This window comes from Nuphar pumila, chromosome 4, assembly GCF_984573655.1.
Source record: "Nuphar pumila chromosome 4, dmNupPumi1.hap1.1, whole genome shotgun sequence".
Taxonomy (NCBI): domain Eukaryota; kingdom Viridiplantae; phylum Streptophyta; class Magnoliopsida; order Nymphaeales; family Nymphaeaceae; genus Nuphar; species Nuphar pumila.
Genome location: NC_143252.1, coordinates 143,110,815 through 143,182,903, shown reverse-complemented (window position 1 = coordinate 143,182,903; position 72,089 = coordinate 143,110,815). Strand labels below are relative to the sequence as shown.

At 40.2% G+C, this 72,089-nt stretch overlaps 2 protein-coding genes and 1 long non-coding RNA gene across 4 annotated transcripts; 1 reads left to right on the top strand and 2 right to left on the bottom strand.

Annotated features, from left to right (window-relative positions):
• The first annotated feature begins 20,673 nt into the window (after positions 1 to 20,673).
• Positions 20,674 to 24,996, top strand: LOC149841431 (uncharacterized). The gene is made up of 3 exons (XR_016431443.1): positions 20,674 to 20,803; positions 20,900 to 20,933; positions 24,757 to 24,996. It is a non-coding gene; the product is annotated as an uncharacterized LOC149841431 (long non-coding RNA).
• A 9,969-nt stretch (positions 24,997 to 34,965) lies between these two features.
• NIR1 (nitrite reductase 1) lies at positions 34,966 to 40,740 on the bottom strand. The gene is made up of 5 exons (XM_090003833.1): positions 40,479 to 40,740; positions 40,242 to 40,401; positions 38,885 to 39,239; positions 37,367 to 37,655; positions 34,966 to 36,045 (listed from the first exon to the last, which is right to left on the bottom strand). Exons 1-5 carry the CDS (start codon positions 40,650 to 40,652, stop codon positions 35,293 to 35,295), a joined length of 1,731 nt encoding a protein of 576 aa, XP_089859959.1. The 5' UTR covers positions 40,653 to 40,740; the 3' UTR covers positions 34,966 to 35,292.
• A 25,079-nt stretch (positions 40,741 to 65,819) lies between these two features.
• On the bottom strand, positions 65,820 to 68,769 carry LOC149841429 (heat shock factor protein HSF24-like). 2 transcript variants are annotated; one of them, XM_090003831.1, is made up of 3 exons: positions 68,340 to 68,769; positions 67,651 to 68,244; positions 65,820 to 66,933 (listed from the first exon to the last, which is right to left on the bottom strand). In XM_090003831.1, the coding sequence occupies exons 2-3, from the start codon at positions 67,903 to 67,905 to the stop codon at positions 66,256 to 66,258; spliced, it is 933 nt and encodes a 310-aa protein (XP_089859957.1). In that variant the 5' UTR covers positions 67,906 to 68,244; positions 68,340 to 68,769; the 3' UTR covers positions 65,820 to 66,255. The 2 variants fall into 2 exon arrangements, with proteins under 2 accessions (XP_089859957.1, XP_089859958.1); XM_090003832.1 differs by having other exon boundaries at positions 68,552 to 68,769.
• Positions 68,770 to 72,089: the final 3,320 nt, after the last annotated feature.

Genomic DNA, 72,089 nt, shown 5'->3' with positions numbered 1-72,089 from the left:
TACCTATGGTCGCCGTGCCGGCAACGTAAAACTCTGAGGCTAGGATCTGGGGCCTATGCTATGCATTGGCTTGCATAGAGGGGCGATGCCCATGAGAATGGAACCTTGACTGCCCTTCTAGCAGCCAAGGCCCCACCCCACTACGCCAACCTCCCTTGGGACCCATAGGGTGCATTTGAATCGGACATGGAGCCCATGACAAGATTGAAGGGAAACAAAGATTAAGATCTCAAAAAGTGGAGATTTGAGATCCCATATTTCAGTTAAAATTCACATTTCTTTAGCCTAATTAAGGGGAGAGGGAGAGATAAATGCCTTTAAAATCATCAAATTTTAAATTCGATAGAGTTTGAGATCCTTTCATGCCTTTCTTTCCTATGAAAGAGGCCCTATTTTATAAGAGAGAGAACCCCTTTCTTAAACAAGGTGAAACAATCATAATAAATGAGAGAAAGCAAGTTTCTTATCAAAAGTTCATACCTCCCTCGATGGGGAAGCACTTTCCCTTCTAAGTGTCCCTTTCAAGGGAAAGTGACTTAGAGTAGAGATGCCCCTCTAGTGAATTCTTTTCTTATAGGTTATATAAAGCCTTGCTAGTAAGGATGTCAATGATTCATGCTTGGTTTGGATACTCAGCCGACTAATACTAAAAACCTATATAGTAATACCTGTATATGCCATAGAATATTAATGTTGTTTCACTAAGACATGAAACTTTAAAGGGGTGTTTGATTGCATCGACAACAGTACTCTCTGGTTGCTGCTGTCCGTTCCCCACACACCTGACACAAATGGCAGATGCGCGGGATGCCTCGAACACAGCATCTTTCATGTTCAACCTTCTTCCTGAAGCAGTTGTGTTCGGAACACATGGGACAAAAACCAAAAAAGAAAAAGAAGCAGAAAACTTAGGACCAGTGATGGAGCCATGTTTGGGCCAGGGTGGGCACGTGCCCACCTTGAACCGAGAATTTCCCAATAGGGGGGAGTTCAGGTCAGGACAGGGTGGGTAGTGCCCACCCTTAAAGGTTAGGTCAGGGTGGGCTGAGTCGGACCCGACCACAATCCCGACCCGGGTGGCTGGGTCTCCTTCTTTCCAATTTGTTTTTTTTTAAATGTTTGATAGGGTCCTGATTTTAAGGGTTTTATTTTTTTAATTAGCACAATGTATTTTTAGGGTTTAGGTTTTTTATTTAGTTATTTTTGAAGTAACATGAATGTTTAATTAGGGTTTTAAGGGTTTTTTGTGTATGTTTTTTTCAATTAGTATTAAGCATCCATAATGAATGCTTGATTTTGGTCAGAATATTAAGGGTTTTATTTTGTCTTTTTTTTTCAATTAGCATAAATCTATTATTTCTTTTAAGATTTTGGGTATTGATTTGGATTTCTTCAATTGACATGGATATATAATTAGGGTTTTTTATGTGCTATTTTTGTAATTATCATTAAGCATGACTCCATTAATTAATGATTGATTTTGGTTATCAAAACCCTAAATTTAATGATTTTTATTAGGATTTATGTTTTTGTTTTATTTTTTAGAATGTGAATATTTAATTAAGAATTTTATTTTTTCAATTAGAATATATATATATATATATATATATATATATATATATATATATATATATATATATATGAGTGATTGGTAGCTGCTCCACGTTAGGTGCTAAATGAGCGTGCTAAATGTTTTTTTCAGCCTTTTTCATTTTATTTATAAATTCTTACCATGCAAATGTGATCTATGTACTTGATTTTATAGGGTCCAGCTCTTGAAGTGTTCAGTTCCAACACATGGGTGGGTTTTTAATTATAAGGTTCGAAGAATCAACAGTCCAAAATCTTTGTAAAATTTGGAGGCTCCAAACATCATTTTTTCATCGAAAACACATGATCTAGGTGTATATTCATAGTAAATTGACCATGCCCAACACATTTATAGGGCTGGAACCACGTAAAAAGCACTGAAGAAGCTGAAAAACCTATTTAGCACCTAACGTATGAACAACTACCAATTTCTCTTTCTATATATGTACGAATGATGTTTGTTAGGATTTAATGTTTTTATTTAGAATGACATAAATGATTACTTTATGATTTGAGAGTTTTTTTTGTGTTTTTTAATTATCATTAGGCATAAATCCATGAATATTATATGATTTGATTTTGGTTAGAATGTTTGGTTTTTTCATTAATTAATCATAATTGCATAATTTATGATGTTTGTAAGGATTAGGGTTTTGGTTTGGTTTTTTTAGAATAACATAAATGTTTACTTATGGTTTTAAGCTTTACACACACACACACACACACACACATATATATATATATATATATATATATATATATATATATATATATATATATATATATATATATATATATCATTAGGCATAAAATTCATGTATAGTGCATGATGTTATTTGATTTTGGTTATAATATTAAGAATTTGTTTGTGTTTTTTAATTACCATTAGGCATGATTTGAGAGTTTTTTTTTGTATTTTTTAATTACCATTAGGCATGAATCTATGAATATTATATGATTTAATTTTGGTTAAAATATTAGGATTTTTTTCATTAATGAATCATAACTGCATAATTTATGATGTTTCTAGTAACTAGGGTTTTGGTTTTGTTTTTTTAGAATGACATAAATGTTTAGTTATGGTTTTAAGGCTTATATATCTCTCTATATGTATATATTCAATTATCAGTAGGCATGAATCTACATAGTGCATGATCTGATTTGATTTTGGTTAGAATATTAGGATTTTTTTATCAATCAGTACAAATGTATAATTTATGATTTTGTAGTAATTAGGGTTTTGATTTGTTATTTTAGAATGACATAAAGTTTCGTTTATGATTTTATGGTTTTTTGTGTTTTTTTTCTTTTCTAGTTACCATTGGCGTGCATCCTTGAATATTAATGTGAGATTTGATTTCGATTTGAATATTAGAGATTTTTACCCATTCACATAAATGTATAATTTATAATGTTTGTAGAAATTAAGGTTTTGATTTGTTTTTTTAGAATGACATACCATCCATGATTTTGAAAATTGAAAATTCAACAATGTCAATTGTAAAAAGTTTGTTTAGAACTACTAGAATTTTTTTTAACATATTGTTACTATAGTTTGCAGTAATTAATTTTTCTTTTTTACTTTGATTTTGAGCCCCACCCTGGTTTAGAATCTTGGCTTCGCCCTTGCTTGGGACAAAAAACTCAACTTGTTTAGGACACTTTCGTGCCCAACCAGCAGTGTCTAGAAAATACTGTTCTGCACAATCTTGTCCGTGCCAATCAAATGCGTGGGTTTAAAACACAAGACATGATCCAACTTGAGTGACAGAATGGTCCTTGTTGGCCAGTTGTCATGGATTTAAACAATGCAAGCAGGGGCCGTTTCGTCCCCAAAAGTGGAAAATTTAATGCATCCGGTAGTCCTCGGAGGCCCCAAATGTCTTGTCCGTGTGACATAGCTGTAGACCCAAGTCCAAGGCCCACAATTTGCATGCCTAGCTAGACGACTAAGATCCAAGATTCACTAAATATGGGATCTGCTCCATCCTTCCCAGACATGTGATGGACTTGACCGGAGCATCCTATCCTTTCATTTGTGCCTGCATTTTGGAGCTCCACAATAGTTGCCTTTAGACTGGAACCAACAACATGTTGGGTCCAGGTAGCAAATACCAAATATGGGTTAGCTTAAGAACAAAATGGATTGATAGGAATCCAACTACGATATATTTATAACTCATGTTAGTATGTGATACGGATCAGGTTGAACTGGATCCAGGATTCTAAGAGCTAGAGCAGTAGAGTTTGGTGGGGGCCGGCGTCCCCTAATTATTTTTAACCAGAACCCTCTTGAAGATGAGTTCTAAGAATGAGAAAGCAGAGGTAAGAGATGGTCAGGATTCTAAAAATAGCCTAGCCAACTCCATCCTTTGACATACGTACGGGTAGGATCAGTCCACATAAAGGTGAGAATGTAGACCAATCTCAGCGTTGATTGGATGGTTAGGATTGAATGTAGGATATAACCCATCCTATGTTAAATGATAGAATCAACGTGCTGATAGAGTCTGGTGTTTGGATCCAAATTGGTGGAAGCTGGTTGCCCACAACTCATCCGCCTATTCTTCCACATCAGTTAGAAGAGTGTCTGGATGCCCATGCTAGACATATAAAATCAATGTTAGGTGATTGGGCGGGTGATGAGAGTGAGGATGAGATTTTTTCAACATCCATATTACCTGCAAGGACAGGATGATGTAGTTGACAACTCCACACTCTCATCACTCATTTTCTTCTCCATTCCTTCCGATCACCCCTTGCATTGGAATTCAAGCGCAAGATGGAATCTAATAATTGAAACAAGTACTTTTCAAGGTACTCGCCCGCCCACCCAAAATGCAACACATGTTCTCCTTCCTGCCTACCTTTTCATGTCAATAGCAACCTTTTTTCGAAAATTGTTGAAGAGTCTAAGATGACTGTTAACCTCAAGAACAATTTTTTTTTTTAAATCCATAAAACCAATGTTGTCAATATCACCAATAGGGGCTTGGCTTGTCTGGTAGGAGCAGCTAGTGCACGTCATCTTGTGTTGGGACATTGCTGGTTCAAAACCCAATCACAGGTAGGGGCATGTCCGGCTTTTAACCCTAGCTTGCCTTTAAAAAAAATAAATGTTGTCAATTTCAGTTTTGAAAATCGATTAAGAGAATCAGATTCACACTTGAACCACTCAAGCTAAATCAGTTACTTAATTTTGCCTTTTTATTTAAAGATAATTACAAAATTAAAAATACAAAAATATAAAAATAAAGGCTGTTTCAACCCCTATTGAGCCTGACTCGAGGTGAGTTGAGGTTTGGCCAGTTCTATAAAGGAGGCAAATCCGCCCCCCAACCTATAGAGTGAATCTTGGGCTGATAAGATACGAGCCAGCCGATTAGCTTTGATATATTGCTCAGAACAGTTAACCAATTTTCGCGAGAAATAGATAAACAGAAGAGGGAATGAAAATCAATGTTGTCATAATCGTATCAGATCCTGAATTTATTTTCAAAACCATTTAGGGAAATGGTCTAATCCGATTCAACACGTTTCATATACAATTTTTGCTGATACAGTCAAGCTGATTCGCAACGATACTTGATAAAAATAACAGGTAAGGTGGTATCCCATGTTGTAAGCAGGGTCCTGTGTCAAGCTGACGGTTCGAATCCCTCTGCCACATGGGGCTTAAGAGATATTTGATAGGTGTATGCCTAACACTACAAGAAAAACATTATTTAGCAATGAAAATTTGTGACGAAAATAATCCATCGCAAAGTTGCAACGGATTAGCGAGAGAAAACTATCTGTCTCTAAAATTGGAATTAGTTGCAAAATTTGCGATGAAAAAATTCTATCGCAAACGCCATCACAAATTTGCGACAGATTAGCGACGAAAGAATTTTGTCTCACACTCAGTCGCTACTTCGAGACACAATTTTTTTCATCGCAAATTTACGACGACGTTTGCGATGAAATTTTGTCGTCGCTAATCCGTCACTAAATTTCCCATAAAACCCCAATGCGAGCTCCCTTTCTTTTTTCTTTCTGTTTCATTCATCCATTTCTCTCACCCCGTTGCTCGTCCTCCCTTTGCCCCCTTCCGGCGTCCGCCTCCCTCATCGGCAACCTCCTCTCTTTCCTTCTTCTTTCCCCTCATCTCTCTCAGCAACGCTCCTCTCCTCCTCTTGCTCGCTCTTCTCGCAACCCACGAAGCGACAGTGACCGGCCACCTCATTGGTACGCCCGCACCTCTTTCGTACCCTACGTGCGATAACTTCGACCGACGCTGATCCCCTCCCAGGTACTCTATTTCCCCTTTTCTCTTCTTCTTCTGTTGTCGGAAGGCCGACAGGATGCCATCAGCCCCCAGTCACATCTCTCTCTTCTCCTCCTCTCCACCGTCTTCTGGTTCTTCTCCCCCTCTTCCCTCTTTCTATTGTCTCGACGGGAGGCCGATGCCCCTTGCCGTGCCCTCCCTCTTCCCCTCTTTTTTTCTGTTGGCTCACCGAGAGGCTGACAGGAGGCCCACAGCTCCTACCGCACCCTCCCTCACTCCCCTATCTCTGTGGGCTCGTCGGGAGGTCGGCAGGAGGCCGACGACCCCATACCGCGCCCTGCCTCAACCTCTGTTATGTCGCTGGGAGGTCGACAGGAGGCCGACGACCCCATACCGCGCCCTGCCTCAACCTCTGTTATGTCGCTGGGAGGTCGACAGAAGGTCGATGCCCCCTTGTCGCGCCCTCCCTCTCCCTCTGTTATGTCACTGGGAGGACGGTAGGAGGCCGACAACCCCTACCGCGCCTTCCTGCTCCCTCTGTGCCCGTCGGAGAGCCGACCCCCCCCCCCTTTCGTCTCCCTCTCTCTATTGTGGTTTGCCGGATAGCCGACAGGGGGTCGGTGTCCCCTGCGGCACCCTCCCTCTTCTGTTGGTTATCAGAGGGCCGATGGGAGGTCGATAGTCCCCCCTGTCGCGCCTTCCTCCCTCTCTTTGTGTGCGGGAAGGGTCTAGTAGGTGGCTCCGTGCCGCCCCTCCCCCTCTCCTTTGAGCCCTCCCAGCTCCTCGCTCTCTCTCTCTCTCTCTCTCTCTGTTCTGATGGGGTCGAGCTCAACCAGGTAGCCGAGCCCACCTCCCTCTCGATCGAGGTTGGGGTCGGGCTCGGCCTGACAACTGACCCACACCGGTGACCTTGTCGTCCTTCTGTTCTGGTAGCCTCGCTCCGTAGTCGGCCTGTGATCGTATATAAATGTGCTCTGCAGGTGCGTAACTGAGCTAATTGCGCAATGCTTAGTGCTAAGCACCACATACAGCTAAAAATGCAATGCAAAAAGAAATAATAAAAAAATACAAAAGCAATAGCATGCAAATTGAGTAAATATCCATGGTGAGTATGTGATGCAAGTGCATCACAGGTTATTTATTTTCTTAGATGCAACACTTTTTTGTTCACACACTCACTTAGTTGTGGATATGTAGGACTACTTTAATGGAATTCGGAGATCATGCTGAGCATGATTTGAATGTATGAAAATATAAGTGCTCTTATTTTTGGAGTTTGGATTCCATGCTAGTCATGATAGTAGTTAGCGGGATATTGGAGTGTATTTGTTATATGTCCATGTTTGACATTGTTTTAATATGAATGATTTGTATGTATTGCAATGTTTGATGTGACTCTATCCATGTTTGTATGGAGTTATTTTCAATTTGATTATACCTTCTATGTAAAATTATATCATGAAAACATGCTTCAATTTTATGTATCGTGTTATGAATGAGTTTGCACATGAAAATGAATGATAAATTATCAATGCTTCAAACATGCTTCAAATGAATGGTTTTGCACATAAAACTATTAAGTTATCAATGCATGCATCATAGTTTTTGTAATTGAATGACATCATATATATATATATATATATATATATATATATATATATGTGTGTGTGTGTGTGTGTGTGTGATATATATATCAAATCATTACATCCACCATAAATGCATGATAAATTGGATATTTTCTTTATCATAGCATTCTTATGATTCTTTTTTAACTGGTTAGGATAGTATCTGTAACATTTAGAACAAAATGGCTTCAAACTTGTGCATGAAGCATCAAAATCTTTTCCTATCTCTATTGATCCCCGGTCCAATCTCTCCGGGCCAAAATCTTGATGTATATTTAAGGTCATTGATTGATGAACTAAAAATACTGTGGGATGACGGTGTTTTCACGTACGATGCAAAAAAAAAAAAAAAAACTTCAATATGAAGACTGTTATTCTATGGACAATCAGTGACTTTTCTGCATATGGTATGTTATCTGGTTGGAGCACACATGAGAGGTTGACATGTCCGTACTGCATGGAGGATACAAAATCTTTTAGATTGACGCATGAAAAAAAGCCGTGCTGGTTTGATTATCACCGTTGATTTCTACCCAACGACCATCCGTTTCTACGACAAAAGAATGTGTTTCGAGCAGGCACAACTGAAATGGAAGATCCACCTACATGGTTGTTTGACATAGATATTTTAAGATGATTGTGATACTTTCTATATAGATTGACAGATGCCTGTAGTCCGATGCCCTTCCTTAGATTTGAGAAGGATCACAATTGGACAAATAAATCTATATTTTGGGAACTACCATATTGGCCGACCTTATTGATACGAGATAATTTGGATGTGATGCATGTGAAGAAAAATGTGTTTGATAATGTGTTAAATACGGTAATGAATGTCAAAAGGAAAATGAAGGATAATTCGAAGGCCCGTATGGATTTAAAAGTAATATGTAAAAGACCAGAATTGGAACTTAAATAGTATAATGACAAAGTACTGAAACTAAATGCAAGGTACATGCTTGAACCAGATCAAGTAAAACAGGTATATCAATGGTTGAGACATTTGAGATTTCCAGATGGATACATCTCTAACATTGCTCGGGTTGTGAAAATAGACGATGGATAATTATATGGGTTGAAGAGACATGATTGTTATGTCATTATACAACGGTTGATTCCCCTAGCATTCAAATAGTGTATATCGATAATCGACCGTAAGTATTTTATTTTCACTTATCCAATACTTATCTTATAAATAGTGTACATCGATAGTTAATGTGTACCAATTCATGTGCAGTGCGAGGTTCGAGCTATAAGAAGCAATAAAAAAAATTAGGCAGTCACTAGTTCAACATCTTCTAGGACCGATCGTTCAATGGAAAGAGTACCTGAAGGAGGTGTTGGACAGATTGCGATCCTCATTCTTGGTATATAATTGTTTATTATAGATAATGTGTTTCATATTTAATTTTTTGTTATAGCCATGTCTACTAACTTTCTGAAACTATTTGTAGGTTTCGAATCGCTTCACGACTGCGATGGAGGAGCAGGACGCGAGGCGGGTGTGACAGAAGGTGGTCGCTAGTCAATTTGCAGACATGTTGCACAATATGAAGACTGCAACAATAAAAGCATCTGGTGAGATAGATGATCCATTGTAGTGGAAGGGCCATGACCCTTCTACTATCAGGTCAGATTTTTTGGATGCAATGTGCGACAAGTGAGCGGGGCATGAATTTTGAAATCACTCAGCAAAGGCTGCACAAAACTGAGCAAAGATGTCCGATGTCCATCTACACATAGGTAAATCTAGGACTTTTGAGAGCCACCTGAAGAAAATGGTAACTCATTAATATATATTGTCAAATTTATAAGTATTGTTGCATACTTTTTAAATAATTTTTTTATCATTTAACCATGCAGGAAGCAAAAAAATGAGGCATTGTGCCTGACAAAGATGTGTTTGTTGAAACACATAAACGTAAGATCACATAAGAGTTCGTATCAGAGAAGGCGAAAGCGACAATGGTATGTATTTATTGTATTAATAAACATTATAATATACAAGTTACCATGAACATTGTAATTCTTAATTATTAATCCATATTATAATCATTACTTTGTAGGAGTCATATGACCAACAGATGGTAGAGCGATATGACGATCACTCCACTCAGCATCCGCCTTTTGATCCTGAAGCATGGGTGACTGCAACCGGTGAACCCAAAAAGGTTTGTGTGTTCAGGTTTGAGAGTAATATGAATACCACACCAACTGTTGCCTCTTCCAGCCAGGGCTCTCAGAGTTCTCACACTAACATCAATTCCAAGTGTCTGATTGACCCAACTAATTCTTGGGTTGGTGTCCATTAGCTTGTTAAGGACACAATGCGTGACTATTTACATAAAGCAATTTCTAACGTTGTCCGTAATGAGTTGTGCAGTTTTTTTTGTGGCAGGAGAACTTCATCTGCAAGTGCCTGTCAGGTATGAAAGTTTCATGTCATTTGTTTCTTGTCGTTAGATTTTAAGTTAGTATATGCATGATTTCATCACTATAAAAGTTTTTAACTGCCTTATAACACATATATGCATGATTGAACCACTATGAAAGTTTTTTGACAATATTAGAACACATATATGCTTGATTGAAGCACTATGAGAGTTTTTTGACAACAATATAACACATATAAGCATGATTTCATCACTATGAAAGTTTTTGCTTATAACACATGTATGCATGATTGAATTACTATGAAAGTTTTTTTACAATATTAGATTACATATAAGCATGATTCTATCACTATAAAAGTTTTTTGACTGCCTTATAACACATATATGCATGATTGAATCACTATGAAAGTTTTTTGACAACCTTTGAACACATACATGCATGATTGAATCACTATGAGAGTTTTTTGACAACATTACAATAAATATAAGCATGATTTTATCACTATGAAAGTTTTTGACAACCTTAGAACACAAATATGCATGCTTGAAGCACTATGAGAGTTTTTTTGACAATATTAGAACACATATAAGCATGATTTCATCACTATGAAAGTTTTTGACTACCTTATGACACATATATGCATGATTGAATCACTATGAAAGTTTTTGGACAACATTAGAATACATATAAGCATGATTCTATCACTATGAAATTTTTTTATTGCCTTATAACACATATATGCATGATTGAATCACTATGAAAGTTTTTTGACAACCTTAGAATACATATATAAGCATGATTTCATCACTATGAAATTGTTTGACTGCCTTAGAACACATATATGCATGCTTGAATCACTATGAAAGTTTTTTGACAACCTTAAAACACATATATGCATAATTGAATCACTATGAGAGTTTTTTGACAACATTAGAACACATATAAGCATGATTGTGATACATAAGACATTTATTTGACAGCCTTATAACACATATGTGCATGCTTGAATCACTATGATATTTTTTTGACAACTTTAGAACACATATCTGCATGATTGAATCACTATGATTTTTTTTCTGTCAGCCTTAGAACATATATCCGAATTCTGTTAATGTCCTTCACTTTATTGCTAGCTAGTCTATGTGTAATTCTCTCATGTTGCTTGGATTGCCTTAGATTAGGTGCATTGCATATAATTTATTTCATTATATTTTGTTTATCAATACTAACCTTTTTTTTTCTCTTGTAGGATGCTGGAGATAATCAACGTAGAGGAGCTGATGGAGGCATGGATGAAGAGGCAGATCGAGACAATGAAGAAGATGATGCTCAGAATCTTGGCGATGATTAGATTTATGTGTTGAATTTGTTGTACCTTCTTGTTGTTTCAAAAGAAACTCTTTGTAAATGTTTACTTGTAAATAATTAGAACTTGACAAGGATTATATAGTGAATCGATAAATTGTTTCAACTGCTTTGTATATGTATTTTTTATGTGTACTTTATTTTTTATACACAGGATACATAAATTGTATAATGAAATTTTTTTCTCGATATTTATATTTTAAACAAATTTTTTTATTTTTTTTTATTTTTTGCAATGGATATTATCCGTCGCTAATTAGTATCGGCCTCCAATTTAGCGACGGATTAGGGACAAATATTTATCCGTCAAAAAATTGAATCGATCTATGTTTTGCGGCGGATTGTAATTTGTCGCAATTTCGTCGCTACATTAACGACAAAATTAGCGACAAATGTGTATCTATCGCAAAACCAATTCTCTGCAGATTAATGACGACCTTGCGATGAATCATGACATTCACTAATTCATCATAAATTAGCGATGAAAGTAGCGACAAATATTTTTCATCGCTAATTAGCAACTAGAAAATTACGATGAAAGTTATCTGTCGCTAATCCATCACTAACCCATTGCTAAACTGTTCAGCAATGAATTAGCAACGGATTACGACCATCGCTAATCCATATATTTTTTGTAGTGTAACCCCAGCTTGCGTTTAAAAAAACAAACAAACTGGTGATTCAATGATTTTGTAAAAAACACCATCAATGCATGTGCAGCAGAGGGTGCGTGTTGCATTTTGGTTGGTTAAGTACATTGAATGGTACACAGTTGGATTGTTGGATCTGCCCTCTACTAACATCAAGGGTGGGTGCTTTGGTTACATCACTTTTTTGGTTGTTGTCTTGACATGCAAATGCTGAAGTTTTACATTTCTCAGGAAACAGGTGAACCTTCAAATTTTCTTCCATGTGATTTTCCCTATCATGCCTGTGTTCTTGCAACCCCTTTCACTAGCTGATTATGATAGCATTAACATGGAACGAGAAGGGCTCAAGTGCTTGGTAGTATCAATCCAAAAATTTGAAAGAATCAAAACAAAAGAGAACCAACAAAAAAAGTTGGGAAAAAAGAACCGTCCAACCAAAGAAAAGGTCTAAAATCTACAATCGATATTGATAGGACGGTTCTCCTTCTCAAGCGAAAGAGTGCTTCATTGATTGGACTCCACAAAACAAAAAATTTGTTTATTTAGTAAAGAACATGCTTTAGATTATGATTTTCTAGTATTTAGTTGTGTTTTTGGTAATGCTAAGATCAATGGCACTCGATGCTTTGTATGGTAAAGTTTTAGATGCATTATGAGCCATTGATTTTTATTTTTAAAAACCAATTGTAAATGTTGAAACATGGTAATCTAAAGCATATTTCTTACTAAATAGACGATATAGATCAAACTTACAAGATTCGATAGAACAATCACTCAATTATTAAAAAAAGATGGTTGAGAGAGGTAGCCCTGAACTCACTTGATCATGCATGCACACATGGTTTGGTTGGAACAATGGCATAAACATCAGATGATATCCAAGTGATCTCACATGCATGATCGAAATGCCAGACATTCTCCTTTTGAAAATTGGAGAGTACTTCAAGTTTAGGCTTTCAAGTTGGTTTCCAAAGAGAGAGAGAGAGTGTACGGACAAATGAGGCATACCAAAGAGTCGTCCTGTATAGCCTATTTCCTTCACCCCCTATGAGCTCTTTTGAGGTGCATGCCATGTCAGTTTTTTAACTTATTCACAATAAGTCAAAACTTTCTTATCTACTGCACTAGATGAGATTGTGTTGGTTTTGACGAGGAGATGCACTACCACATGCTTGGGATGAGGACAATTACCTTATTGTGTGCCAAACCATTGAATTTGTTTTAGTTCTGTGTGATGCTAGTACCAGCCATTCTGTAAAAGTTTGTGTGCCTACCTTTCGTCGTCAAAACCACACACACACACACACATTATATATATATATATATATATATATATATATATATATATATATATATATATATATATATATATATATATATATATATATATATATATATATATATAGAGAGAGAGAGAGAGAGAGAGAGAGAGAGAGAGAGAGAGAGCAATGTGATCCTTTGGCCAACTTTTTCGTTACGTTTCATCAGGCCTCTTCAAAAATTGTAGTTTTAAGTATTTTTTCTCATGGCTAACACCACAGATATGATCGGTTTTGTTTAGTGGGAACCAGCTTTTGGATATTCGGAATCTGACCAGTATACAGGTTTTTTCAGTGATACAAAATCAATGACTATGAAGGTACCAGTTTTTTTTTATGGCTCATAAAAAATATGTTTTTTTATCAAAAAAACATGATCCATGAGTCAATTTCCACTAAATCGTTCATGCTAAACACATCTAACGGTTCAGAGCAGAATGGGTCAGAACCAGAAATGAGCCCTAATATTTTCAGTTGTATAGAGTAATGCATTCCTTAGGCCCTCTTTTTCATTAGGTTATATTAGGCCCCTTCAAAAATCACAGTTTTAAGTATTTTTCTCACATTTAACATCATAGATGTGATCTATAGGTTTTGTTTAGTGGGAACCAACTTTTGGATCTCCAAAATCTGACCTGTATAGTAATCCAAAATCAATGGCTATGAAGGTACCAGTTTTTTTGGGCTCATAAACACATTTTTTCATAAAAAAATGATCCAAGAGTCGATTCCCACTAAATCGTTTATGCTAAAACACATCTATCGGTTCAGATTTATCATAAAACACTTAAAACCTATAAGGCAAAATGAGCAGAACGAGAAATGGGGCCTAATATGTTAAGTTCTCATATAGAGTATAATGCATTCCTTAGGCCCCCTTTTTCGTTAGGTCATGTTAGGCCCCTTCAAAAATTGTAGTTTTAAGTATTTTTTCTCAAGTCTAACACTGTAGATGTGATCTATAGGTTTTGTTTAGTAGAACCACCTTTTGGATTGCCGGAACCTGACCTGTATATAGTTGATTGAGCATGATGCTCAATCGAAGCATTTTTATATTGCAATGGAAATTATAGAAGGTGGCAATGTCTTTTGCAATTTTTTCTTGCGTGGTAGTTGACTTCCTATTCGATAACGATGTCTTTGATTTCAGGGCAGCTTGTTGTTTTATCCTTGCTAGACTGCAGCAGCTTTTGTTGAGACTGCTAATCTCAGACCCGTGTACTGCAGAGATCAGTTTTGCTGAGCATTAGCTGGTTATTTCCTCTCATAAAATAACTAATTGTTAGACATATTTTATTTTGGATTATTAAAATGATTTAATTATTTAAAATTTAAAGATTTCTCATAGAATTTAACATCTTTTGATTGCAGTCGGTCGTTGTTTCTATTATAGCAGTAATATTGCCACACAGCCACACATTACTACTGACCATATATAGGTAGAATATTCATTTTTTTTTTAAATGTAGTTTTGGTTTACATTCTCTATAGATTATGAAAATTTCCTTGTGGTTTGTCCTTTTTTGACACATTAAATGAACTTCTATATACATGTTGCAGTTGCACTGTCTAAGTTTGATAAACACGACTGCTGAAGCAGACATGGATCTGATATATTGATCTTGGCAGAAAGTTTTCTGTCTTTTATAGTCTAAACATTCTTATGATTTGTATTGTTTTTTTTAGAATTGTTTAGATTATTCAGGGTTTTTTGTGGAAAAGATTAGTCAGGGATGTTATCTTATCACATCACTTTTTAATAGGACTGTAATACAGATTTTTTCAGTTTTAAGGTGTACATGGTTTTTGCTAGGGGTGGCAAAATCTGACACGACCCGCCAACCCACTTCTTAGGCGGGTTCGGGTTTAAACGAGTTCGTGTCGTAAACGGGTCAACCTGCCTAACCCGTTTATTAAACGGGTCAGGTTCGTGTAAGGGGTATGCCAACCCGCCAACCCGGCTGACCCGTTTAATAAACGGGTTAGGCGGACGGGTCAACCCATTTACCCGAACCCAACCCGCCAACCCGTTTACCTGACCCTACCCATTTATTAAACGGGTTAACCGTGTCGTGTCTGGTTACCCGTTTAATAAATGGTTCGGGTTCGTGTTTGCCACAGCCGACCCGTTTAATAAATGGGTCGGGTTTGTGTTGAGGTATGCTGACCCGCCAACCCGACCCGATTGCCACCCCTAGTTTTTGCCATATAATAAATGTATTCAATTTGAATATACTCTTGACCGTGGCGTATATGACGTTGCTACCTTTCTGAAATGCAATTTTTTTCATACTATATAGAGCGGCATATCTAGTCCATTTTTATAGACCTGGTTTTAGACCAGATACAATGAGAATAGATAGAGATTGGTAATCCGTCAGATTTGGTAAGCCGAATCCATATCTGATTACAATCAGATGCAGATATGGTTTTGATTTTTTGCTACCGAATCTGATGGATATCTGATTCCGATTGCATGCATGTAAAAAAACAGATTTGGTATGAGCTTTTAACCATCCATCCATGTGAATCCAAATCTGAAATCATTTAGCCCACATCCAATTAGTTGGATCTGGTATTAATTGCCCACATCCAACCAAACCGAACCATTTACATCCTTAGGTAGGACTGACCTGGCTACGCTCTCATCAAGAAAAAACCACTAGGGGTGGCAGTGGACTGGGGAGGAGGTGTGGGACAAGGTCTCCACCCCTGCCCCTTCTCAAAATTCTGCCCTCCATCCCCTCCTTCATCCCCGCACAGGTTTTGATTTTAACCTCCATCCCTGGTCTAAACGGGGCGAGGTGGGTCGGGGCCCGTTTCTCCCTGGTCCCCAGACATCCGTAAAGGTATTTTAGTCATTTTACTAACGGGGATCAGGGACAAAGCAGGACGGGGCGGGGGAAAGCGTAAGTCCATCACCTCTGATTTTAATTAACCTCCATCCCCGTTTCATATCCTCCATCCCTAGTCCAAACGAGGTGGAAGCGGGGCAGGGCCCCATTTTTTCTCGGTCCACTGCCATCCCTAGAAACCACCTTGTGGACAAAGACCTAGTGGTGCTGGACTTGGCCTGCTGTACATGTGTTCGCCATCCCGGTAACTCAAAACTCTGTGGGCACACCCCCTCATATCCCTAGGGATTCGACTTGCTTCGGCTGACATTCATTAGTCCGAGCAGGTTGTATGTTACCCCCTGAACACCGGGCCACGTGTTCAGGGGTCCGAATGAGTGCTACGTGGCACTCATTCGGCTGGTTGTGTACGGAGGAAGGAATATTGCGAAACCCAAGATCTTCCTCCGTACATAACCAGCCGAATGAATGCCACGTGGCACTTATTCGGACCCCTGAACACGCGGCCCCGTGTTCCAGGGAAACATACACCACCCTCTCTTCATTAGTTATCAATCAAGCACATACTACAATTTATACTCTTCAAATCCATACATGTATATTTGAGCCCAAACGGATCCGGATACTTAAATCGGACCCCCAACACATGAAAAGACAGTATTGCCCATGGCTTTAACCTGATTGGACTCTTACAAACCAAACCCATGGCATGCGACTAGTGGTTGATTATTGCCTGAACCGATACTACTACAATTTGTGTCTCATTAGATTATTATTGAGCATGAAACAAGGCATGTGTAGAGCTTGGATGAACAATATCCCCCAGTATTTTGATTCTATCCCATTGGAATACAATGGGATAATGCACACTGCATATATAGATGTGGAGGAGCGAACGTGGTTCTCAAAGTGGTTGAATTATTTGTTTGTGTATGGAATCCGACATAGAGATAAGGGGCTTGGTTTCTTACATTCTGACAAGGAAGTGGTAGGGTTTACCATGGTGCTGATCTAAGTGTAAGATACCAAGTGATGATCATATATGACAATGTTGTCAGTATCCATCGGTATCGGCCCTGAATCGTTTGGCCTCCTATTCAGCAGTATCGGCCCACACCGATACTCAATTGAATCGTTCTGTATCCGCCAAAAAATAAAAATAGAAACTATTAACGTGTCACATGTTAAAACCATTAAATAATTTTAAAATATATTTTTTGGTATTTTTTTAAAATTTATTAAAAAATAGCCCATTCAGCAGCTTATCGAATTTCTGCCGATACTGATAACATTGTATATGACTGTTTTGTCTTTTGGCATTAAACCATGATCCATGAGAGATGAGCGGCTCTGCATTTGTATCGGTAGAAATTTATGGTGCAAAGAAAATCTTGGGAAGATGTCTGTCTGTACCTTCTGTGACCATTCATCTAAGCCAGAGGGACACGACCTTTTTGGCTGTGTCTAGAGGCAACCCGATGACATGACACACGGCACAACCTTGACAAGTATGGAGAATATTTTATTATTTTAAATAAATTAAACTTTATTAGTTTTGGTAATGTTTTCAATAATAATATATTTATATATATATTAAAAACTAAAAAATTGAATAACAAAAAAATCATGTCCTCGTGTCCCCATACTACAAAAATTTGCAAATTCATATCAAGACATAGTTCGTGTAACACCCCAATCTTGGACCTCGAGAGTCCAAGTCTGGTTGGTATTACTTCATAAATGAAAAACATATAGAGTTCACACGAAAAAACATGGCTATTTTTTTTTAATAAACTTAATTTCTTTAACAAAGATACTCATTCATAACATATGAAAATAATAATTACATGAATGTTCAATGATAAGAAGATAAAACAAACAAATACTTTACTGCAAAGTTACACTGATCACGTCTTGTCTACATTAGAGTACTTAAAACCTACAGTTGTATTTATACAGGGGTCTGAGTCTACAACGCAGTAAAGAATATTTATAAGCAATAAATGACTTTAATTTATAACTGTAGTAGGCTCTACGCTCCTAATTTGAGTTTAGTTTTTGACACACCACACAATGTTTGTATGTTTTAAATTTTTTTCTCAACTCTCCCAATCAAACACTTACTCATACCAGACTATAACACTAGATCGACTATATTAGTCATAGCCGTCAATGGGTATAGAAACCCGTGTAGAACACCCAAATCACCAGCGGCTCACTCTCCATACACTCCTAGTAATCTTCGAATCACCAATCACTGAAGTGAAACAACAAGAGGGACCCTACCGGTAGCTAGCCGAAAGGTTAAGCTCAAACTTGGCATGGTTCATGTTATATCATAACTATAATGACTTTCAACTATCCATGGTTGTCTCGAGTCTCAGATACTGTGTGAATATAACCCTAAGTCATATTTTAAGTTTATTACATTAAACCTTACTCTCAAGCTCGTGTTTCACTCATTCTCTCATGAATGCTATCATGAAATAATCACGATGGATCTCATTCTCAATCTCAGAATGGTATTAGGGTTCACACTTTGTATCATACTAATCATACAACGAGGTAAAGTCTCTATGATGGTTGTACTCTGTCCGCGAACTAGGTAGCTCTTTCCATAGGTCGTCACTTTGAAGATTTAAGGGGTTAAACATGTTAATCTTAATATAAAATTTAAATGACACAACCAGATTCAAGAGACTCAAAGTTAATCACAATCTTATCACAATGCATGTTATTCACAAATTATAACATAGATATGTTATCATAAAACAATCTATTTCTAACATGCATGACATATCATGACTCGCGTATGCATATAGTCATCTCATTGCAATAACCTCATGCATGATTATTCTATACATATCATGTTCACACTTAAGAGCTACATTTTTAAACATGCTAATATATAACAACAATCAGGGGCGTAGCTAGGATTCATGTGAGGGGGGGGGCAAACAGGGGTGCAGCAAAAAAAAATTTATTTGTGTGATAGTCGGGGGTTCGGAGGCAGCGCCACCGATTTTTTTTTTTTTGAGATAAAATAAAAATGGCTACAATTATTAATAAAAATCTATTTCATATGGACAAATCAAACTATTTGCTGCAGTCAGGGTTGGGCTAAAAGATGGATAAAAATCTATTTCATATGGAATCAGGGCAGGGCTAGGACTGGGCTTTTTAAAAAAAATAAATAAATAACTGTTTGGGGAGGCAGGACTGGGCCCAGTCCTGCCTCCCCTAGCTACGCCCCTGACAACAATAATAATACGCAACACAATATGGATTGTTCACAACTAAGATTATTTATAATATCCCTTACCTCGAATATGAATATTGTACTCTAGTCAAAATCGAGTCTCAAGTTACTCTAACAATAGAACCAGATCATCATACAAGCATGTTCATATTAATACCCATATCTTTTTTATATTTTGACAAAATTATCAAAATACCCCTCTCAAGTTGACTCTTCACACCTTGATTTTTGTGCCCCTGATTTGACCAGAACAATAGGACAAAAAGGTTTTTCTCTATGATACGAGTTCAACGCATCAAACCTCACTCAATTATGAGTTCAGAGTGCAAAGTTATGTCTATTTTATTTAATCGAATATTGGGTAAAAATAAGAAAAATTTGGTCATTTCAACTTTTATGATTTAACCTGACTTATCCTAGGTCAAAACAAGTTTGGTCTGAGTTTAGAGTACTAGTTTTACTGAACCTAGTCTGGACCCATCTGATTTTGGTTTAAAAACTCAATTGGATTCTCAAAATTCATAATTAATCATAAATTGAATCTAGATCTATAGTTTTGATCTGAATCTAGAACTAATCCATCCAACTATGAGTTGTATCCAGATCCATCTCTGATTTGAATACAGAATTGTTAAACTAGATCGAGACCTAGTTCTGATCTAAAATCCATCCAACTATGAGTTAGATCCGGATCTAGCTCTGATCTGGATCTAGAACTGTCAGATGGGATCCAAATCTAGTTATAAGCTGGATCTAGAACTGATTCCAAGAGTCTCAAACTAGATCTAGATCTAGTTCTGACCTAGATACAATATTGTTCTATCTAATCCACACCCGATCCTAACCTAATTATTTTTTTCCTGGATCCGGCTCAACTTGGATCGGTTCAGACTGACTGAATCGAACTAGACCCAGATCCTGTCTGGTCCAGATCCAAACAAAGAACTAATATGATTCATTTCGAATCGGTTCGGTTAACCGAGTCGAGTTCAAAACCATTGACCAGACTCAATCATGACTGAACCGGACCGAGTCGGTCTTGGTTAGACCTGACCCAGTTTGGGTTCACACCCAGACCGGTTCGGTTCGACTGAGTTGGCCAGATTCGGTACGATCGAGTCAGATCGATTCAGTCCAGACCGATCCAATTGATCTTTTTTTTACTTGGTTCAGTCTGAGTGTGACCCAGACCGTATGATTCGGTCTAGGTGACACCCAGACTAACCCAGGGCTCGGTAGCTGGGTATAAGGTGAAAGGATCACAACCCCTTCACGACCTTCCCCCTCTTTGTGGTAGAGGTTGTCGGTAACCTCTGGTTGTCGGCCTTCTGCCTCTCTCTCTCTCTCTCTCGAAAACAAGGTCGCTAATCATGTCTGCCGGCTTTGTTGTTTGTGTTTTTATTTTTTTTGCAACCTGGCAGTAGGGGAGAATGACAAAAAAAAAGGCGTGCCTGTGATGGTTGCCGACGACATGCTCCGGTAACTCTCTCTCCCCCCTCTCTCTGCAACTTTTTTTCTCTCTTTCTCATTTTTTTTTCTTCTTATGAGACTCTCTATCGTTCTCTATGTATCAAGGGGGGACAGGAGAGCGCACGTGAGGGCTATCACGGTATGTGAGGATAACTTTCACCTTCTGCAGATTGATTGTGGGGAGTGAGGTTTAGCCTCCTCCCTTTACGGTGACTGAAGGAGATGATTGAGGACTCATCTTCCTCTTTTGTCAGCTACCCTTTTTTTTTAACCTTCCCCACCAGGCGTATTCGTTGGGTCATTTTTACAGTTAGTGTGACGTAGCTATTCATTGCGCCAAATATCAGTATGATCGTAAGGTTTAAAGGGGCATCATTCTTGTCTCATATGATATAGTCACCCTTTTCGTACTATTCCAAGCACCAATCGAACAAGTGGGAAAATCTTTCCCATTTACTAATCGGTTCTTGAGTGACGTAGTTCTTGAGTGACGTAGTTTTTGAGTCTCTTGGCTATAAACAACAAAACAAGTACATGAAAAAATCAGACTTTTTTTTTGTTTGGTTTCATACTTAACAAGAAACTGTGAGAAAGCAGATCCAGTGATCGGGCCGAGTACTTATTTCTATTTTTCTATACTAAGATGGTGAATAATTGCTTTAGATGCCATCGGTTTCTGGCTCACTGCCTACCTAAGGAGCTTTTCTATTTGTCATTTGTCATGTGGGATCCTCAAGATTTCACCATTCAAAACTTGGATTCTTAGCTGTCTCCCTTTCCCAGTCCAAGAAAGATTGCATGTGGGTTCTTCAATCCTTTTCATAGCAAACTAGGCTAAAGATTTTCTGAAACAACAAAGTGGCTTTTCTTTTTACCATTCATAACTGCTACATCGGGTTGTAAAGTTAAAAAAAAAAAGTGGATTTTTTTTTTATGCAATGTGTAAGGCTGTGTTTGGGAGCCTTGATTTGGGGGTGTATTGCAGTTTTGATCCTCAGTGCTCTCTGCTGTTTGGTGTTGCCTAAAGACTGCTTAGGGAACGGAGTTAGAAGCCCCAACACCACATTTCAACATAGGGTAGATCAGGTAATATGTAATTACACACTTTTAGTGTGTTTCTGCACCTGATCACCCTTTATCTTTGGGGTACACCTATCAGCTGTGGGACCCAACCAAAGGGTGCATGATAAGCAGCGGTACACTTAAAGTGAGCAATCTCATTGCACCTGATCCTCCCTAAAAACACCTTTATGGGGGATTTTCTCGCACTTCATCCTCATTTTGGCAGCCATTGAAAATCATATTTCCGGTAACCCCAATTAGGAGTCCAGATCGGGTGCAATATGATCAGCTGCTTAATGCACAAATATTTGTGCAATCATATTGCACCTTATCTTTTCACCCCAATTAGGGGTATCAATGGGCCTGGTTTACCCAGACTCGACCTGAACCAAACCTTATAGGGTCCGAGTATATATGGTGATAAATAATAAGACTTGATTAAGACCCGAGTCCGGAGCCGAAGGTCAGATTAATACATGGACCCAGGTATAGTTTGTGAAATTTTATACCAGACCAAGACTCAACCCAAGTTCCGATTAAGACCCGTAATTTTTTAATGTAAAAAAGATAAAAATATGGTTTTACCGGGCATGGTTTTTCTTATAGTGGACCCGATTAGACTTGTGTCCGGTCCCGATACGATGCCCCAAAACCAGGTCCAAGTCTGATACTACCTGGGTCCGAACCCGATACCATACCTGAAAACCAAGTCCAAGTTTAATTGGTACTACCTGGGTCAGAACCAAACCCGACCCATTGACACCCATACCCCCCAATGCAACATTCCCAAATGGAGCCTAAATAATGCAAAATGTGACTGTGATCCAATTCATGGCGTCCCCCTGCATGAACTGGAATCAAATGCCTTAAGAGTAAAATGGCTGCGAATTTGAATCATTTACACACACACCAGTATCATCTATACTTCGTTTGCTTGGATCTGCATAAATGGCCTTGTGTGAATTGGAATCTCACCATCCTGATGAGATTCCTATTCACAATGGGGGGACCAAGCAAACAAGCCTCAAGAGTGGTATGTAGCAGCTCCATGTTCAAGATTTTGGAAAATCCGGATAAGAAACTTATATGGTTCATGTCCATGTAGTTGTCCAATTGAGTGGGAAAGCTGTTTCTGTTGTCTTCTTGTTGTGAGCACAACCAATCCAACAATATATCTGGGATGGGGCTTGGCTTAGTGATTTTATCAAGATTAGTTCTTCTACTTGTCCTTTATAGGCACAACATGCAGTTGTGATCATGATTGGGTGGCTTGAATTCATAGTGACAAACGTTTTTAACAACAATTTCTCGTTTTTCAAAAAACTAGCAAGAAATAATTTTTTTTTCATAATCTCGCATTTTTTTCGGCAATAAAAAAATAAATAAAAAAATATAAAATTTATTTTTTATAAGAAAATATTAATAAAAATAAGAATACACATTTTTTTCGTGATAAATAGCCGTTTAAAACGTAAATATCGTGTTTAAACCGTGGTATTTATGTTTTTTCATAAATCTCGCAAGATTTTGAAAATCTCGCGAGAAATTGCCGTTTTAAACTTTCAGGCAATTTCTAGTGATATTATCGCAAGATTTTCATAAATCTTGCATATTTGTCACTATGCTTGAATTACAACACCTTTTGAACCACATGGGTGAGCATTAGATATAAAGAGATTTGGCATATGACAGGATCGTGTAATTTGACAGCAAAAAAAAAACATCTTTACTTCATAATCTCAGCTTCAAAGCTTCTAGGGGTGTCAACTGGCCGGGTTTACGTGTACCAAACCCTATAGGAACTGGGTACGGTGATAAATAAGAAGACTCGATTAAGACCTGGGTTCAGACTCAAAGGTCCGATTAATACATGGATCCGGGTATAGTTTATGAAGAGTTCCGATTAAGACCTGCAATTTTTTCATGTACAAAATAATAAAAAATATTATTTTACTGGGTATGGCTCTGGTCTGGTTCATGTAGTTCTTATCGGATCTGAGTATGGTTTCTCTTATGGTGGATCCAATTAGACCTGAGTCCAGACCCGATATCGTATCCGAAAATGGGGCCAGGTCTTGTTTCACCTGAGTCCGAACCAAATCCGACCGGTTGATACCCTTAATCACATCAGCTGTTATATTTTTATTGGTAGCTAAAAGATACTGTGGACCAGTCTTATTGCTATGGGAAGGCAATACATGTGAACATCTCTCTCCTAATTACCATATAACATTGATTTTTTATATATTTAATGAACCACCCCCCAAAATCAGAAATCTAGCCGTTTTATCTTTATCTTCTGTACTTACGATGGCTGTACTGGTAGCATAAAAACTCTGTGGGCATACCCCTTGCCTCAGGGAGTCACCAAGCTTTGGCTGCTGTTCATTTCCACGATGAACCGCATCCAAGGAGCCTTGGACAGTTTTCCATGGAAGCTCCTTGGACCTGATCCTCTCTTGTTAACCCGAGCTCACCACCTTTAAGCCAGGCTGAGCTCGTTTGACTTAAAATGTGGACTGAACTTGAGCACCAAGCCCATGTTCAGATTGAACAAGGCTGTTCAAGCTCCATTAGAGTTTGAGTGGAGCTTGAACTTTCTGCCTTTCGAACGAGCTCATCCAGCTCAGGCTTGAGCTGCTCGGCTCATCCGTGCCCCCACTGATTATTACTGTCGATTTGCACATCTAAAGGTTGTTGACCCAAACGATCCTAATCAATGTTAGACTTGTGTATGTGTTCCAAGCAGGAGTCACTTGAGTGTTGACTAACCAATTTTCATGAGCCCGCATTAAACTCCATAAGTCAATTGAGTAGTTGACTAGCTTTCCATTGTGGATGTGGATTGGATTGGATCAAACTCAAATAACACTTGATAGTTTTAGTTTTCAATGTTACAGGTGGTTTCATTTTAATGGGGATCTGCTGATGTGCATTGTTTGCTGGAGAACGTGCTTTGGATAATCCTATTTCAATGACAAAGCCTGAAATTTTTATTCTTAAATTTGGTGCAGTATGAATCATTGCTCTTTAGATTACTTTATAAATATGTATAAAAATATAAAACCTCTAATCTAATAGTCCAATACATGGTTTCTACTAAAAAAAACTACATCACATTTGTAGCTCTGATTTATGAAACATGCAAACATTGAAACCTAAATTGCCCATATATATATATATGTTTACTGGTTCATTAGTAGCAAACATTTTCCTTGTATGCTAAATGAAACTTGCTAAATGGGTTTTTGAGTTGCTTCTTTCGCGATTCAGACCCCATAGTTGTGTTCGTCATTATCGATTTAATAGTAATCAACGCCAAGATCATGCGTTTTTATTGAAAAAATGATATCTGGGGCCTTAAAATTTTGTAAAGATTTTGAACCGTTGACTTTTTTGAACTTTATAAAAACCCACTCATGCGGAATCGACTGCCCCAATATCTGATCCCTGTAAAATCGAGTATGAAGATCACATATGTACAGTTAGAATTTAAAAATAAAATAAAAAATCCCAAAAATCCAGTTTAACTTGTTTCATTTATTCTGTCTCTCAATATATATAGGGGCCGGAAAGAGAGAAGGTGGTAGCTGCTAACCATTTTTCTAGCTAACAGAGGTTTTGATCTGACCATTCAGACATGTTTGACACTATCGATTTACTAGAAAACTGCACTTGGATAATATTTTTTTTTGATAAAAAACATGATTTTTGAGCCTTAAATATTCATAAAAAATCTCAAACCATCAATTTTTTAAACCTTATAAAACCTACCTGTATACCAAAAATCAAATATATAGAAGATATCAGCATGGCCAGATGTAAAATAAACATGAAAAAAACCCTTTGAAGGCCTTGTTAGCTAGAAAAATCACTCTCTCTCACAAGGAGTTCTAGAAATTAAAAACTTCAATTATGAAGTCAGCCCCTTCTTCCTCCATCGCCAAATGAAACCATGAGTAGATTTAAGAGTTACTGTCATCTTATTTGACAATAGGATTGGTTGTTAAAGATGGTACACCTTATTATAAGTGTAGGTTCAATGTTCGAGCCAAACACTTAGGCTCTGTTCCAGAGCCGGTGTCGAGAAGGATATTGGAGGGGCGATGAGAGGAGCGTTGCTATCCGTGGATTTCACAACATATTCCTACGGATGTTGAAATCCGCTGTTCTGAAGGCTATCACCCCTCTCGTCTCCATTCCGATCTCCCACTCTCATCTCAACTCCGCAACACCAACCAGTGGAGACCGACAGGGATTTCACGAATCCTCCAAGAACAGAGACCTAGCTGTGCTGACTTTTAGCAGCATAAAACTCCGTGGGCTTTTCTCTTGCTCACAAGGAGTGACGCCCATAAGATTTGAACCTAGACCACCTGCCCAGCAGCCTAGGTCCCGCACTTCATCAAGGATGCTGTGAGGGGTCCAAATTCCAAGACAAAAGTAATTTCATAGGGTGATGGAAAATTCAAAGCCACACATGTTGCCTGAATTCTTCTCCAATTAAAACTTTAGGGTACGTTTGGTTTGATTTAGAATTATATGAATCAAAATCTTAAGCGCCCCCTTGCAATTCTTATTCCCATGTAAATGAGAACACTACTCTCATTTACAAAGGCAAATGAGAGTCCGTTTCTTACAGCTTATTTCCTGATGTTTATTGGGCTATTCCAATGAAATTCATTTCTCTCATTTGCATGAGCATACTGATCTCTAGTCATTGTGTTGCATCTTCAATAATACAATGCATATTCCTTCTTTCATGATGTTTGGACATGAATAAAGATTTTGAACCTTGTATTTCTTGTTGGACATTTTGGGTTTTACGGGTCCAACCCGCAGTCTGACCCGGTTTGACACCCCTTTAGTGGGTCACGTAAGTGGCTTGTTAATCGAGATAGTGGGTGGGAGTTACGTGAATGTGGAGAGACAACATTCACGTAACTGCCCAATTTCCTCCATTATATATGTGGTTTTGGGGTTACGAAAATGATGAGATTTTGTAACAATCCCCTGCCAAAATATTGTTTTGCATTCAGGCGCAGCAGAACAGGTCCTGCTCACCGTCGACATTAGGCTTGGGCTCATTGTGGGCGTCGACCGGCTGAGGAGAACGCCGAACTGACAACACGGACAATGGCGAATCCAGGTACGCTCCCTGTCTTGTTTGTTTTACAGGGTTTCGCCCAACATTGGGTTATGGGCCCACGGTGCCGCGCATTTCCGCAGCGCGTGGCCGTGTAGGCTGTAACGGCGTTTTGGCGTCGGTGGAGTTGCCGTGGGGCGACAACCACCGATTAGCCGAAGACTGTCTTTATGAGGCGACAGTCATCACCGGCAAATGTCACCGGACAAAAGGCGACATTTTTTTTTCCCCTGTTCTGGCAAACCTTAAAAAAAAAAAAATTTATACCTGTGGTCGTTGGGCTGCAGGTCGGTTTTGCCGTCGCCGGTAGTATTGCCGGAGCCGTCACCAGAAAACCCCTGCACCGTTGGGTTGCAGTGTGGTCGGCTTATGAAGGAGATGTTGCCGTGGTTGAACGCCCGATGGCCGGCGTCAGGGGCATCAAAACCCCCATTTCACTGCTTGTGGTTGCCATCGTCGGGACGTCTGCCGAAGATTCCAGCCGGTGCCAGCAAACAGGACGTCGTCGTAGGGCGCCGTCAGTCGCCGGTGTGCTTTCGCCGGAAGATGTCGTCGGCCAATGGCGAAAAGGGGTTTAAAATCCCATTTTTTGATCTGCCCTGCTCCTTCAGCCATCGGGCTGGGTTGATCGTCGTGGGGCGATTCACCGTGGAGGGGCAGCCACTGGCCGGCGGTATCCTTGCTGATGTCGTCGGGGCTGCCGCCGGACTGGCAGGCACTGCCGTGAACTTCAGCCATCGGATGGCAGCCACCATCGTCACCGTGGGGCGACGTCTTCTGTCGGGAGGGTTGTCGCTGGACCGGCGTCACCGTGGGGTGACGCCGGTCTCCGGCAACCGGCGTCAGTCGCCGTTACGGCGACGTGGGTCGCCGTGGAACCGAAAAGGGCGGAAACCCTTTTCGGTTTCCCTGAAATTTCAAACAGAAACCCATCGGGTTTCTGTTTAATTTCAATGTGGGGACCGGATCGGGTCCCGTGTGAAGACCCGATATCAGGACCGATCCAAACCCGAAATGGATCGGGCCTGCTATTATTTTTTTTGGATCTAACCCGGACCCATAATGGGACCGGGTCTGGGTCTGATCCGAAAAAAAGGGTCGGGTCTCCATTTAGATCGGGTCCGGTCCGGCTCTATTCTGGAATGGGTCCGATCCGGACCCATTAAGAACCGGGTCGACCCCGGGTCCATAAGGGACCAGGTCGTACCCGGGGTCCGTTTTGGACCGGGTCATACCCGGGTCCATGTTGGACCGGGTCGAACCCGGTATTCGGTTTGAACCGGGTCGTACCCGGGTCCATGTTGGACCGGGTCGAACCCGGTATTCGGTTTGAACCGAGTCGTACCCGGGTCCATGTTGGACCGGGTCGAACCCGGTATCCGGTCTGAACCGGGTCGTACCCGGGTCCATGTTGGACCGGGTCGAACACGGTATCCATTTTGGACCGGGTCGAACCCGGTATCTGTTTTGGACCGGGTCCGACCCGGGCCTGTTTCGGACCGGGTCTAACCCCGGTTCTGTTCGGGCCGGGTCTGACCCGTATTAAGTATGGGTCGGGTCAGACCCGGATCTCATTTAAAACTGGGTTGGATCCATAAAAACAGGATCCAAACACTATTGAGACTGAATCGGATCAGGAACCTGATCCGACCCCTTCCGGAACCGGTTCAGAGCCGTTTTTGACCGGTTCTTTCCAGTTTTTCACCGGTTCCGGGATGCTGAGACTCTGTTTTAATAAATATAAAGAAATACAGGGATTTTGGCATACAGTTATAGGGTTTTATGAACTTTTGTTCATATTATGTATCGGTTTATAAGGTTCAGAACCGGTTCGGACCCTTAGATGACCGGTTCGGGGCAGTTTCAGACCGGTTCAGAGTGTTTTTAGACCGGTTCCTACATGAGGACCCTGGGTTTTACCCATATGAGCATGCTTTTGTTATTTTTCATGCTTTATAAAGTATTTATTTTGAATAATGCATGACTTATGCATGTTAATTCATGTATTTAGCGTTGGTTAAGTTATGCATGATGATTTTAAGCATGAATTATGACTAAATTTATGACAATTGGTTTATGCTTTTTTTGTTGTAGTATAAACTGATATTATGTCATGAATATACATGCATTAAAATGTGTGCATGGGTGTGCTCCATAATACGAATAAATTTTTCGGTAAAAGATTTTGATTAACCGATTCATCAATCACCAAAGTGATCTGAGTCGTGTTAATTGAGGATTCTTTGAACCATATTAAGATTCGTAATTATGATTGTGTGTGAATTTATGAAACATCGATTCTACCCAAAGGTAGGTCGTTGTGTTCCAAATTTACACAAGGTGTGATAGTAGATATGCATTCCAGCCCATGAAGCATGTTCGTACCCAAAGGTACAGTGCTGAATTGCCTCTGGATTCATGATCTACTAGTTTCACCAACTGAAGTCAATTCCTTGGGAATTGAAGAGACAAAGCAATCATGAGTATTATCGTTTTCACCAAAGTGAAACGATAATGGCTCAACTATGCTTGTCTCAGAAAAGGTGAAAATAAAGGGTCTCACTTTTACCTTTTCAACACGAGTCTCGTTTAAGCAATAATAGTAACATCTTTCCATTTTTCGTTCCTTTTATCAGGTTCCTTCCATATCAACGGTTCTAGTAGTATCCCTATCTTAGACGGATCAAATTTTTCTGATTGGAAAGAAATTATGTTATTCACTTTGGGCTATATGGATTTAGATCTGGCCCTTAGAATTGACGAACCTCCCGCTCTTAATGAGCAGAGCACAGCCGATCAGAAGGCTGCCTCTGAGAAGTGGGAGCGCTCGAATAGACTTAGCCTGTTGCTTTTGCAATCTCGAGTGGCTAAGAACATTCGAGGCGCAATTCCTCATTGTAGGACTGTGAAGGAATTTCTGGGAGCCATTGAGGCTCAGTTCGTCACTTCTAATAAGGCAAGGGACAGTACCCTCATGTCCAAATTAGTGTCCATGAAATATGTTGGTGATAGTCACATCCGACAGCACATTTTGGAAATGAGGAATATTGCGACTCAACTGAATGACATGAAGTTCGCCATCTCTGACTCGTTTTTAGTCCATCTGATCTTAACCTCGTTACCGACTGAGTATGGACCCTTTAAAATCTCCTACAACACACATAATGATGAGTGGTCTTTTAATGACCTCTTGAGTAAGTGTGTTGAGGAAGAGAAGAGATTGAAGGGTGAGAGGGTGCCAAGTGCACATATGGCCTCTCATAAGAATAAACAGAGGTCGAGGCCAAAGAAAAGCTCCTTCAAAAAGAAGAATCAGAAGAGAGCCACTGGGGAGAGTTCAAACTCTCAGGCGAAAGTCAAATCCCAATTTGGTGGCCCTTCTATAAAGTGTTTCTTCTGCAAAAAGAAAGGGCATAAGAAGATGGATTGTTTGAAGTTCAAGAAGTGGCTCGAAAATAAAGGTAATAAGTCATTCGTTTCTCATGAGTGCAATCTAATTCATATTCCATTGCATAGTTGGTGGATTGATTCTGGTGCCACGGTGCACATTGCCAACTCTTTGCAGGCATTTCTGAACAAAAGGGAACCAACGGAGCATGAAAGAAGCATCTTCTTAAGAAATAAGATGCGTTCACATGTCAAGAGCGTTGGGACCTGCAGAATTGTGTTGGAGTCTGGATTTATGTTGGATTTGATCGATACATTTTATGTTCCATCTTATAGTCGGAGCCTAATTTCAATTTCAAAACTTGATAAGTTTGATTTTGTGTTTAAATTTGAAAAATCTGAACTTATTATTATGAAAAATTCAATGAATATAGGTTCTGCATATATGTGTGATGGTTTGTATCGATTAAGAACTAAACTCCAAATTCAGTAATCTCACTCCATTGAGAACACAATGATTGGCAATAAACGTGGTCTAAAGAATGATCAATCCTATTTGCTTTGGCATCGGAGGTTAGGACATATCTCGAAAGAGAGAGTCCAAAGACTCGTGAAAGAGGGAATCCTTGGATCCATTGATTTTACGAATATAGAGCCATGTGTTGACTGCATAAAGGCTAAGCAGTCTAACACATATAAGAAAGATGTCAAACGCAGCAGTGGAAAGTTAGAAATAGTGCATACGGATGTCTGCGGCCCTTTTTCACCGTGTTATATGGGTGAAAAGTATTTTGTCACCTTTATAGACGATTACTCACGGTATATGTATCTCTACTTATTATCTGAAAAATCAGAAGTCTTTCAGGTTTTTAAGGACTTCAAGAAGGAAGTAGAGAAACAAACCGGTGAAGTTATTAAGGTTGTCAAGTCAGATAGAGGTGGCGAATATTATGGTCGTTTCACTGAGATGGGACAAAAGGAAGGTCCATTAGCGCGGTTTCTAAAAGAGGAAGGCATTGTACCTCAGTATACCATGCCTGGTAGTGCTTATCAGAATGGTGTAGCTGAAAGGAGAAACCGTACGCTTAAAGAAATGGTTCGAGCGATGTTGAATCACTCAAATCTTCCTTTGACCTTGTGGGGTGAAGCTCTTAGGACTGCAGTGCATATTTTGAATAAGGTTCCTACAAAGGCTGTTCAAAAGACTCCTTACGAGTTATGGACAGGTAGAAAACCTTCTTTGTTATATATGCACATATGGGGATGTCCAGCAGAAGCTAAATTGTATAACCCACATATAAAAGCTTTTGATCCTAGGACAACTAGTGGTTTCTTTATTGGTTATCCAGAAAGATCGAAAGGCTTTAGGTTTTATTGTCCATCTCATACACCACAGATAGTGGAAACAGATAAAGCAAGATTTCTTGAAAATGGTTCTGTTGGGATAGATGCATCTCAAAATATTAATTTTGAGGAAATGCAGGATTCAGGTTTCTCACCTGCTAAGGATAATGACCCGACTTTCTCTATCATTATTCCTTCGAGTAATGTAAGAGAAAGTCCAGTCAATGAACATCAATCCCAACTAGATCCGGTTGTTGATGTGGATATACAACAACAACAGGATACAGAGGTTCATTTTGACCCACCTGTAGCACCTGTATGGAGGTCCACCAGAATTAGGAAATCTGCAATCCATCCGGACTATGTGGTGTATTTACAAGAGTCAAATGATTTCATAGACATTGATGAAGATCCCTTCACATTTGCAGAAGCCATTGAAAGTGAAAGATCAACACATTGGATTAATGCCATGAAAGAAGAGCTTGACTCTATGGCAAAGAATCAAGTGTGGGATCTTGTACCTCGACCTGATGGAGTTAGACCTGTTGGTTGTAAATGGGTTTACAAAACCAAAACAGACTCTAAAGGTCATGTGGAGAGGTACAAGGCTAGGCTTGTTGCAAAAGGTTTCACACAGATAGAGGGCATTGATTATAATGAGACTTTTTCTCCTGTCTCAACTAAAGATTCATTAAGAATAATCATAGCCCTCGTAGCTCATTTTGATTTAGAGCTGCATCAGATGGATGTGAAAACCGCCTTCCTGAATGGGGATCTAGATGAGGAGGTATACATGCAACAACCTCCTGGTTTCAGTATAGATGACTCAAATAAGTTAGTTTGCAAATTGAATAAGTCAAGTTATGGACTTAAACAGGCCTCCCGTCAGTGGTATAAGAAGTTCAATCAGGTAATTATGAACTTTGGATTCACTGAAAACATTGTTGATCAGTGTATTTACATTAAGACTAGTGGGAGTAAGTTCATAATTTTGGTATTATATGTTGACGATATTCTTCTTGCAACTGATGATTTGAGTCTTTTACATGAAACAAAAGATTTTATTTCCTCTCATTTCGATATGAAAGACATGGGTGAGGCCACTTATGTCCTTGGAATCGAGATCCGTCGTAACAGAACTAAGGGTGTCCTTGGCCTATCTCAGAAATCCTATATCTTTAAGGTTCTTAAAAGATATGGGATGAAGAATTGTTCTCCTAGTTCGGCACCTATAGTGAAAGGGGATAAATTGAGCTTGAAGGACTGTCCTCAGGATGATATTGCGAAGGCTCAGATGGATGCTGTCCCATATGCTTCAGCAGTTGGGAGTTTACAGTACGCGCAGACCTGCACTCGACCTGATATAGCATTTGCTGTGGGAATGCTTGGTAGATATCAGTCAAATCCAGGCATTGCGCACTGGAAGGCAGCAAAGAAGGTCATGCGCTATTTACAAGGAACGAAAGACTATATGTTGACCTACAGGAAAACTGACCATCTAGAGGTCGTTGGATTCTCTGATGCGGACTTAGGAGGATGTATTGACAGTAGAAAATCCACTACTGGATACATTTTCCTTCTAGCGGGTGGTGTTGTCTCATGGAGAAGCGGAAAGCAGTCTACCACTGCTGCTCATACCATGGAGGCGGAATTTATTGCTCTATACGAGACTTCGTCATAGGCCATTTGGATAAGGAACTTCATTATGGGTCTTGGTATAGTGGACTCTATTGAGAGACCACTAAAGATCTTTTGTGATAATGAAGCAGCCGTGTCCTTTTCAAATAACAACAAGAGCTCAACATCGTGTCGATACATGGAGTTAAAATATTTTGTTGTTAAAGAAAGGACTGAGAATCATCTAGTATGTATTGATACAATTAGGACGAAGGAAATGACTGCGGATCCCCTTACTAAAGGGCTAGCACCGGGATTATATTCCCAACATGTAAAGGGGATGGGTCTTTTTTATTCCTTCTGATGTATGACAATACATTAAGTAATCACATTTGTGTTTATGTTTTGATTCTCTAAAGTTTTGTGTTAATGTTGATTTTGCATAAAGAATCTCTCATATGGGTTAGAGAGAATAGCAGAATAACAATATTAAAGGACCAATAGAATAGGTGTGAGACTAACCTATTCATAAAGGTAATTTCTTTACATGCCTAAGCACTGAAAGTGAATTGTAGTGTAGTACAAGGAAATATGGCATTTCATAAAGGGGTGTTCATATCCTTGACTCATACGATTCATCCTTGTGATAAAGGGTGGCATGTGAACTCACATGAAGAATTAAATCGAGATAACGGTATACACCTCGATTTAGTACACTTTTGGTGTCAATGGGTCAAGTGGGAGAATATTGGACATTTTGGGTTTTACGGGTCCAACCCGCAATCTGACCCGGTTTGACACCCCTTTAGTGGGTCACGTAAGTGGCTTGTTAATGGATATAGTGGGTGGGAGTTACGTGAATGTGGTGAGACCACATTCACGTAACTGCCCAATTTCCTCCATTATATATGTGGTTTTGAGGTTACGAAAATGATGAGATTTCGTAACAATCCCCTACCAAAATATTGTTTTGCATTCAGGCGCAGCAGAACGGGTCCTGCTTACCGTCGACATTAGGCCTGGGCTCATTGTGGGCGTCGACCGGTTGAGGAGAACGCTGAACTGACTACACGGACAATGGCGAATCCAGGTACGCTCCCTGTCTTGTTTGTTTTACAGGGTTTCGCCCAACATTTCTAACTTTTTTTTTGGGTGCTAAAAGCTAAAAAGTGTGGATTAAAAACACAGAATGAAATAGCTGGATGGTTGAACAGATTTTCTAGCCAAGGAGTTATCATTCTGATCGAAATTTTACAGTTTACCTTTAGATTTTGGTCAAAATCTAGCATGCCTCTCTTTTTGGTGTCATTTTCAGCTTAAGATATAGAAGCTACTAATATGTGCTCCCATCAGTAACTTCTTCATTCATGCAAATACATGATTGGTTTCTCTCTAGTGTCACAGAAGCCAAAACTGCATCTTGTAGTCTCCAAGACTGGGACAAGAATAGTTCAATAATTCATTGCCACTAATACTTCATATTTTGCAGTGGTTCTGACTTCCAAATTGGCAAACAGAAAAAAAAAGTTGTAAAATTATTGATTGGATTATTGTACTGGCTTATCTTACAACAGAAAATAAATTAAACCATAATGACAAGACTTAACAATCTGTGTTGTATAGCAAAAAACTGAACTTTTTCAAACGTTGATGGAATAGTAACATGTACAGAGAATACAAACACGCACACTTGCACATGCAGTGGTGTGCACACACTACATGCATATTGATTCCTGAACAACATTAACCGACTTTATTTTACCACAACAAGCTTTTATTTCTGCCTCTCTTTGATGTGTAATTTGATCAATACAACCAGTTGTTTACTGCAATCTGCTATGCAAAATTCTCAATGAGTGCTGTTGAGTCATGCAAATTATAAGCTGGGCATATAGTATGATGCATGGGCACATTCATGTCTTGTGCCTCTGGTTCTCTTTGCTCATACTTCCTTTTCTTCTTCTGCTTCATCTTGTTTCTTACGCATAGCGCCGAAGCGCTCTACCAAAATTTCCTCAACCAAGGGCACCAAGTCTTTGCAGGGGACCCCTTTCTTGATAACATCCCCAAGGTGAGAGTCAGAGCCTATCCTACCACCCAAGTACACATCCACACCCTCACATACTTTGCCATTTTCATCCCTTGTCATGCACCCCATGAACCCAATATCAGCCACCTGCACCTGCCCGCAACTGTTCGGACACCCGGTCCAGTGCATCCGCACTGGCCGCATCACAGTCACCCGTTTCTCTAGCTCCTCTGTCACCTTCAACGCCCGTGCCTTGGTCTCGATGATTGCTTGGCCACAGAATTGGCTTCCAGTGCATGCTACCAGTGTACTCATTAGCGAACCGGGGAATGGAGATAGCCTCTCCTTCAAGATTCTTTCCTGCAGTAGAGAATCAACCAGAGAGTCCTTGACATTGGGGAGTATGATGTTCTGCTCCACTGTGAGCCTGAGCTCCCCTGTTCCATAAGTGTCTGCCAAGCGAGCTAGCTCAACCATGTCATCAGCCTGGAGACGGCCCACCGGCACATGGAGACCAACAAAGTTGAGCCCTTTCTGCTTCTGGGGGTGAACACCCAGATACTCTCTTCTAACCCGGTTCTTGTCTACCATATCTTCCTCTGCTGCCCTCTGCTGCTCCCCTGCTGGCATTCTCTTTGCTACTTCTTCTCTGAATCCTTCCACTCCCTAATTGAGCACAGACCAGATTATTAGTTAACACCACCATTGAAATTGAAAAGAACGCTACCAAAATGCATCACTACAATGAAAATTACTGGAATTAACTCTAAATTGCATATATTATTTGGAAGTTTCCCTGAATTGCTATCACATCCTGTGACGTAATTGTCATGGTGAGCACAGAAATTCCAATAACAAACTCGGCTAAAAATCTCTTTCATGAAGAAAAACATTGAACATCCAAGCATAATACTGAGGCACTGAAAATTTCTCATAGTTTCATAAAGGAAACATTATCAACATCAAGAAGTGATATTCAGAGAAGCATTATAGCAGTTATCTAATAAAAGAAAAAAATATTTTTAATGCATTGCTTTCTTGATTATGGTGTCTCACTTAACATTGATTGCATTGTTTTAACATTGAAAAAGTCCTTGCAAAACCACACATAAAAAACCATTTTGTACTAAATTATGCTTAGCAAGGTCAGCAGAGGCTAGTCCTATGCGGTCATGTAATAGGAATTATCTCAGAAGGATCAATCAATAATCTTCTACATGCTTGATTTTATGGGAATCAACTCTCAAATTAACCGATTTCGATACACAGGTATGTTTTCATAAGGTTTAAAAAATCGATGGTACAAGATTTTCCTAAATATTCAATGCTTAAAAAAATCATACTTTTTATCAAAAAAATATGATCCAAGTGTCATTCATAGCAAATCGACCATGCCAACATCTTTACGGTCAGATTTAAGTAAAACATGAGAAAAACCCTTTAAAAGCCTGGTTGGAAAAGTGGTTAGCAGCTACCTCTCTCTGTGAGGAAGGTCCAAAATCTACAACCAAATGATCAGACAGCTCCCCTTCTCCAATGTTTGAGCATCTCATTGATCGGACCTTATATATTTATTCTTTATAATTTATTTAATAAGAAATATACTTTATAATTTATTTAATAAGAAATATGCTTTATACTAAGACTTTACGATATATAGGCATGCTTTTCTAAACGTGAAAAATTGATGGCTTGCAATGCATTTAAAACTTTACAATACAAAGTATTGTGGGCCATTGATTTTTAGCGCTTTCTAAAAAGGCATCTAAACATCGAACATTCATAATCCAAAACATGTCACTCACTAAATGAATGCTAAAAATCCAATATCTAAAGTCCTATCGATGAAAAACTCGATTGTTAGAGAAGGATGCCATCAATTATCATCCGTTATAGATTTTGGATCTTTCTTTGGTTGGACGGTTCGGCTTCCCTGTACACACAAACACTTGCAGGTATGTTGCAAATAGATCAAGTGCCAACTTACGAGCTCGTCGATGAGCCACATCATTCGAGTTCTTTGTCGGTTTCCCCTGCTGCCCAGATCTCTGTATGCCTCAAGCACAGCCTTGCACACTAGGATCACATCATCTCCGGCAACCCAAGCATCCAACGGCATCGCCTCCGCACAACGCTTCGGGCTGAAGAATCCTCCCACGAGCAGATTGAATCCAAAGTGGCCGTTCTTCGTCGCAGGGATGTAGGCGAGGTCGTTGATGTGAGGGTGCTCATACAGATCATGCGACCCCACTACACAGACGTTCCATTTCCTTGGCCTGCAATTGCATCACCTCTCAGCCAGTCATTCTATAGTTGAGATGCAGCAGTATGCGTGCATGCATGGTGTTCATGTAATTTCATAAAAATAGTTGTCTAAAATAGAAAGCTCCACAAGCATGTTCTTTTTTTAAAGGCAAGCTGAGCTTAGGCAGACACCCACCAGTTATTAGTCAACGTACCACTGGGTTTTGAACCTGCAACGTCTCAAGGAGACGTTGCACTGACAGCTCTTAATCACGCGGAGCCTGATCAGAACCGCCCACAAAAGCTTCGCTCATCTGGTAGGAGTGACTTGTGAATGTCATAAGTTCGAAACCCATGGTTGGCGTCCCTTACTACAAGAGCTGGGTGTATTTCCAGTGGGCAGGGGATCTCAAGGGTTTTTATCATTCTGAGGCAAGCCAAGGGGGGGGGGGGGGGGGCGTCTTTTTCTCTTGGATTATCCAAAAAAAAGATCCGGTTGGACCCAGGTCTTCCAAATCTGGTACCAGTACTTCTTAGTCCAATATGAGTTCGGATCAACACAATTCTACCAGAGGACCAACCTGTTAAGACCCCAATGATTAACAACATAACCTGATACGCCCTATACAACTATATGGGTACACCTAGGTCTTTCAATGGGTTGGATCAGGGATGCCGGATCAAGGTTAACCCATATTCACTAAATAATAGCCGGGTATGGGTTTGCATTCAGGTAACCATTGGGTCCAACATAAAAAAGACTGGACCTGAATCCAAATTTTGTACACTGGATCCGAATCCGATGATGTAGGGTTGAATCAGGACACAAAATTTATATGGCAATGTTAATTCGTAAAATAAGACCGCAAACAAGGTTTTCACATGTAAAAACTGCAAACTTAACTAGATCCAAATCAGAACATACATTCGATACAAAATTGATCCAAATCTGACGAGAATCTGAAAATAATCCGAACATGTATAATTTCGGATCTTGATTTCAAGAGACGGTGTCCGAAAATAAAATGTTGGATTTGGATCAAAGGTCTAACCACCCCGATCCAATTGCAACCCTATGGCATAGCCGAACAACCATAGGTCATTTTTTTATTTAGTTCCCTATCCAATCCAACTAAGCCAACATGAAACAAGTCACGATTAACGATTAAAGACAAAGACCGGATTCTGGATCTGGACCTTAGATCCGACCCGTTCACAATAGAACAAACCATGAAGAGAAGCAAGGTTAAATTGGACTTACAAGTTGGTTAAGGAAGGGTCCCCTCGGCCGTTAGCGGTTATGAATTGAGAGAGCAGGTTGGTGTAGGCCCTTGTGTCAACTATCTCATACGGATCGATGCCCGCTATCGGGTTTCCAACCGGGTTCCGGACATTATCCATACCGCTCTGCAGGCTGTTCAGACCGACCTCCTCAAGACCTGCTAGGATTGCCGGAGCATCTTTGAGCGTCACGCCCCGGATCTGCCAGTTCTGACGGGTCGTGACATCGGCGCAACCCTCGGATCCATACCCGGCCACCACACCGGCCAGGTAACGCGTCTGCGCGCTCGTCGTGATGCCATTTGGCAGCTTCAACCTCACCATGAACCGGCCATCTGCACGACCAAACACAGATGAAATCAGTTTCAACTCGACCCGACCCGAAATGATACAAATTGATGGCCTTCATGGCTCTAAAGGGCCCGACCTCGATGGGACCCGATAATCATGTTGGAGTTAGACTGTCAATGGGACACACGTATCTGAACCACCAGGTGCTGGGTGTCAACGCATCGGATCTAGTTTGGATCCAGGTGAGTCTGAACCAGGATCCGACTTTGAGGTGCGTGTACCTGACAGCGTCTGATCTTGGGTCTACCATAAGAAAAACCATACCCAGGTCCTATAACGATTACATGAACCAGACCCGTCTATACTCGGTAAAATAATATTTTTAATCTTTTTTATAATAAAAATTTACTGGTCTTAATTGGAACTCAGGTCGGACCCAGGTCTGGTATGAAATTTCACAAACCATACCCAGCTCCATATACTAATTGAATCCTTTGGATCCGACCCAGATTTTAATTGGACCTCCTCATTTATCACCAAACTCTGACCCTATAGGTGTGGTATTGGTCAAGTCTGGGTCAAACCCGAATCATTCACACATGAACCCGGTAAAATAACCAGTACTAGGGGTTGGGTTATGTTGGGTCGAGAAAATGAAAGCCTAAACCCGACCCAGATAATCTCAAAATGATTCAAAATACACTTGCTTTTTACCAAAAAAATTATACAAAATACCCGGGTCAGGCTCAACCGGGATGTATACCCAACAAAAATCATAGCTCAAAGACAAAGACTCAAAGCCAACCCACATATTACTCGGGTCAGGTTCAGGTCAAACTTGACACCATTATGCCCATGCCCCGATATTAGGATTCACCTCCGAGTCGAGCCATTATACTTTAACATGTATTTGTATTCAGATGTTTAATCGGATTCAAAATTGGATGCAAAAATCTAAAATCAAATCCAAACCAAACGGTAACTGGTTGGCCGTGAATCCAAACCAAACCCGATCCATTGATTGAGAGAGAGAGAGGTGGACCCACATTGGTGCTTCCTCCGGTGGAAGAAGCCGAGCCACTTGAGCCTCACGTCGACATCGTCCTTGTTGAGCTTCGATCCATCGACGTCCTCCATCGTCATCTCTGCGAGCTTATCGATCCCTCGCTCCAACAGCAGCTTCATCGGCTCCTTCTCCACCTTCACCTGCAACAACAACACCCCACAAGTATCATCATAACAAATAAACATTTTTTCCTTCTTCAAACTTTGCAATTCAGTACCTTCTCTTGGGGATTGATTCTGTCTCTGAACTTCTCCTTGAGCACCCAAAACCCATCCCTCTCCTCCACCCTCGGCTCCAACCTCGAAGGCCCCACGCTCTCCGCCGCCGGAATCTGCACGGCGCATGGCCGGAACGCCGGTTGGGAAGGCTTCAAGAGGCTTGTCGACAGCATTTTTTTTGGCCGGAATCCGATGACGGGTCGTCTTTCGCGTTGAGAGGGGCGATTGTAGTTGTATGTGACAATAAAAGAACGAAATTGGGCTCCTGGGTGGAGCGAGGAGCCACCCTCTTTTATTTATTTATTTTTGAAGAATTTTAAACTCTCTAATCTCTACCACTTTGAGGCTTCCTTGTAAGTAAAATAACAGAAGGGCCATTTTCCATTGGTTTGTGCATGTTGATTTGGATCTGGATCTGAGGTGAAGTCAGAATTGTTGGTTATATGTAACGCTCGAGTGCTATTTGTCTTCGATGCATGATGTAGGGATGTAAACAGTTTGAATTTGGATTCGGATGTGGCCAATACCATACTTGACTTATAGGATGATGAGTAAACTGATTTGAATTCAGATTCTGATTTAGATGATGAAAAACTCATACCAGATCCACTGTTTTACTTGTAAATGGATTCAGATATCCATCAAATTTGAATATTTGCTGGACTCGGTAGCAAAGAAACAACACCATATCTACATCCAATTATAATCTGATATGGTTAAAATATAGGAGTTGTGATGCAACTAAACGGAATCTAATTTGGTTAAAATATCGGACTCATTGGCATCCCTAATCAAATGTTTTTTTATTAGTTAATAAGCAATATTTTCGAGGTAAGTCACATTTTCAAAATATCACAATGCTTTCCAGATTATCTCACTGTATGAAATATCACGATAAAAATCATGATATTCCAAGTATTGGCAAATAAAAGCAAGTGAAGAGTTGACAACATGCTGCGAAAAGTTTTGACAAGGGGTGGTGGTTTATTTTCATCTTCTGGCTCTCCAAGAACTAGAATTACAGAACTCTGACTCATTTTCATATGAAAATGAATTGTTTTCTCCTGAAGAAAAGAAAAACGAGCCCAAGATAAGTAGGTTGCGTTTGATTACCTCGGATCTCTGAGGAAAACTGGGGTTTCGTAGATCGAGACATGGGGTCCATGTCTTGATCCTACCTCTTCATTTTAACCCAAAACTGCGGATTTGGATTCCGGTGGGGTTTCAGACTAGAGATGTTTGGATCTCTAATCCAAGGATCTCTAGTTATAAAACTTGGGATCTAAAATCCGAGTTAATCAAACGCAGCCGTAGGGTCCGAGGGGAGCTAAAATATGAGAACAGGCTGGTAGTTTTGTGAAGAGCACAAGGCCATTATTGGTAATTCGCTTGAGCCTGACTTTTGAGTGTGCGATTGGGGTGTCGCCCACAAATATGTGGAGCAATAAGAGGGCAAAGAAAAGCTGCCTGTGAGAGAGAGAGAGAGGGAAGTCCTTGAGGGAAGGGGTGCTCGCCCCTCAGTGGCCTTCAAGAGTTGCGACCCTTACGGACAAGTGGCTCATTCTTTGTGTTGCTTAGATGCCAACTTACCAATCAAAAACTGTCACGTAGGTGCCTCAGTTACTGTGTGAAGGTGCACCAGTGGCTTGGCTTGGCTTGGCTTGGTCCTTCATCCTTGGTAGTGCCCTAGGTCTGGAACACTGTAGTCTGTGGTAGGGGTACATGTATGTGGAGCCAACTGGTTGTGTTTGGTTCGGACTCTGGTGGAACCAGACTTGGGCCAGATTTTCGGGTATGGTATTCAATCTGGACCCGAACCTAATCGGGTTTACTATAAGAGAAATTATACATGGATCTGATAAGAACTACATGACTCAGACCATACTCGGTAAAATAATATTTTTAATCATTTTTTTATTGAAAATTTATGGGTTTTTATTGAAACTCGGGTTGGGTCTAGGTCTCGTATAAAATTTCATAAACTATACCCTGATCCATGTATTAATCGGACATTCGGGTCTTCTTACCCTATAGGGTTTGGTCCGGGTAAACCCGACCCGTTTACACCCCAAATAACAAGTAGGTGTGGGCATGGGCATGGGCCTATAAATTAGGAGGCCCAAGTTTAGCCCCAACCAGGGACGGGCCAGGCTGCAGGCCATATGTATAATATTATAATATGTAAATTATATATGAAGCCCAGCCCGAGGTTTTCCCCCCAAACTGGGCTTTTGGCCCGGCCCGTCATTGACTAGGGGTGTCAATGGATCAAAATCAGATGGGCTAGATTGGTGCTCGGATTGGGTTTGGGATAGAATTTTCACCTCGATTCTCATAAAGACTGGGTCGAAACCCAACCCAATCACTCTGCCTGATAGGTCCCTCCTGGTTTGAAGTTTGGTTTTCGAGAGAAAGAACAAGAGACCCTTTCTCTCTCGCTTCTCATGAGCTTTACTTGGGGAAAGAAAATGATGGAAATGTTTGAAGTTATCCTTTGGTTTTGGTGTAACGATTTTCTGCGTTGTGTGTTTTACACAGTCTGCATAGCCATTTTCTGTGTTCATGTTCTACGCAGAAAATTGCTACACGCGTTAGTGATTTTCTTTGTTGTATGGCCCGAGTACTTTGTAAAGTACTCGGCCCGATTACCTAACCACTCCTCGGTCCAATGAGACTGAAGGGATTCAATATCTAGCCGAGCCCACTGACCAGTACCATCCTTGATAAACAGCTTCGCTTCATCAGAGCATGCAATTCCAGGCAAATGTTAAGCAATCATAAATTGCAAGGTTTAGATGTGAGGAATGACATCCATGGAAACCCCTAAGACTTCATGTAACAGCAGATAAATGGTGCGCTTCAACTAATGAAAAAGTATTGAACAGGAGAAACTGTTGAATCGGTGCATCCACAACAACAATACTGTTTTCCCATTTCTGTCTATCTTATGCGAAGCAAAAGCTTCTAGGGATATATGAAAGCATATCACTACAAGAAAACAGGTCATTGCAGACAATATTTATCGTCGGGAATATATGATTTATGGTAGCCAATAACGTAAACGATAATAAATATTGTCACCCGCATCGTTGGCCTTTCACGATCGTTTATATTATTATTTTCGATAATATTTATATATCATCGTGTAACTAAAAATAAATTTGATGATATGATATAGTAGGTATAAAATAATCAGCCCTAGAATATCCGGTAATAGTAATTAAAGGCAATGATATTTATCGCCAGCTATACTAATTAAAACCAACGATAAATATCATCACCTATACATCAAAAGTCGACGATAATTTTTGTCATAGAGATATTGAAAAATGATATATGTTCAAATGGCTGATGATAAATTAATATTGTTGGTTATAGTAATTAAATTTGATGATAAATATGATCGACTACATTTAATAACACCGATGATATTTACAATGGGTTATTTCTTAAAGATGGCAATAATTATCATTGTATTTATATTAAAAAAACATATATGTCAAAAAACATTTTATATATATATAAACGCAAGAGTTGTTGAGACTAGGCACGCACATGAAATTCTAAATTCGCTGCATAATTCTATTCAAACAGGAAAGTTGGAAGTGGTTGGCAGATTAAACAAGAATGGCTTCAAGCTTTGCACATGGGTGGCTCTCTACAAACTGCTGTAGATCTGCATCCCCATTGAATTTGAATGTCATTGCCTGACCTTGTGTCAACCCGATCGGATATACCTTGTAGTCTTTATAACCATTTTCACTCAGGACTTTTGGCCGATCTTCCTTCCATATGGTCTCACATGATCCTCCGACATGAATTTTAAAGACAGCAGATTTCAATGCTTGCAGTGTTAGATTTGATGACCTGCTCACAAACATGGTACTAAACATTATAAAATTTGCCACACAAGGGTGGGTGGTTGTGGGGTCCCACCAGGGGTTTTCCCTCGCTTCGTCGTCAAAGAAACATTATAAAATTTGCAGTATGTCAACAAAATGTTCCAGCTTTGGCTTGCTAACTAAAGTGCAATTGCACCACAAACGTGGTTCGGTTGGTATGAACCTACGTCCACGGCTAGAACACCTCACACTATTTTTATTATTCTCTCTCAAGGGCTGTTACAGACAATACAATTATTTTAAGGGAGAAGAAGAGGCTTGAGAAAGACTTCAATTTTTCTCAAAGCTTTTACATTCTTATGTCTAAGAGAGTTTTCCTTTTGAGAAACTTTCTCAATGGCCTTCTCCTTGACTTTCCTTCTTGACTTGGACTCTGAATTTTCCTTGATCAACATGCATCTGAGAGGATAAAGATTGTGTATGACAGGCTGCCTCAAGATTACGCATATCTTGAGATTGCTTTCCAATCGGACTGGCAGCCGGACTAGATATTGTTTGTTTCACAAAACCCTGATCCATATGAGCATTGTGATTTACGCTAACAACCTAGCAGAATGGACCACATGTAGCGATTCAAACAAGGCCCATATGCAAACCAGATTGACAATACAGTTTAGGCCACTGTTGTCAGAAGCGGCCTATACAGATCGAATCGGTCCTTAGCCAATTCAAAAGGGGCCCATTTGAACTCAAATTTTAATTATTTTTTAAGGGTTAATAATTGTTTAATAACGTGTAGTCTTATGGTAAAAAGTTGCCAATTCACAATCTCTTCTATTCGATTCAGGGTGTTTTTTTTAAAATATGAATCGATTTTAACAAGACTGGTTTAGGTTCTGGTTGACAGCCGGTGTTGAGGACAACAAGATGAGAGGGGTGATGGGAGTGGAGAAAAAAATGAAAGATGAGGCTGGAATTTTCAACATGACCCATCTTCACTCTCATCTCCGCTCTTATCACCATTATTTCTCTCAAAATAGGGTTCCTAAGCACTTGTCGGGTAGGTGTTATTTGTAAACTCCGGGGCTGGTGGTGCACCAATGCAAGGCAAGAGGATGGTCCTTTATATAGATGTTATGGACACTTACCTCGTGCCAATAGGAGGAATCCTAATATCTTTTGAAAAAACACATCAATTTTTTTTTTTCAATAAAGTTCTTGAATGTAGACTTCATATTTGGCCATTTTATCAGGGTCTTCATCACGTATGAATGTGTCGGTAAGATTTTGATCTTGTCTCGATAATTCTCAACGTGGAAAAAAAATTTACAGCCCCAAAGTTTGGGTGAACCCGCGTAAACACTGGCGTGGCACCTCAGAATAAATACCATCTCCCCCCTCAGGCTCCTAAATAGAGCCTTATATGATGCAAATATTTAAGTTGAACTTGTCCAATATCACTGAAGAATGTATGACTCATGTTGAGTAATTGATTTCAGCTGCACTGTTGAAATCTCTCTCTCTCTCTCTCTCTCTCTCTCTCTCTCTCTCTCTCTCTCTCTCTCTCTCTCTCTCTCTCTCTCTCTCTCGGTGCAAGGCCTCCTTCTCGCTTTGGGTGAGAGTTGCCGAACTGCAGAACCCCTCATCTTCCGTCCTGGCCATCAAGATCGGGTCTTTTTGGGTGCCAACGCGTATGCCGCTGTCATGCCCGATGTCGTTCACGGGTAAGCGATTTATGCTTGGTTCGAGTCGGGTCCGGCAAGGTGATCATCTAGCACAATTTGCTCCACCTGGATCATGCGATACTTTGCATGTCTTTGCGCCATCGTGTGACGCCGCCGGATGTTCGGGATCTCCTTTCTGTGTTTCTTGCAAGTTTGGGAGGTCGCCTAGGTGCTCAGTGGGATTTGAGGGTGTTATGAGCTCTCCTAGCAGGCGTCTTTTTTCCTTTGCTAACCCTTTCTCTGTTACCCGAGGCATCTTTGAGGCCAGGAGAATGGTGGGTTGCCCCTTCGCTTTCCCTCGCCCTCGTGCTAGGTGTTCTTGCAATGGGAGGGTGCGTGGGTTTAGCGTCGCTCGAGGGTCGTTGCTATCTTTGGCCTTGGTGGCGCCGTCTTCGGTCGTTGCTAGGCTCTCGTGCCAAGCTGAGATCTCTGAGGGGTCGCGGAACGCTATCCGCTCGTCTTTCAAGGCTATATCGCCCGTGGGTCTTTTCCATGATGGTCCTCTGTTTCGTGTGCCGGCTTATATGTTGCAGCGTACTATCCAGCCTTTCTTGGGGCCTGCATGCAGTTTTTATCTGCCCCGTTCAGTTCCCATGCTGTTGTCAGATTTCGTCGCCTATCTTTTGAGAGACTCGAGAGCCGGTATGGATTGGTGCCTTTGGGGGCCGCCCCGAGGTGCTTGGGCAGCTGGGGCATGTCTGGGGGGTGGTGTTTGCGACTATCATCCTTTTGTTTCACTCCCTATTGATGAGTTGTCTTGAGGCAGTGGGCTCGTTTGCGGGGGGTATGACGATGTTATCAGGTCTGTTAGGCTTCGATTGCCCCCCAACTGGTTTTTGAGGGATCCGAGACTGGTTGATTGGTGCGATGCATCCTTGCTTTTAGTGGCAACGAGAGCTCTGGGCCTTGGCGTCTCGGTGGCTTCTAGGGCTAGGGGCTTTGGCGTCTCTCCTTCTATCGAGGTTTGCTCTGGTCGGGTGTGCTTGCCTCGGTCATCGACTCAGGTCTCGACATGTGTAGTATCTATGGGGATTTCCTATCGGCGTCTGCATGGTGATCTGGCCCCGCCTAGTATACGTTGCTTGCTCGTACAGGGGTCCTCGTTCGTGGTGTCGGCTATCGGTGATCGTTGCTGCCCCTATCCGTTATGTCGAATTCCATGCAGTTTCATCCCTACACCCCCTTCCTTCGCAGCAGTTGGACCACACTCATCTCCTATCGTGCTACATCCACTCAGGGAGTCAGGTTTCGGTGGGCAAGATGTTCCTTCCGTTCAGCAAGCGTCTTCAGTGGTCGATCAGTATTCTCAATGCAACCACCTATATTCTTTTTTGGGTTGTTCAGTGGACGTAGCAGCTCAGCGTCTTCATCTATCGCTCTCTCAGTTGCAATTACACAACATCTCTGTCATGATGGAGGAGTCGTTTGCTGCTATCTTCGAGGATTTGCCGTTGGTGGACGTTGGTGCTTCTGATCCTCCTCCAGTCTCCGCGCTGTCCTCGTCGACGATCGGAGAGAGCTCTCGGTCGGGGCGAGAGGGCGCCTCACTTAGGGGTAGGCGACGGTCTTCGAAGGTCTCTGCATCTCAGGTTGGGGTATCTCCAAGGCGTTCGGCGCGGATCCGCTCTCCGCGGGGATTTCCTGATTTCTTGACATGAAGATTTTATGCTGGAATATCATGGGCTTGAATTGCCCCCAAAAACGCATGTTCCTTGCTAGTTGGATCCGACAGGAAAACCCTGATCTTGTCGCTATTTGTGAAACCAAGATGGCAGAGGTTTGTCGCTCAGTAGTATCTGAGATCTGGCGTGACGCAGTTTCTTTCTTCAAGCCATCGTTGCTATTTGCAGGTGGTATCCTTGTCCTTGGGAGGCCGTCCCTTGGAGTCTACCAGCTAGATGAAGGCACGTTTTCTCTATCCGTTGCCATTCCCCTTCCAGCTAAACCGATGCCAGCAGTGGTCACCATGGTGTACGGTCCGCACCGCCCGAGCCGTCGAGAGGAGTTTTGGGAGGACCTGAATAGGATCCTTCTGTCTTTCGGGGACCAGCACCTCATCATGGGTGATTTCAACTGTCTGTTGTCCTCCTCCGACTCGAGTAATCCCATCTCCTGCTCGGCTTCTATGCTTGGGTTCCAAAGTTTCATTCAATCGAACCAACTGTATTCTGTTCCGCATCATGGTGAAGCTTTCTCTTGGTCCAATCGTCGCGCTCGCCCATGCTACCGCTTGCTTGACCGTGTTCTCGTCTCTCCTGTTCTGCTGGCCTCGCTACATGACCTCTCTTGTTGTCTTCTCCCTCCATCTGTCTCTGACCATAGTCAGTTGGTCATCCGATGGGGGCATGGTTTTTCCCGCCACATCAAATTCAGATTTGAGCAATGGTGGATCACGGAGCCAGATTTTGAGTCTGTAGTCCGTCTATCTTGGTGTGGCTCGTGCACCGCAGCTAGGGCGGCTACTCGTTGTGTGGTTAAGTGTCGCCGCTTGGCTCGAGCAATTAAATCATGGCTTATCTCGAGGCATATCAGTAAATTTCAGCATATAGAGGATTGGGAGCGTGAGCTGTCGTCGATCCACCAGTCTCTCTCAGACTCAGCCTCTATGTCGAACTCAGGTATTGCCTGCCTGAATGCTAGATCTGCAGAGCTGACTCTGCTTTTACGGTCGTGGCGCATGAAAGAGGAGATCCGGTGGAGGCAGCGGTCTCGTGCTATTTGGCTTAAAGCGGGTGACGAAAATACTCGCTTTTTTCACTCTGTTGCCTCTCATAGGCATCGTAGGCATGCCATCCCTTCCATATGCATTGAAGGTGTTTACCACTATGGGGATCAGGTTCTACCAGCGGTGATTGATTTCTTCATCAAGCTTTATGCCAGAAACCCCTCGGCTGGTGGGTCGATGGGTACGGACTTCATTCGTTGCTTCGACCATGCGTTATCCAAGTCTTTACAAGTGCCTTTTTCAGAAGAGGAAATATTTGCGGCAGTTACAGCTTTGTCCGGGTGGAAAGCCTCTGGTTTTGATGGTTATCATGTGGACTTCTATCGCACCTTTTGGACGTGTGTTAAGGGTGATATTCTGAGTATGTTCGCTGAGTTCCACCGCAACAGTCGGTTACCATCTATCTATCATCTGGCCATTGTATCTCTTATTCCGAAAGATGCTACGTCGGTGGACATAGCGCGGTACCGTTCTATCTCGGTCTTAGGGGGAATCTATCGGATCATCGCCAAGGTATTGGCTACCAGGATGCGATCTGTCGCTAATCAGATCTTTTCAGATGCTCAATTTGCCTTCATTCCCCATAGACGGCTGCAACATTCATTTATTTTGGCCACAGAGGTGGTTCACTCTATGAAGTCCAGTGGGAGGCCGTTCTTTACTCTTAAACTTGACTTCCACAAAGCGTATGACTCGGTGCACTGGCCTTTTCTCTTTCACATGTTGGAGAACTTTGGATTTGGTCGGCGCTTCTCTAGCTGGGTGCGTGAGTTGGTCACTAATGCACAATCCCAAATTCAGATTAATGGGGCCTGTGGTAAGCAGTTCAAGGTTGGGCGTGGTATTCGGCAAGGATGCCCCTTGTCCCCTCTGCTTTTTAACGTCGTTTCTGAAGGCATTGTAGTCTTGCTCAAGAGGGCTGTGGGGTGTGGTTTTATTAAGCCACTAGGAGTTCAGGAGTTTCAGAGCAATATTCTTACTTACGCAGATGATATGATTGTGTTCGGGGTTGGATCCATCGAACAGATGTTAAGAGTCAGGCTCATCATCCTCTTCTTCCTATCAATGTCGGGCCTCTCGCTAAACAATGATAAGTGTTGCATGTCCATGATAAATGTTCCTCCGCATATGCAGGCCATTGGGCAGAAGATCTTTCAGTGTGCCACTTCGGATAATTTCTTCTCCTACCTTGGTCTGCCGCTTCAGCTCTCACGGATTCCATCAGTTGCTTGAAACGCCACTCTCCAAAAGGTTCAGACTAAAATTTCGACTTGGCAAGCCTCCTACCTCTCGATTGCCGGCAGACTTACTCTCATCATGCATGTTTTAAATGCGATACCAGAATTTATTATGTCTATGTTCCTTATGCCTGTGGGGATAAATAAGAAGCTCTCGAGAGTATTGACCAGGTTTCTGTGGTCTGGGCAAGGTAACAATAAAAAACGTCACCTTGTGGGTTGGGAAACGATAAGGCTACCGCAGAATAGAGGGGGTTTGGGGATTTCAGACCCTAGGTTAAGAAGTATTGTTCTGGTTGTTAAGCAAAGTTGGCTTGCACATCAATCGGGGTCCCCTTGTGCGAATTTCCTTCAGGCTAAATATGGATCAGTGGAGTCTTTGTTTGGGGGTCAGCACGCAATTAGGTCGCCCATTTCGCATCTGCGGAGATCGTGGATTCAAGCTTGGTCTGCTGTGTGGGGTGGTGAGGGCGATGACATCGCTCAGAGCCAGTTCCTTTATAGAGCGATCACCCCGAATGGCTCCATCCGCACTAAAGATACCTACCTTTCTCTCCTTCCGGCAGGTGTGAATCGGTTTCATATGAGAATTATCTGGGGCAAAGGTCCTCCTCCGATAACGCGCTTCCTTGCTTGGCTTATTTTGCATGATCGGGTGCAGACGGATAGCTTCCTCAAGTCTATAGGTTTCTGTATTGTGAGTAAATGTGTTCTCTGCGAGAGGGCCGAGGAATCTGCGTTGCACCTATTCTGGGAATGTCAGGTCTTTCAAGATATCTTTAAGGTTACCTGGAATAAACCAGTCGTGTCCGTGCGCCAGGAGTCTTTCGCTGTAGACTTCTTGTGGGGACCCCAACCAGTTCGTAGATGTAAAAGTTGGCGGATCATTTGGAGAACTTGGTTGCTCTCTTCCTGGTGGGCCGTTTGGATGTCGCGCAACAATGCTATTTTCAGGCAGACCCCGGTTAATTTCAACAAGTTAGTAAATTATATTTTGGCGGATGTATACGCATCGTTACGCATATGCCTTCCGGATCTTCAACGCCACTTGCCGCTAAGGCCTCCCCCGGATCCAGACTGATCGCCTCGGTTTTTATCTGTATTTTATATCTATTTTTGGCTTATGTGTTCTTTGTCTTGTTTGTCTTGTTTGTCGGTTTCAACGGCTGTTGAACCGGTCGTAATGTTGATATCTTTGATTCGTCTCTCTCTCTCTCTCTCTCTCTCTCTCTCTCTCTCTCTCTCTCTCTCTCTCTCTCTCACACACACACACACACACACACACACACACACAAGCTGGGGTTCAACTTTTCTTCTTTCTCCTGGATGTGTTGCTAGATGAATGCATAGTCTACAAGTAGAATGAACAGCAGCCATGTCCACAACTGCCTTGAAAGAATCAGATGGACTTTCATACTTCCACCTGCACGAGAAGCAATCATCTTTGGCAGAGGACCGGTAAGAAGGAAAATGTTGCACGATTGAACTTGAACGTTTCCCTCTTTAATAACTAATAAAAAAAATCTTTTAGCTTTCCTCCACACCTTTTAATTCCAACAAATAGAAGAAACTGAAGCACGAAGTGCCTTTACCTATTCCAAGCACTATGAGTAATTTCTCCTAAACATGCATAGAAAGTGTAGAGATTAACATATAACAAGAACACTAGCTTTGTCTACATGCTCATCACTTTTAAGCTAGCAGTGAGTGAACAAATGGAACATATTATGATGAAAAAATCTCGTTTCAGAACAACGGATTTCACAAGGAACCCAGCTCATTAGTTCGTACTATTTTGAACATGATTAGATTATCACCTTGATTTCACTCACTAACATTGTACCTTAACATCCCCATGAAGCACGAATGTGTGTTTGTGTTACAAGATCAACTTCAAATATAGATTTATCTTTTTTTTTTCACCCGAGTGAATCATTGTATGCATGTGGGTTCACTGCAAGGTGCAGCACGTCCTTCGCAATTGATGGGATATCGTCGAGCGATTTAATATGAAGAATTGAACCAGGAAAGGGGGCATATTCAAGAATATTTGGTGCACCAATGACTACTGGGACATTGCCTGCATTTTGACAGTAGCCACGTTGGAACAGGAATATTTGATATTGTGTTTGAAAAAGAAAATCTATACAAGTAATTCGCCATCAAAGATAAGCTAAATATTGGTTAGCAGAATGCTGGTGCATAAACATACATACATACATGCATACATGCATACATATATGTGTATGTATGTACGGTCATATATAATTGCAAAAAAGTAACAATGTCCTCAATATGTCATGGGGATGCTTGAACATACATCCATACATGTGCATCCATGACAAGCTCCAAGCAAGATGAGCTTAAACAACTTGAAAAGAGAAACCACAGTTATGCAGGTGTGAAATGACACGGGACTTTGAAAGATGAGCCATTTTTACATGTATAAAGCAGAGTAATCAAAGCAAAAATAAAACTGAGTAAAGGCACTCCGATGACCATGATTGACTAACCAGATTCAAGAGACTGAAAGAATTACTCTGTAACATAATCATCCTCATTGGCATTCTCAAAAGCCAAGCTGAACTTGTACTTCTTTAAAATCTCAAGACTCAACTTTGTTCACTGCTAAGAAACAACGCATTGAGAAGATCAGAACCCGTAAACACTATAGAATGGTGTCCAGCACAGGTGTTAGGGGAACCGCGCGCCTCGATTTAAGTCTCCTGAACAAAGCCTCCGATGCAATTGGACATGATGTGGAGAGAACGAATGAAGAATTAGAGGTGCAATGCCATGAGAGGTGTCAACGTCCGGGTCAGGTTTGTTTCGAACTCAGACCCAAACCTGACTTGAGATGATGGTATTGGGTCTGGACCAGGGTCTAATCGGATTCACCATTACCCAGATCTTATAAGGATTACATGAACATGACCTGCACCATACTCGTTCAAATAATATTTCTTATCATTTTACATTGAAAATTGTGGATTATAATCGTAACTCTGGTCGAGCCTGGGTCTGGTATGAAATTTCACAAACCATACCTTGATCCATATATTAATGGGACCCATCGAGTCCTACCCAAATTTTAATCGTACCATCTTATTTATCACCAAACCCTGACCCGGATCAAACCCAGCCCATTGACACACCCTAAGTGTGATGAGAAAGCTGCCCTCTTCTTTTTTGAACTGTTTTGGTGACAAAGTGCACAATGGATAGGGCCGGTAAACGAACAGAGCAGCTCGTAACTCGGCTTGGTTTGGCTTGTCACGAACTCGTTCATATTTGGTTCGTATAGTTGGCGAGCTGAGCTACCAACAGGGCACAGGTCATATATATATAACATGGAATGTTTTTACACAATCCAGCTTCTATTCGGCTCCTCTAATTCATTGATGGACGAGTCGAGTTCGAACTCGGCTCGGCTAAACATGAACACGGGCCTAGCAAAGAGCCGAGCCCAAACATGCCTGTTTGGTTAGTTAGGCTCGTTTCCCAGCCCTAACAATGGGCATTGGCAACTACTTGTTAATATTATTTTTTCTATCAACAAACTTAAAAGTTAAAAACAAGAGAAATTTACAAAAAAGTGCTTAACTTGTCTACTATTTATAAAAAGTGCTCGATTATTCAATTATTACATTTAAACACCAGCTTTCTCTGAAGACATTTCAAAATACCTGCTTGAAGTGCAAATTGACATTTTTTCCGTTTTTCTAATAAATTAACTTAACTCATGGCCTGTCACTAAAGAAATCAATAATGAGGACATTTTAGCCATTTGGTTTAACTTAACAGATGTCAGCTTAATGAATTTAGTTCCAAGTGTGGCTTTGAAATATAAAGGAAAAAGTGGCAGGCAGTTAAACATAATAATCAAGTACTTGTCTCACTTTGGTAAATAGCAGATTAGTCAGATGGCTTGTTGTGAATTGCTCTTAAAACAAAGATTTAATATTAATTAACATCCATGGATTTTCTTCTTATTTTTACATATCTCCAATTCCTTTGTCACAAAGAATTCAATTCAAGAACTAAACCCTTCTTGCACATAAGTACACTTGCCTGAATAGATTGGTAATGTTGGGGGTGAACTATAAAACTTTGGGTAGAGACAGATCAAGGTGTTGGTAGGTAAGTGTCCTTTAATAGAAAGAACAGTAAGGTCCTGCTGGTCTTTTACACAAAAAAAGTAGGTGATTGACTTATGCTTCTAATAACTTTGAGGGAAGGAAAATGTTTGAATGCAGCCAAAACTGATTGGTTGGACCAAGGCAGAAGATTATTGAGAATGGTGCACATTCTATATTATACATCCAATTTGTAGATTTTGTTTTTTCATGGAGTCAAAAATGGGTTCTCTAAGACAAAGGTTTTTCCCATGTGGTATGGTAAGCGGGGTCCTATGTTAAGCTGAAGGCTCAGGATCGAATCCCTCTGCCACATGAGGCAGCTGTTGTTCTTGTAAGGGTCAGCCTAACCCCGGCTTGCCTTAAAAAAAAAAAAGACAGGTTTATTGAAAATCCCAGCAGCAAGTTCATCTCATCATTTACCTTATTATTACCTATACCTCGACCTCTCAAGTTTTCATTACCTGATTGACTTTGTTTATCTTGCGTCATTTCACGTTATATATATTGTCGAACGACACAGTTGCACATAAAAAAAAGTTGTTTTTAGCATTGTGATCGCCCCTAAAAATTGTGTTTTGTCCCAAGGAAAGGTAAAGTGAGGACAAGTTTTTTATTTTCGTACTTTGAATCTCACCACTATAAATTCAAGTACGTAAATAAAATAAAAAACATGTATATGTTTAGCTTGTAGGCTCATTTTGGTCTTCGCGTACGAGTGTTCTACAATAGCATCAAGACAAAATATCGGCAGGGCTTGAGTAGGCTTATTTTACAAGACCAACAATTTGGTATCTAATTTTTAGATGATCAGGCTATAAGGGTAAATCTCTATTTATAGAGTTTCAAATAAGATATGGATCGTCTGAGTTTGGATTCAACACTAGTGGATCTGAGTTTATCCTCAGATGGGGATAAGTCTCATCTAAGATAATCCTCTTACGATGAAGGTTCATTCGAGAGCAGACCTCTCGCCCTCAAAAACACCCAGAGCAATTGAGATCGAATAGAGATAACCATCATAATTTATCCCTATCCTCAGAGTATCAGACAACAAAACGTTTAAGCCCCCCAGGTTGGATGGTAGAGAGTTTGTCGTCCCTAAATATAGATGGGCCGAACAAGCTTGGCATCTGTTGTGTGAGCCCCAAAAAAGAGGAAAATGGGAGTTGAACGACGGAGCTTCTGCCGTTTGGGCATCAAACACAGAAGACAAGGGGCAAATGGGGAAATAGACGACACAACCAGTGTTATCCTAAGGTCAGGACGACACAACCAATGTTGTCCCAAGGCAGAATGACACGACCATTGTGTCATCCCATTCTACACTTGGGATAAACAGGACATGACGACACTAGTTATGTCATCCTAGGGTCAGGATGACACAACGTATGTTGTCCCATGGGTCGGACGACACAGCGGCGTGCCATCCCACAGGCAGGACGATATATCAGTGTGTCGTCTCAAGGGTGGCGTAGGACAATACTAGGGTTTGGGCATTTTAAAAAATTTGAGTGTCTACAGATGCCCATCTTTATCATTAATCGATGTGATTCAATTTATGATAAAAAAATCGACACGTCCAAAATTTGAAACACTCGATTGTCGAGATCGTGCTTGGTCTCACCGAACAAGGTCGTACCAATGTTTTGGAAAGAAAATTGGGTTGCCAAGACTATGCTTGGTCTCGTCGAATGAGGTCAGACTAGTTTGAAAACCATTGAGTTTTGAAGATCGTTTGGGTCCCACTGAATGAGGCCAGGTCGGTGCTTTTAGAGAAAAACTGGGTTATTGATATTATGCTTGGTCTCAACAGGCGAGGTCAGACCAACATCCAAAGGGAGGAGTTGGACCGTTGAGACTATTATGGGTCTCACCGAGCGAGGTCAAATTAGATCAAGGACAATTGGATTGTCAAGATCGTTTGGTGGTCTTGCCGAGTGAGGACGGTGCTAGTGCTGAGGGGTGAACCATGTTTTTGAGACCATCTGTAGTCTCGCTGAGTGAGGTCGGGCCAGTTTTTGAATTGACTGAATTGTCAAGAACATTTGGTGGTCTTGTTGAGCAATGTCAGTGTCAGTGCCAAAAAAAAAAAAGAACTGAGATATGAAGACTGTTATGAATCTCATCGAAAAAGGTCAGGTCAGTTTAGGAACCACTTTATTTGTAGTAGATAGAGAAAATGTTGAGCTTTATGCAGAGATAACACAAGAGGAATATAACTCTCTTTCATGCTTTTTTTGCTCGTTTTGATTTTTTATGGCTTTTAACAAATTTTTTTAGAATTTTGTGAGGACAAGCACCAGGAGTTCTACACGTCTTGTAGGCTCATTGATAAGGTAGAGTTGTTCTAGTAAGGCCTTAGAGTGAAGATACCCTTCCTAAGATAATCAATTTAGATGTAAGACTTTCTGCTTCAGTGAGAGGAGTCAGGCATGCATTGGTCAGGTAGCACCAAAGATAGGACATATCTTTCTATGTACTTACTAGGCTCAGGATCCCTATGGCTAAACTCTTTGATGCATGTAGTAAACTTTTATGATATGCAGTGAGGCTCATGCATTTACAATAGAGTGAGTGGCCTAAAACAACTATGAATGAATGATCATATAAGGTCATAAAATTTTTTATACTTTTTTAAAAACTTAAAACCTTCATAACAATTTGATTAATACACTTGAGATTCCTATACTTTAGACTTTTCTCCTCTCAGGTTGGTCTAAGATAGTGACACTCAGCTTCACTAGTATTTTTCTTATCTAATTTAACATTATTATTTTTTAGTAAATAATTATAAAGACATGAGATTAGGTCTCAAAGCATTCATGTTAGGTTTAGTGGTCTCACTAAGGCTTAAACTCTGAAGGATTAAAGCTTAAAGGAAATGCATTCAAGTACACATCTTGCCCTTTGGTAAGTTTTATGAAATCCTTGTTTTTTTGCTTTGGGAAAACTTTATTCATCACTTTTACCATACTTTGACTTGAGTCCTAGCAATCATGGGTCTCATGGTTTTCCGGTAAAAGAGGGATGCCTCTAGCCATCCAACATTTGCCTCCAAAGGTCATGTGATTAGAGTTTGTCACATTATCATAGGCCTAGATATAAGTATTGGTTTTTTCCTAGCACACATTTTTATTCTAACCTCTGCCCCTTAAGCAGTCATATGATCGGAGCATGTCACATCATCATTGGCTTGATGTAAGTATTTGCTTAAATGTATTGTTCTTTTTTGTGCTTTTTTTTTACCTTTTATATTTTACCCTATCGAGGTAAATAAAAAGACTCCTCAGGGGGTCAACCTATGAAGCAGATTAACATTTAAGGTATTAAACACTTAACATTTTTCCAGTAGAGTTGGTTATCAAGGTGGGTTTCACAGGCTTGACACTCAAGTATTGATAATGATCTCATGCCATATAATTCATCATTATATGCTCATGGGCTAGAATTTTTGGATTAAAGTACATTAACCTAACTGTGCCATTTTCTTATCTTTTTCTAAGACTTGGATGTCTTATTTGGTATACTCTCGAGTGTAGGGATATACTTGAAGAAGTGACCATTTTGAAGAGAGTTGAATCCGTTTTGAGACAAGATCTCTAACCTTTAATAATTTTTCAATGATATGCCTTGCATCATGATAAAGCTCTATCATCTATCTATAATTGTTGGAGTCAAGGTAATTGTAAATATATGTGTGTGTGTGCATGTGTGCACCGCAGCTGATTGTAAATACAATCAATTGCGCAAAGTGGCGAAATCCTTTTGTTTGACTTTTTTTTTGTTCTCATATGTGACATTATAGATGTGATCTACATGCTTTAATTAGTAAAAAATATCTTTTGGGTCACCAAAATCCGACCTATATATATATATATATATATATATATATATATATATATACCTGCTTTCTCGATGTTCAATAAATCAATGGCTATGAGTGTATCCATCTTTCACAAATCATAATACACTTCCATAAAAAAAAAACATGATCCAAGAGCCAATAGTACCAAATAAAACAACAGGAACGAGAAATAGATGTTGAACCCATCTATGAGGTTAGAAGGTGTCAAAACAACCCACATCATGAGATTTCAACTTTGTTGTAGCTCCAATCAATTGTAGCAAATGTCATATATATATATATATATATATATATATATATATATATATATATATATATATATATATATATATAGAGAGAGAGAGAGAGAGAGAGAGAGAGAGAGAGAGGGTGGGTGGTAGGACCTTTCTAACAAACAATATGGGTGCTACCAAATTAATAAAGAAATGGCTCATTGATTAGTTTGGTCACCAATTATGATATTATACGTTCACTGGATACGCATTCATCCAGATTTAAGTAATTAGGATTAGGTATATGCAACTAGTTCGAAGGTGGTGAGATAGACGTACAAGTTGGAATTAAGTACTCTCACGTGTCCATCGATGAGGGGGAAATAAAATTATACTTTTAATTGAGAATTCGACCAATGTCGATATGAAAAGATGATGGAAGCAAACTTCCAAGTCTTGGCCACCTTCAGGATCTGTTCAATAACATGGAGTTACCTGTATTCTCAGCTAATCAAATACATCTAATGATATATTATTAAGGAGCCATAACATGCAACAAGAATCAATGCAGAGCCATGTGACAGCTTTAGAAATCATGTAGCCTGCCCCAAGTTGCCCAAGGGGTTAGGGCTGTTTAGGGATGACCTGAACTCGAATTTCTGGGTATGGGCATGGAAAGTGCCGGCCTGAATAACAATCGGGTTGACCTGAGAAATATTCAGGCCAGCTTTGGTTCATGATTTTTGCAGGGTACTTACCCAACCCAACTTTTTTTGCAGGTATCAAACCTTATCCCAGTATTTTTATATATATTTTTAACAAAAATAAACTTCTAAAATTATGCGGGTCTGGGTTTGGCATTCTATTTTAGTGACCTGATCGAACCCAAACCCAGTTATTAGTTATATGGGTGGGGACCCGACCCGTTGACAGCCCTAGGGATGTTGTCTTGCCAGGATCGATATTCTTTGGGATCATGTTGGTGGCTTGCCTGGCGTGCATCTTTTGTGGACTTTGGCAATTACACAGGGTTTACTAATCATGTTTGGCATCTAAGGGCCACAAAGAGCCCATGGCTTAGGGATGTCAAAGGGTCGATTTTTTATTTGGTACCGGACCTGACCCGAACCTGAATTCCCCCTGGTTTAGGCATAAAAAGTGCTAACCCAAACAACATTCATGTTGCCCCCAAACTCGACCCAAGTAATATGCAAGTCAGGTTTGAGTTATGATTTTTGTTGGCTACCTGACCGGACTTGGCTTTTTTGCCAGGTACCCAAAACAATCTGAGTGGTTTATATGTATTTTTAGTAAAGTAAACTTCTGAAATTATATGAAATTTCAATTTCATGACCCAACAAAACCCGAACTTGACAGTTTGTTATGTGGACGGGTTTGGTATACACCCTAATGGATCAGGTACCCAACCCATTGATGTTTCCCGGCAGTCATCATAGTCCCATGCCTTCTTGTGAAGCACCCCCCCCCCCCCCCTTGATAATTTGGTAGGGGCCGAAGCCCCTTGACCCTGCCTCGTGGTTGTTTGCCAATAGGGGGTTCCGTCCCTTGCCGCTTTTTTCCCGGCAGGGGGGCGCTCCCCTGCCTCTGCTGGTGTTTTCGGCAGGGGGCTTCACCCCCCTTGCCTATGCAAGCCCTTCCCTTTGCCCCCTGTCCAGCAGAAGCTTTGCTTTCACTGCCTCCTCTAATTGCCAACAGGGGGTTGCCTTGTTCTTGTTTTTGTTGTCATTTCATTTTGCTCGATCCTTTTTTGCAATGAGATTTGGCTCATATAACTTTGTCATATTTTTTTGTTGCGTAAGAATGGATAAGTTTATAATGAAAATGTCAATCTTTGATAAATCTTCTCTAACTCGAGAAGGAGAACCAAGTCAGAAAATAATCAAAACAGAAATTGATGAATCAGAGTTACCTGCAGACCCTGCACTTCGCCCTTCTATTTCTAGTTATCATTCTAATATCCAAGATAATGTTCGTAGAGCATATATGATCCGAGGTTCTTGTCAACCTCGAGATTGTACGTTTCAACTAAACCACAAAAAATGAAGGTTCATTCTAGCTTGATATGATGAGTATAAGGATTGGTTTGAGTATAGTACAAGTAAACATAAAACATATTGTTTGCAGTGTTATCTTTTCAGGCCAAAAATCACAGAGAAGATTAGTGTAGAGGAATTCGTATCTGAAGGATTTGATAACTGGAAAGACAAGAAGAGGTTTGATCAATATGTTGGATGCTCTGGTGGTTTTCATAATTCAACACGAATGAAGTGTCAAAGTTTGATACAACAAAAACAACATATTGATGCTATGCTTTATCAACAAAGTGTTCGACAGAAAGATGAATATAGACTTCTTCTTTGGGCAACTGTTAATGCAATCGGATACTTGTTAAGTCAATGATTGGCATTTTGAGGACATGATGAAGCTGAAGAATCTCTTAATAGAGAATTTTTTTTTGAGTTGTTGAAGATATTTGCAAAGATCTATGATGACATAAATAAAGTTGTATTGAAAAGTGTTCCAGAAAATAAGAAATTGATATCTTCTGATATAAAAAAGGATATTGTCAAGGCTTCTTCTATACAAACCACAAATGCTATTATCATGGAACTTGAGATACTTTTTTTTCTATTTTACTTGATGATTCTCGTGATGTATCAACTAAAGAACAAATGACTATTGTTTTACGGTTTATTAATGAAAAAGGTCGAGTGGTTGAGCGATTTCTCACTCTTGTGCATGTTCTTGAAGCAAGTTCTATGTCACTCAAACAAGCAGTTGAAGAAGCATTTTGTAAGAATAAATTAAGCATATCAAGTTTGCGTGAACAGGGTTATGATGGAGCAAGTAATATGAGAGCGGAGTTTAATGGATTGAAAAGTCTTATATTACATGGAAATGCATCTGCATATTATATTCATTGTTTTGCACATCAACTTCAATTGGCATTAGTTGGTGTTGCTAAAAAAAATTCATTGCTTAATGTGTTTTTCAATATATTAGGCAGGTTGTCAACTTTTTCCTCCATTTCATGCAAGAGATCTGAGCTTATTCGAGAAGCAGAATTTATGCGAATTGCTGAAGCACTTGCATTGGGTGAACTTGAAACAAGACGAGAATTAAATCAAGAAATAAGTTTCAAACGACTCGGTGATACTCGATGGGGTTCTCATTACGATGCTTTGGTTAATTTACTCAGTATGTATTCTCCTGTTATTCAAGTGTTAGATTTTATTACTGAAGATGCATATTCAGGAAAAAGTTTAGATGCAATTAGTTTATATCATCAATTGCAAGATTTTGAATTTGTTTTTTGCTTACATTTGATGTGTAAAGTTTTGGGAATAACTGGTGATCTTTCACAAGCACTTCAGCAAAAAGAACAAGACATTGTGAATGCTATGAGTTTAGTCACTATATCAAAACAGTGCCTTCAAAGTCTGAAAGACAATGGATTAGACTCTCTCATAAACAAAGTATCCATATTTTGTAAGAGATTTGATATTCTGATTCCTGATCTAGGGGACTCATATACACCTCAAGGACGACCAAGACGTAAGGTTGAAAAGATCACCACATTGTATCATTATCGTATTGATGTTTTTATGCTATTATTGATTTGCAACTTCAAGAGTTGAATGATCGTTTCACTGAAGCAAATACATAGCTCTTCCTTTCAATGGCATGCTTGAGTCCAACGAATTCTTTTTTTGCTTTTGATAAAGATAAGTTGATTCATCTTGCTGAGCTTTACCCTAAGGACTTTTCCAAAGTAAACATAATTAAACTTGAAAATCAATTGGATATATATATATATATATATATATATTGCAGACATGCGAAACAGTGATCAGTTTTCAAGTTTAAAATCTTTAGCAGAGCTAGCAGAGATGATGGTAGCAACTCAAAAGCACATTGTATTTTCTCATGTGTATCTATTGATTAAGTTGGCATTAACTTTGCCAGTTGCAACAGCAAGTGTTGAAAGAGCATTTTCAGCTATGAACAATATCAAAAGTCCTTTACTTAATAGAATGGGAGATGAATGGATCAATGATGCTTTGGTTACTTACATAGAGAATGAGACATTTGATACCATCAGTAATGATACAATTATGAATTGTTTTCAAAATATGAAAAATAGAAGATGTCAATTGTAAAATTTTCATGAATTTAGTTGTTTGTATTTCTTAAGTGAACAATCTTTATTTTAGTTTAAAAGTATAATTTAAGGTTTTATCTTATTATGTTCATAAATTTAGTTGTATGTGTTTGTAACAATTGTTATTTTAATTCAAAGACTTATTTAAGTTTTATCTCTCCACGAACGATGGTTCCTCCAGCAAATTTTTTTTGGCTCTGCTACTGGTCCGAATAAATGGATCGTCCTTCAAGACCATAGCATTGTCCCCGAGACCCGAAGTCTGCCCACCCAACGAAAAACTTCTGGCTTCGCCATTGTGTGCAAATGATTTAAAAAATCATTTTCCTTTAACTTTTTTAGTAAATTTGAACTCCATGGATGTGATTTATGGGCTCTATTTAATGTGTAACATTTTGATCACAAGGTTTCAACATTGAACCCAATTTTCTTGAGTGATTGAAAAATCAATGGGCATAAATGCATCAATTTTTCTGACTCAAAAAAACATGTTTTCACCTGAAAAACAAAATTGAAGGATCGATTCTTAATTTCTTACCAAATAGAGTATGTTGAACACAATATCGTGTTACATAATGGGTCATGCTTCATTAAATCCACAACTCAAACCCGTTAAGATTTGTGTGGCATGTTTTAAAGTAGTAGAAGTCTCTAACTTTTTATTTTTTTCAACAGAGAAAGCTGGGGTTAGGCAGACCTAGGGTGGCAATCGGGTCGGGTTGGCGGGTCAGCATACCTCAACACGAACCTGACCCGTTTATTAAACGGGTCCGCCGTGGCAAACACGAACCTGACCCATTTAATAAACGGGTCGGGTCGGGTAAACGGGTTGGCAGTTCGGGTAAACAGGTTGGCAGGCAGGTCAGGTTCGGGTAAACGGGTTGACCCACCTGCCTAACCCGTTTATTAAATGGGTTGGTGGGTTGGCATACCCCTAACACGAACCCGACCCATTTAATAAACAGGTTAGGCGGGTCAGCCCGTTTACGACACGAACCCGTTTAAGCCGAACCCGGCTAAGAACCGGGTTGGCAGGTCAGATTTTGCCACCCCTAGGCAGACTCTTACCAGTTATACAACCGTACCATTTGGTGTTAGAACTTGCAACGTCCCAAGACAAGGTGACGTGCACTAACTGCTCCCGCCAGACAAGCGGATCCCCCGTTGGTAGGCTCTAACTTTTATAGCTAATGGAGAGCACTCCACTAGCGGATCCCCCGTTGGTAGGCTCTGAGTTTTCTCTTCTATTTTACATTAATTCTCTCCTAAAGAATTAATGTAAAATCACTTTTAATAAGTATATTGTTATTAATCTCTTCTTTCTCACATATAAAAGCATTATTCTCTCTTTCTCAAAAACAAAATAGAAGAGAAAAGTCAGCTTTAATAAAGTCACATTTAATAAGTACATTTTTATTAATATGGTTTTTTGACTTTTTAAACATAATTTTGAAAATACCAACGGCTCCACTTGTCTGGTAGGAGCAGCTAGTGTACGTCACCTTGTGCTGCTGGAATGTTGCAAGTTCGAATCCCAACGGTATCATTCTATAACTGGTAGGAGTCCGGCTAACCCCAGCTTGCCTATAAAGAAAACATAATTTTGGAAACTTATGCAGTTGAGATTAGTTCCGAAAAAAAAAAAAAGACCTTTCCTAAACCTATAAATAGAGGATACCTGAAACATTCAAGTTTAGGTTTTTCGGGGTTCATGGGTTATTTTGCTCCGACCCTACCCAACCAGTTTTCTTATTCGACAGAGAAAAATATCAACATCCCCATCGACCAGCTGGTGTCCATGTGCTTGTCCGTGTGCTTATCACGAATCTTTTCTCGATGGTCTACAAAGGCTCGACCAACCCGGAAGACTGAAAGCTACGTCACAAAGATATAGATACAAACCTCACATGCAACGTGAGTACGACACGCAAATTCAATTTAAAAAAAAAACTAGGACAAGGATATTTCAGTTTTGTTCAATAACAGATTATTTTAATATTCTAATAAACAAAAATCTATTTAACAAAAATATTAAAATAATATCCATGTGAGTAATTGTGTTCGAGTGTGTCCGCTCATGTAACTATGGACACGCCACGTGTCCCTGTGACATGTACCTGAAGAATCATCCTCGGTTCAAAGTCATTGGCAGCTAACACGGGCCCCACTATCTACATCTTACTCAAATCGGTTGTTGTTGGTAGGTCTCTCACCAGAAGATGTATGAAATGAAACAACCATCGCCAACGCCCACACAGCCACAAATACACGCACCTTGGTGTGTCAACGGGTTGAGTTTGGTTCGGACCAAGGTGAAACCAGACCTGGGGTCTGGACCCGAGTTTAATTGAACCCACCATAAGAAATCATACCCCAACCCGATAAGAACTACATGAACCAGACCTGTGCCATACCCAGTAAAATAATATTTTGTATTTTACATTGAAAAATTGTGGGTCTTAATCGGAACTTGAGATGGAGCTGGGTCTGGTATAAAATTTCACAAACTATGCCTAGCTCCATATGTATTAATCGAACCTTCAGATCTGGACGCGGGTCTTCTTATTTATCACCATACCTGGACCCTATAGGGTTTGGTATGGGTGGGGTCTGGTAAACCAGACTTGTTGACACCCTACACGCACCTATTTTCATCATGCGTAGAACATAAAGCCTAATTAGCTCAATACTTTTTAACCATATTTTTTTAAAAAGTTAATATAGTCCTTCTAACATAAAAGAGTGGATTTGCAACATCAAAAGGGTTCAATTTTGTATCAGAAGAAACACGCTTCTTATTCCTTAAAGGTGGGCTTGTTACCAAGATGTAGAGGCATAAAGCAAGGGAATGATTTTACACTTATTGCGAGAGTTCGCTTTTTCTCTTCTTTTTTTTTGGATAATCCAAGGAGAAAACCCCTCATCACAGACGGCCCATTGGCTGGCCTTCGGTTGGTAAAACCCTTGAGGTCACACCTGACCACCAAAGAGTATTCTCAGCTTTGACCTTGCAGCAAGAGATGACACCCGTGGGTTTCAAACTTTTAACATTCCGTCAACTTGGTGACATTCACAAGTCTTGCCTACCATATGAGTGTGGGCCTCCTAGGCCGGAGTGAGCTCTCTTGTGAGCAAGCCTCTGAGGTTTTTATAAGCTTTTGGAGACTATGGTGCATATTTAGATCACAGTAATGTGATCCAAATCTCAATTACTAATGCAATCTTCCATTCAATCACTGAAGCTAGGATAAGCAGGGAAATTGCACTGCACCCCACAATGCAATTTACTTGTTTATCTTAGTTTCTGCTCAAGTGGGTGCATCCAAATAACACCCTAGAAGTTAAAAAGAGATAAAAGTATTGATTACAAATAATAAAAGGAAAAAGTAACAAAAACATGAACGAGAGAAACTTTACAATGGGAGCTTAGATTAGATAATATTATGAATAACAACAGCATTGAATACAAATGACAACACTTTTCATCCAAGGGGCCAAGAACCAACTTGCAGTCCCAAAGGCCACACTTTCATCTATGAAGAATAAAGAAAAAACATAAAGGGACATTTGTTACACTCCCACTCAAACACAAGCCTCTTTCCTTTGAAAGAGCCGCTTTCTCAGGGGAAGGTACGAACCCATTTTGACAGGAAAGCTGCTTTTTCACATTTTATTATGTGGGTCTCTCTGTTTAACACTTTGTAAGAAAAGGCCCCGTTGTTTCTTATGAAAGAGAGCGTCTTTCATAGGAAACGGCGTTAAACAAACGCCCATTAAAAATACCAGAAGGTATCTACCTCTACTTTCTTTGTTCCTCTGTTTCTCTGTTTTCACCTTATTTTATCTCTCTAGTTGCAGACTTTACTGCCTCTTGGGGAAGAGATCTGCATCCACGGCGAGTGGAGATCCATCTTCATCTCCTTGAACGGCTGGCCCTTGTGAACCAAGACGTCGTCCGCCCCGACCCTCTTCCTCCCCTCCCTCACCACCTCCACCTTCACACCAAACAGCTTCACGCTCTCCCCTTCTTCCTCCACCTCTTCCTTCTTTTCCTCCTTCCCCGAGCCCAATTCTCCGGTTTTGATCCCGGCAAGCGGCCGAGCCGGGTTCGAGGCCTCCCCCTGCATCATCCTGTTGATGTGCTCCGGCGAGACGTTGATGTAGCCGGAGAGGAAGTTGAGGAGCTCCTCGCATTGCTTCTTAGTGTGGGCGAGCTCCGAGCTCAGTAACTGGTTCACCTTCTTCAGCTTCTCGTTCTCATCCGAGAGGTTGGAGAGCTGGGCGGCGTTGCCGGCGCATTGCTGGTGCTTCCGGGAGGGGTCCGAAGAGGACGTGGAGGAGGAGGTCTGGTCCTCGCTAGAATTTGTCGGCGAGGACGACGGTGGAGAGAGCTTCCCGCCGGTAGCGGCCGGGATATGGACGGAGGGGGGCTTTCTCCGGTGGATCTCTGACAGGAGGGCTTTCTCCCCTCGCCGGAAATTGTCGTTAGCGAACTCCCACTTGTCCGGGACGATCTTCCGGAAGCCCTGCACGTCGGGTCCTCAAAGAATAAGGGACTCTTTTCATGATTGAATCACGAAAGAAAAAAAAGGGCAAAAGTAGACCAATATCGATCCTCAACCCCACTCCCACTAAGAAATGAAAAGGAAGAAAAGGGGAAACGAAAACATCAACAAGATTGATTATTTCTTCAGAAACAAACCATCATCAAGATCATCTTTCTCTCTTATATATATATATATATATATATATATATATATGCGATTCTACGTATGAGTCTTATAGACCTCTCATTCCCTCTGAACAATGTTTACTCAGAGCGGATCCTGGTTGAGCTTGTCTAGTTTTTTTTCTTTAGCTTTTTATTTTTTTATGTTTTTTTTTAGCTTTTTATTTTTCTATCTTTTTGTTTTGTTTTCTATATTGTTCGGTTCATGGGTTCAACGTTTTGTTGATCTTCGTGAATGGTAATGTTGATCTCTCTCTCTCTCTCTCTCTCTCTCTCTCTCTCTCTCTCTCTATATATATATATATATATATATATATATATATATATATATAGAGAGAGAGAGAGAGAGAGAGAGAGACCTCAAATCCGTAATTGAAAAACAAGGAATCCCATAAATTCAGGATTTCGTCTCATCCTAAAGGTACGATTTTTATGCGAAATTCAATTGAATATGAACACAATAAAATGAAAGAAAAGTATCTCCAAATCAAGAAGAAGAAGAAGAGAGACTTACGTAGGTGTTTAGCTGCCGAACGAAGCTAGAGAAATTGTTGTGCTTGAAGTAGTTGGGGAGGAGGTCCCTGGCGAACTCGGCGGGCTTCCACACAACGAAGGTGCCCCCGCTCTCCCCCCACGATATGACGTCGTCCGTCTCCGGGTCTTCAACCAACTGGTATGTCTTCGTCAGGAACGGCGCCGGGGCCGACCTCTGCCCTTCCCCACACTCATTCTCCTTCCCCATTTGCTTACAGGAAGAAGAAGGTGCCATTTTCCCCAAAACGAACCCCCCGAAAAAAAGCTAAAAAAAATCGCAAAGAGAGAGAGAGAGAGAGAGAGAGTAGGGTCTTTAGCGGGAGGGGGACCGACAGAAGAGGAGGAGAGCGGTAAGGAATTCCCAACCCCAACAGTAGAACCCACAGGCCCTCCCGCAATTCATGAGACCGCGACGTCGTATCCGTGAGCAAGTGGCTCCGTCCATTCAAGAAGAGCCCTTCCTTCCACAGAAGAAGAAGAAGAAGAAGGCCCAACTACCAGCCGGCCCCAAACGCATAACTACGGATCACAGTTGAAGAAGAAGAAGATGTAGAAGAAGCAGGGTCCGATCTATCTATACAAATTCGACCACCAAACAGAGAATCAGAGTATTCACAACAGAGTAAATCCTAGAAGACGCAGAAGAAGAAGAGAATTAAAAAACGCAACCGAAATCGAAAGGCAAAGAGAGCGCAAGCGGCGTTCAATTTCCGGGGAATTTCGTTCCACGGAATCCTTTCTTAGCAACGACCTGGAAGATAATCCGCTCTTTTTACAGCTTGAATTTCTCCCGGATCGAGCCTTCGTAGAGCCCGAACTGCAGGTAGTAAAAGGGGAAATAAAAAAGGAAGACGATAACTAAAAAGGAAATAGAAGCGGACGAGAAATTTTATGAGATCTGCAATCTCAAGCCATCGTTTGTCTTTCAACAGTTTCAGAGCAAACAGTCGTCCAGGAGCACCGAGGAATTTCCCCGCGAAATCAAAGCGCGAAGCCCAAGAGAAAAACGGCCGGCTATCTCCTTCGAGAACCCCTCCGAATTCCTCGAGATCGTAAATCCGAGGAAAATTCTTTCCCTCTCCCACCCCGCGAAAAGTCCTCCTCTCAGAGGTTGCATCGGATCCGCGGCTTTATGCCCTCTGGGGCGACCGAATGGACGGCCCCGATTTGACCAAATCGCAGCTTTTCCGCTCCTTTTTCTCTTTTTTTTAATTAATTAAAAAAAGAGAAAAATGAGGGGAGCCGGATGGACAACTTCCAGAAGAAAAGAAATCCTCCAGAGAAAGAGCGTTTCCAGAACCTTCTAGAAGCGGCCAGTCAAAATAATCAATTGGAATGAAAAGGAAGAGAGAGAAGGAACCCTCAGGGCCTGCAACGCACGCATCCCTACGCCCTGGCTGCGTCACACAGATACTCCAATTTAATGTCGTGTCGTGTCCTCGCACTGATTGCGTGAAGCGTTACAAAAAAGTGGTATTCACGTCCGTTGTGAGTCGTAACTTGTGAGATCGCTTCTCCACCACTGCCACGTGGCAAGGTCTCCACACTACCCCTCCGCTCGCTTTCTGTCGAAAATATCTCCATTGATTGTCTAAACGTTAAAATAAAAAAACAGCGATATTGACATTATGAAATCATCACGTTAAAATCACGATCTCCGGCGGGTTGACAAGGACGGTAATTTTTGGAGCTCTCTTTCTCTCGCTCACCTAACATCGACGGGAGTCTCCGGCGTGTTCTCGCCAGAATCCGGCGAGATGGTTGGTAGAGCGTCAAGGAAGTGGAGGGGAGAGGTCGTCGGGAAATGTCAAAGGCTTCCTTCCCCGCCGAAAATTTTGACTGGCGTTGACGCCTCGTCTGTATCGTCCGTACGCAACTTGGTTGAGAAAATTACGCACTTACCCCTACAAGGGGGAAGGAGTATTTGATGCGTGAGTGCGATTTTCACGTGCTTATGAAGGAGACGTGACGTTCACCGTCGATGTTCAATCTGACGGTCAGGATATTTTTTTATGTGTATGGGCGGTGTTGGTGGATGCGATGTGGGTTTTGGGCGAATAAAAAAGTTGTTACTTAATTGTAATTTCGTTATTTCACGTAGTGATCGCGTAGACAATTTAACGGCGTGCAGAATATCGGGTTAAATTTGAATTTTGGTTCTTCTGCATTTTGTTTTATAAAGATTAGAAATATCCACCAACGGGGGGCTCCGCTTGTCTGGTAGGAGCAGTTTGTGCACGTCACCTTGAATTGGGCCGTTACCAGTTCGACTCCCTATCGTATAGTTCTATAACTAGACGGGCTTATACAATTAGGACTGGTGTAAATGAGCTGAAATAGCTGAGCTTGTTGTAGTGCTCAAGTTTTGCTCATTTTTGTGGCAAGTGGCAAGTCAAGCCGAGTTCGGCCAGGGTCATGTTAACTTTATATTTTATATAAATATATGTATATATTATGTATATTTTATTAATCAATTGTATATAATATGTATTATATGATATTTTTTTATAATATATTTAATGTATAATCAGGTTTTTATATATAATATACATTATATTTTATATAATATATTATATATGTACAGATATGCATGACTCGGCCGACTCCCCTGTGACTCTACCAAGTCAACTTGGTAATTCGGTAGGGTTTTGTTCAAAACAAGTTTGCACTCGTTTTTTACCCAAAGACTAAGCGATCTGAGCCAAGTCATGGGGTTAACCCGACGAGTTTTTTAAAACCATCACCACCACAAGCTACTCTACCGCAAAATCAAATGAACTGCATATATAGGCTTGACCATGCACTTAAGAGCACTCCTTTCTGCTAGAACCAGAGAATCCCCAAAGGGTATTATGGCCTTACGAAGGGATACCTGCCCCAGATTTCAAACAGTCGAATAATTTATGAATTTGTATTTTTAAAAATTAACAAAACCATCAAATCTCAAAAAAAAAATTCTTCCCATTTTCATCTGTATTTTGCTTTATCAACAGTCATCTGAATTGTTCCAACCTCAAGCCTACCACTCAAGAATACCAAAATCACCCAAAAGCATGTCATCATTTCACTCCACTAGAATCCCAAAAATTTCTAATTTTTATCCCATAACCACTCAACTTTTATATTTTTTTATCCCAGTTGTTGAAAATTGCAGAATTAAACTGAAAAACAAACTGCAAAATTGGAGCAACACTGAAAGTAAAATGGACAAAAAAATAATTTTGAAGATTTCAAAAATAAGAAATTGTCTGCAATTTGAAGATTTAACATAAATGCATAGAGAAGCCAGTTTTGAAAATTGAAATGGATAATCCGGGGATCACAATCCATCCAGTAGGTATAAAGCATTCTGAGCATACAATTGGTTGGAAAATAAAATAAAAAACGAGAATGAGAAGATGTTATAAAAAATCGTTTACAATGAAGGCTGAATAGGTGGGAAAGAAAAAACAAGGTGATAAATGAAGCAGAAAACTTAATCCTTTGAACAACTAATCTACAAAAACTAACCACCAAACAAAGCAACCAAATTAAACAACATTTTTTTGATAAATGACAAGAAAACCAAAACAATAATTACAAAAAAACATTTTGATGGGCAAATTTCTGTCTGAAACATTATTGTGCATGTTATTAAAATGCACAAATGGTTGTGTGTGTGTGTGTGTGTGTGTATATATATATATATATATATATATATATATATATATATATATATATATATATATATTCAAAAGTGTTACGCGGTGCTTAGTCGGTACTCCAATTAAAATATAAATGTACACAAAATATACATAAAAATATGTTTAATTCTTTTTACTAAATGTTTTCATTATACAAGTACAAAATTATATATGCTTTCACAAAATATATTAATATACATAACCAGAATATACATATATATAATTGTACACACACAAATATATATATATATATATATCAATTATTCAAAACATATTCAGTATAATCAACAAAATATGCTTTCAACCTTTTCGGGGAGCACAATAACACATACATATATAAATAACATATTACATAATTCATAATACTAAACATGCTTTCAAGATTTTATAGAAAAATTCATCAAAAACAAATACATACATATATAAAAAATATAATCAATTAAAATTAATTGTGCATGCTTCAATGTTTCACACAAAAAAAATCTCAAAAGCAAAGTAGCACACACACACACACACACACACACACACACATATATATATATATATATATATAAGAATAATAAATGGTTAAACCTTTAAAAATATCTACCTAGGAATTACAAAGCCTAAGTGTTTTACTTAGGTCTGACCGACTAGGTGAACTAGTCAATGCCTAGTCGGGGCTTTTTGATATATATATATATACTTATACTTGTTTTAAGTTGTACTTATAGATATCCCTTTTTTGGCCATATAT

Bases quoted from the DNA above. Each gene is read 5' to 3' on its own strand.
- NIR1 (XM_090003833.1), bottom strand. From the start codon at position 40,652: ATGCTGTCGACAAGCCTCTTGAAGCCTTCCCAACCGGCGTTCCGGCCA. The intron at 40,402-40,478 runs GTACTGAATTGC...TTGTTGTTGCAG, and splicing joins GAATCAATCCCCAAGAGAAG to GTGAAGGTGGAGAAGGAGCC. The intron at 39,240-40,241 runs GTGGGTCCACCT...TTGGTCGTGCAG, and splicing joins CCACCGGAGGAAGCACCAAT to ATGGCCGGTTCATGGTGAGG.
- LOC149841429 (XM_090003831.1), bottom strand. From the start codon at position 67,905: ATGGCACCTTCTTCTTCCTGTAAGCAAATGGGGAAGGAGAATGAGTGT. The intron at 66,934-67,650 runs GTAAGTCTCTCT...CCCGACGTGCAG, and splicing joins TTCGGCAGCTAAACACCTAC to GGCTTCCGGAAGATCGTCCC.